At 43.4% G+C, this 68,740-nt stretch overlaps 2 protein-coding genes and 1 long non-coding RNA gene across 4 annotated transcripts; 1 reads left to right on the top strand and 2 right to left on the bottom strand.

Annotated features, from left to right (window-relative positions):
• Positions 1–10,403: 10,403 nt before the first annotated feature.
• Positions 10,404–15,231, bottom strand: SAT1 (spermidine/spermine N1-acetyltransferase 1). The gene is made up of 6 exons (XM_073667522.1): positions 14,967–15,231; positions 14,421–14,472; positions 14,073–14,156; positions 13,149–13,250; positions 11,525–11,565; positions 10,404–10,889 (listed from the first exon to the last, which is right to left on the bottom strand). Exons 1-6 carry the CDS (start codon positions 15,030–15,032, stop codon positions 10,719–10,721), a joined length of 516 nt encoding a protein of 171 aa, XP_073523623.1. The 5' UTR covers positions 15,033–15,231; the 3' UTR covers positions 10,404–10,718.
• A 2,482-nt stretch (positions 15,232–17,713) lies between these two features.
• Positions 17,714–39,574, top strand: ACOT9 (acyl-CoA thioesterase 9). 2 transcript variants are annotated; one of them, XM_073667523.1, is made up of 16 exons: positions 17,717–17,871; positions 21,144–21,241; positions 24,234–24,260; positions 26,074–26,119; positions 28,095–28,265; positions 28,423–28,460; positions 29,595–29,678; positions 29,901–30,004; positions 30,909–30,982; positions 31,308–31,375; positions 31,473–31,584; positions 34,123–34,213; positions 35,256–35,341; positions 36,559–36,646; positions 37,024–37,174; positions 39,165–39,574. In XM_073667523.1, the coding sequence occupies exons 1-16, from the start codon at positions 17,738–17,740 to the stop codon at positions 39,242–39,244; spliced, it is 1,452 nt and encodes a 483-aa protein (XP_073523624.1). In that variant the 5' UTR covers positions 17,717–17,737; the 3' UTR covers positions 39,245–39,574. The 2 variants fall into 2 exon arrangements, with proteins under 2 accessions (XP_073523626.1, XP_073523624.1); XM_073667525.1 differs by lacking the exon at positions 24,234–24,260 and having other exon boundaries at positions 17,714–17,871.
• A 5,498-nt stretch (positions 39,575–45,072) lies between these two features.
• Positions 45,073–50,691, bottom strand: LOC141229935 (uncharacterized). Its single transcript, XR_012296556.1, has 2 exons — positions 50,416–50,691; positions 45,073–48,693 (listed from the first exon to the last, which is right to left on the bottom strand). It is a non-coding gene; the product is annotated as an uncharacterized lncRNA (long non-coding RNA).
• Between the last annotated feature and the right edge of the window lie 18,049 nt (positions 50,692–68,740).

Here is a 68,740-nt window from a genome sequence, read left to right on the forward strand (position 1 = left end):
GAAACTGGCTCACATGAGGACCGCCCCAGGAAAGGAAGACCAAGAGTCACCTCTGCTTCTGAGGATAAGTTTATCCGAGTCACCAGCCTCAGAAATCGCAGGTTAATAGCAGCTCAGATTAGAGACCAGGTCAATGCCACACAGAGTTCTAGCAGCAGACACATCTCTACAACAACTGTTAAGAGGAGACTTTGTGCAGCAGGCCTTCATGGTAAAATAGTTGCTAGGAAACCACTGCTAAGGACAGGCAACAAGCAGAAGAGACTTGTTTGGGCTAAAGAACACAAGGAATGGACATTAGACCAGTGGAAATCTGTGCTTTGGTCTGATGAGTCCAAATTTGAGATCTTTGGTTCCAACCACCGTGTCTTTGTGCGACGCAGAAAAGGTGAACGGATGGACTCTACATGCCTGGATCCCACCGTGAAGCATGGAGGAGGAGGTGTGATGGTGTGGTGGTGCTTTGCTGGTGACACTGTTGGGGATTTATTCAAAATTGAAGGCATACTGAACCAGCATGGCTACCACAGCATCTTGCAGGGGCATGCTATTCCATCCGGTTTGCGTTTAGTTGGACCATCATTTATTTTTCAACAGGACAATGAACCCAAACACACCTCCAGGCTGTGTAAGGGCTATTTGACCAAGAAGGAGAGTGATGGGGTGCTACACCAGATGACCTGGCCTCCACAGTCACCAGACCTGAACCCAATCGAGATGGTTTGGGGTGAGCTGGACCGCAGAGTGAAGGCAAAAGAGCAAACAAGTGCTAAGCATCTCTGGGAACTCCTTCAAGATTGTTGGAAGACCATTTCCGGTGACTACCACTTGAAGCTCATCAAGAGAATGCCAAGAGTGTGCAAAGCAGTCATCAAAACAAAAGGTGGCTACTTTGAAGAACCTAGTATATAAGACATATTTTCAGTTGTTTCACACTTTTTTGTTAAGTATATAATTCCACGTGTTAATTCATAGTTTTGATGCCTTCAGTGTGAATGTACAGTTTTCATAGTCATAAAAATACAGAAAAAGTTTTAAATGAGGTGTGTCCAAACTTTTGGTCTGTACTGTATATATTTTTTTGCCTAAAATACAAAGGAAATGTGTAATCTTTAACTTTAGGCCTTTTCGAGATCATTTAATCTTTAACTTCCTTAACTGTTTCACAATAACAGTAATTTTGACCAGGGATGACTAAACTTTTACATGCCACTTTATAAGCAGAAAGTATTTACACCTATACCTGCTTCAAGGATGCCAAAATGAGACACTATTGAGCAGCCATTAGGTCAACATGGTCCTTAAACATAATAAAGAAATATAATTAGCATTTTTGTCTTGTGGTATTTGTTGATGTGTTTGCAACAAATTCTTCAGAGTGACACATGTGGTTCAAGAATTGTATGCAAAATGAAAATGCTCTTTATTTTTGCCTTTAAATGGAATCTTTCACCAGATTTTTGCTAGGTTATCCGAGAGCATAGAGCCTGATTCGAGCAATGATTAGTATTTTATCAGCAGGTGATTATCACTAGAGAACTAGTTGTCTCCTGTCATGTAGTCCTCCTACTCTGTGTAACCAAACCCTCACCAAGGATGGTCACTTTCTACTTATGTACAGTGTTCACAGAAAGCAGCCAATCAGTGGTGTGGGCGGGGTTATACAATGCTCAGCATTCAGAGAACTGCTAGATCTGCAGCAGATAAATCAGTGATTTTATCAAAATTACAGCAAGCAGCCCAGTAAGTGATACATCTCTAGAATCGGGTCCTCTGCCCCTACATCATGCTGCTCTTGGATTAAAGAAAAACGGCTTACAGATTCTCTTTAACCTCCTTTGCAAATTTTTAGTACAAAAAGTTAATTGTTCCGCTAAAATGTCTCAAAATTTGCACGAAAATGCAAAAGAGAGATTTAAGAGAACCACAGATGTTACTTTTGGAATAGCAGTCATGTTAAGAAACTCCTCCAGTATACAACCTGCATGTATATAATTGTATTTACCTTGTAAGTGCTCTCCTATCTGACATCATAGGAGCTGGAGTTACTGCCTACCATTTTCTCTGAGGACTGGATGAATGCATTCGTCCTCACTTATAAATCTTCCATCTCCACTACGCTGTAAGAAAAGAACTACAAGTTCCTATCCCAGTTTTGATTTCTACCTTCACTAATTTTAGGTTTGTTAGCATTGTGAGGAAGATATACGCTTTCCTTCTCATATATGGTGAGTGACCTTATTTTGACAGTCTATTTTGACAGACTTGTATGACAAGTGTATTCTACACAGCTCCACATGGACCTCAGCTATTGTCCTCCGTTCTTTATATCCTGGCTTCATCTCTGAGTGGTACAATTTCCCGGATATATAGGCTTAAGGAATGATTTGCTAGCAAGAAAAAAAAGACAAGACGCAATTACTTACCAGAAATGGGATTTTCCAGAACCCAATGACAGCACCACAGAGAGAGGAGATCTAACTTTCAAGGACAGTAAACCTATAGAATAAAAGGGCGGAGCCTCTCCCTTGCATTAGTTGGATTACGGAGCATGAGAGGATACCCTTTAATGATTATGTACAACATCAAATACCAACACCAAAATTGCTTCCTCAAGCACTGTGTGAAACTAACACCAAGAAGGAAGCCAGTGTTCACCCATTATCAGTGACGGGAGAGAATATAAGGGTGCTGTCATCGGTTCTGGAAAATCCCATTACCGATAAGTAATTACATCTTTTCCTCTAATCCATGACATCACCACAGAGAGATTTACAGAGAAATTCAACTTTAAGGTGGGACCACAGCCTGTAGAACCCTTCTTCCAAAGGCTAGATCAGCCGAAGATCCCAAATCAAGCCTATAGTGTATATAAAAAGTGGAAAGAGAGGACCATGTTGCTGCCTTACATATTTGCTCAATGGAAATAGGCTTTCTACATACAGCTGAAATAGCCATTGTAGAATGAGCCTTCAGGTCCCCTGGAATTGACCTATTACTTATGGAATATGCTAATCTGATAGCCTCTTTAATCCATCTAGCTAGAGTGCTTCTAGAGGCTTAAAGACCTTTCCTAGGGCCCTGGAAGGAAATGAAAAGTGATTGACATCTTCTCCAGGATTCTGTGGCCAAGCTACAGTATATTTCATTAAGCATCTCCTGACATCCAGAGTATGGAATTTTTCATCCATAAGATTTTTAGGTTTAGCACAGAAGGAAGGGAGAGTAATTTCCTGACTCCTATTGGACTTGGAGGCCACTTTGGAAAGGTAGGCTGGGTCTGGTTTCAAGATCACCCAATCTTCCATGACCTTTATAAAAGGGTGATTAACCGTCAAAGCCTGAATATCGCTAACCTTACATGCTGAATGGATGATAGTCTTCAACGTCAGGATTTTGACTGATGATGAATCAGTAGACTCAAATGGAGAATTGGTTAGAGCTGTAAACACCAGATTCAAATCCCAAGGTGATTTTCTTGTATAGGTAACTGGTCTTGATCAAAAGCTCACTTTTGTGAACCAAGATATCTACCGTTTACTGGCTACATCATAGTTATATAAAGTACCTACAGCAGATACTTGGAATTTAAGGCCATGGCCCCATTCAATATTTGGTCAGTATTTTTTCTCAGGAGTGGGAGCTAAAACCAGGAGTGGGTGATAAATGCCCAATTGGTGCACTTGTTTCTATTATCCTTTTGTTTGATTGTTCCTCACCTGGTTTTGGTTTCCACTCCTGAGAAAAAATACTGACCGAATACTGACCAAATACTGATAGTGGGGCCGCCTTAGCTCTAGTCCCATCTGGAGAAACTTCATAATAGCTTTGACCTGTACTTCATCTTCTACTCTTGCCCTGAGGTAGTCAGAAACTTCCTCCTGCCAGAAATTTTTGTCTTCAGGTCCTTCTTACTTTGCAGCAAGGTTGTGACCAAGTTCGGTAAGAACCCTCTATCCTTTAAAAGTGCCCTCTCAAGTTCCACTCTGTTAAATGCAAATTGAACACTTGAGGATGCCAAATTGGACCCTGGAAGAACAGCTCTGGAATCTCTGGTGAAACCCGTGGCTCGCTGACATCATCCTCATCCACCAAAATCACTGTCTCTTGGGCCAAAACAGGGCTATCAGGATTACTCTTGCTTGATCCTCCCTGATTCTTCTCAGGACTGCTGGAATTAACATAACTGGCAGAAAGGCATAGGACAGATGGAAGACCCATTTGACTAAGAAGGCATCCACTGTATGTGGGGCTCCTATGGGACCCAGTGAACAGAATCTCCTCAATTTCCTGTTCTGCTTGTTTGCAAATAGATCTATGTCTGGAAGCCCCGATAGGTCTACTATTTGATTGAACATTGCTTGATTCAGAGCCCACTTCCCTTTTTCAGCTGCATGCGGCTCTGGATGTCTGCTTTGCAGTTCTCCTTCCCCCTTATGTGGAGTGCTGTTAATGAGGAGAGATGGGTTTCCACCATCTAAAAAAATCTAATCGGACACCTTCATTAGGGAGCTGGTTCACCCTGAGTGGTTTTTGTAAGCTATGTCCACCCTGTTGTCCGACAAGATCCTTACATGGTGCCCCTGTATAGATGAAAGGAGCTTTCTTAGGGCTAGTTTTATTGCCAGGATCTCCTTTAGGTTGGAGGAACCTGATTTCTCCTCCCTTGTCCAACAACCCTGGACCAGGAGATCTCTCAAATGTGCTCTCCATCCTTGCAGGCTTGAATCTGTAATAAGGACTCCCAATATCTGATTTGTCCAAGGCAGTTCCCTCGACAGATTTTCCATCTCCAACCACCAAAGGAGAGACTGAGTTGTCATTGAAGAGAGAGTAAGCTTTCCTTCCATCCGCCCCTTTAAAACACACTCGACAGAATGTCCCAGTCTAATGTCAGATGTGCATCTGAGCCCATAATGCTACTGGAATACAGGAGGTTAGAGTTCCCACCAATGACATAGCCTTTCTGAGAGTTGTAGTTGGGTTGTCTAATGCCCTTGACACTTGGTAAGACACCTTCTCCTATTTCTCCTCTGGTAGATAGCAACCCTGTTTCAAGTCCAGAAGAAGACCCAAGAATATCTGCACTGTTTGGGGTTCTAGCCTCAATTATTTCAAATGAGTAGCCAATCCAAGTCCATCAAATTAGCCTTGAACTCTGCCAACAGGGATCTTCAATGTTTGACCGATCTGCCTACAATCAAAAAAATCATCTACGTACGACATCACTAAAGCGTCCTTTTCTCATAGGTGAGCTGGCATTTCCGCTACAATATCCGTAAAGACCCAACGTGCCATTGACAACCCAAAGGGAGGGGCACTGAACAGAAAATGCCTGATTTTTTCTTTTATGCCTAGAGCTACTCTCAGGAACTTTTGATTCTTTACATAAATGGTAATGTAACAATATGCATCCTTTAAATCCAGGACTACCATGTAGCAGCCTGGGAATAGAAGCTTTATGGTCAACCTTATGGATTCCATTTGGAATGACCTGACTTTTAGGAAATTGTTCAGCCTCTTCAGATTGACTATAGCTCTGAAGGGCGCGTCCGTTTTTTTTATCAAGAAGAGAGGAGAGTAGAAACGTTCCCCTTCCTCCTGCACTGGAACTTCTATGAGGACTGATTTCCATACCAACTCTAGGATCCCTTCCTCCAGAGCCAGCTGTTACTTCAGAGAATTCCGAGGATCTATTACCACAAAAGTTTATAGGGGGAACAGCTAGAAACTTTAACTTCAGGCCGGACTCCACTATACTGAGGATCCATCTGCTTGATTACATTTTCACCCCGTCAGGAAAAAAGAGAGAGAGAGCCTTCCTTCTACCTGGCGAATGGCATCACTGTGAGGGTTTTTGCCTTCCGAGGAGGGTCCCCCAAATATGGAGCATCTACTCTTCTTTTCCTGGTCTCCTCCTCATTTGACATGGTCCCTTGGGGGCTTTTTCCGGCTATATCTTTTTACCGAAAGGACCTTTTATACGACAAAATAGATAAATTAGGGAAACATTTCTTATTATCACCGGCTTTCTCCAGGATGTCCTCCAACACCAGGCCAAACAAGTATTCCCCTTGGCATGGAAGGGAACATAGCCTAGATTTTGACTGAATGTCCCCGGCCAGCATTTTAACCATGGTGCTCTACGGGCTACATTAGAAAAAGCCACTGATTAAACCATCAATCTCACTGAGTCTGCTGAAGCGTCAGCCAGGAACACCGCTGCCCCCTGTATCAAGGGGAGAGTGACTAAGAAGTTTTCTCTTGCTGTTTTGCTTTTTAGCTGACCTTCCATGCGGTCCAGCCGTACCATCATGAATTTGATAGCTGAAATGGCCGGTTTCAAGGAACCTGCTCAAGATTCCCAGGTTTTCCTAAAGAGACTATCTGCCCTCCTATCTGGGAGGTCTTTAAGAGCGCCCATATCTTCAAAGGGTAATGTAGCTGTCTCAAAGGCATAAAAAAATCCACATCTATTTTGGGGTCTTGTCCCATACAGCCACGGAATACTCTTCAAAGGGATATTTTCTTTTGGAAGATTATGGTAGGAATCCTTTCCTCTCAGGCTTCATCTATTCTCTCCTAATGAGGGCCAGGATCTTATTCACTGGAAAGGTGTGCTGCTTTCTCTGTTCCAGACCCCCCAACATAAGGTCCTGATCTGATTGGAACTTTAGGATATTCAGTAACCATAGTTGACCTCACTGTTTTAACCCCTTACTGACATTGTCAGTAATAGTACGTCCCAATGCCCTGGGCCTATTGGACCAGGTACGTACTATTAAGCACAATGTGATCGTGCCCGCATGGAAACTCTGAGGGGCGATCACAGCTGACACCCGGTACTATGTGCCACGAGTGGTCCCGCACCGCTCCCGACACATTAACCCTCCCCCCCGAAATGCTGCGATCGAAGTGGATCGCAGCATTTCCGGGGCAGGCAGCGCTAAGAGCGCCCCTCTTATCTTGTATACGGGGTCCCGCATGGTGTGTGCTGGGTCCTGATCGTTGCCATGGTGACTCAATGTCATTATGATGACATCCGAGTCACCAGGCATCTGCAAGTTAGGCTCAGTGCACATTCTACCTAACTTGTGTCTGCAGGGTCTGACAGCCTGCAAAGCATAAGCATGCTGATATATCCCTATGCTGTGCAAGCTATCAGCCTGCAAAAAATTGTCTCATGGTGGGACAAAGTATTAACGTGAAAAAAAAAGTGTATACACCATTGCACCGAGCCCGCTAATTAAAAGCTTTACCTGAGAACACTCTGGATGTGCCAGCATTTAAAAGACAGCATGTGCACATAGCTCAAGTGTTTCATATTACTTTATGGAGGAAGAAGTAGACCGCATATGGGGGAGGAGAGAACAGCCTGGTGACCGGCTCCTATAGCATACAGAGTAAGCTCCACTTTGCCAAGTCAAGGTTGGCATTAAAGCATCCAGGTAGTTATAAACCAAGAATGCTAGGCTTGATTTGGGCCAGTACTGGATGTACAGTAATTACCCAAGTTGATTTTCAGATGTCTTTACATTTCTTTATCACCATTTGTGTGATTGAGTTTCTGGGCCATTTTCTTTAAGGGCTGCCGATATAAAGTTGTAGCACTGGGTTTCTTCTTTTACACACATTCAGCATAGATTCACTTGTGTTGGAGCAATCCAAGGCATCATTTTTTTTCCTCCATTGAGTTGGAGTAGTTATCCATTTTTAAATTGTTATAGATTAGTATAGAACTCAGAAGTGATGTAAACAATATCAGCTTTCAAGCTACATGAAGGGGGTTAAAGTCAGTTCACATCAAGTGATGTTGCACAAAGTTTGGCATTTTCACACTGGTGCCTTCCAGCTCTGTTACAGAACATGTTAGTGCCTGCTTAATTGAAATGTTACATCAGTCCCACACTTGCATAGCATTTCTGGCAAATTGCCCACCACTGCTAAGATGTGTAGAATGTATTAAATGACGTGTGCCTCTTAATGTGGCACATCTTACCCCACACCTTCATTAAGACTGGCATGTGCAATGGCCTTGTAGTGTTTATGTGCACGTCTTCTACAACTAGAAAAACCCTATGAGAAGGGTCATGTATTACTTTTCTAGACTCAATTGACAGTTGTGTTGGGAGATTTGAGCTACTTAAAGCCTTTTATGAATGTTACCCCATGACCACCAATACATTTTTTTACTGATGAAAGCTAGTATGCCCTGAACCAGTGAGAATGCAGCAGGTGTCAGCTGTATACTATAACCAACACCTTGCTGTTTAACCCCCTAGAAGCTGCTGTCAATAACAGCAGCATCCAAAAGGTTAACAGTAAAGTGCTTTAAATGCATACTTCTAAAATAGTGTGGCTACCACCTTCTAGAGATTATCAAACCACTAACCGGATGTTCCTGCCAGAGAAACATTTAACCAGGCCCCTGTGTAAATTGTCAGCTTTATGACAAGGGAGAAAATTCTGGAAGAGTCAGTGCCAGTCATCAGGCATTATCAGTGTGGCCAAGTCTTGGTGTCTGGGCTGTTACAATATCCATTCTGCTGTGACGGACATCCAATGCAACAAATTCACAAGCCCAGTGGGACAATACAGAATGGGTGTGCCAACAGCCCTCATTCTCTCTACATACATTACTCCTGGTGAATGGCACTTGCCATTTGATAACTTTTCTATAGTTTACGTGCTGAATTGAACAGGGGCGTGTGAAAAACACTGCTCAAAAAAATAAAGCGAACACTAAAACGACAGAATATAACTCCAAGTAAATCAAACTTCAGTGAAATCAAACTGTCCACTTAGGAAGCAACACTGATTGACAATTAATTTCACATGCTGTTGTGCAAATGGAATAGACAATAGATGGAAATTATTGGCAATTATCAAGACACCCTCAATAAAGGAGTGGTTCTGCAGGTGGGGACCACAGACCACATCTCAGTACCAAAGCTTTCTGGCTGATGTTTTGGTCACTTGTGAATGTTGGTTGTGCTTTCACACTCGTGGCAGCATGAGACGGACTCTACAACCCACAGAAATTGCTCAGGTAGTGCAGCTCATACAGAATGGCAGATCAATGCGAGCTGTGGCAAGAAGGTTTGCTGCATCTGTCAGCGTAGTGTCCAGAGGCTGGAGGCGCTACCAGGAGACAGGCCAATACACCAGGAGAAGTGGAGGGGGCCGTAGGAGGGCAACAACCCAGCAGCAGGACCGCTACCTCCGCCTTTGTGCAAGGAGGAACAGGAGCACTGCAAAATGACCTCCAGCAGGCCACAAATGTGCATGTGTCTGCACAAACTGTTAGAAACCGACTCCATGAGGGTGGTATGAGGGCCTGACGTCCACAGATGGGGGTTGTGCTCACAGCCCAACACCATGCAGGAAACTTTGCCAATCATGGTGTTCTGTGGCAAATGCAAAGTCGCCACTGGTGCCCTGTGCTCTTCACAGATGAAAGCAGGTTCACACTGAGCACATGTGACAGACGTGACAGTCTGGAGACGCCGTGTGGAGAGCGATCTGCTGCCTGCAACATCCTACAGCATGAACGGTTTGGCAGTGGGTCAGTAATGGTGTGGCATTTCTTTGGAGGGCCACACAGCCCTCCATGTGCTCACCAGAGGTATCCTGACTGCCATTAGGTACCAAGATGAGAGCCTCAGACCCCTTGTGAGACCATATGCTGGTGCGGTTGGCCCAGGGTTCCTCCTAATGCAGGACAATGCCAGACCTCATGTGGCTGGAGTGTGTCAGCAGTTCCTACAAGATGAAGGCATTGAAGCTATGGACTGGCCCGCCCGTTCCCCAGACCTGAATCTGATTGAGCACATCTGGGACATCATGTCTCGCTCCATCCACCAACGTCACATTGCACCACAGACTGTCCAGGAGTTGGTGGATGCTTTAGTCCAGGTCTGGGAGGAGATCCCACAGGAGACCATCCGCAACCTCATCAGGAGCATGCCCAGGCGTTGTAGGGAGGTCATACAGGCATGTGGAGGCCACACAATACTGAGCCTCATTTTGATTTGTTTTAAGGACATTACATCAAAGTTGGATCAGCCTGTAGCGTGTTTTCCACTTTAATTGTGGGGGTGACTCCAAATCCAGGCCTCCATTGGTTAATAAATTTGATTTCCATTGATGATTTTTGTGTGATTTTGTTGTCAGCACATTCAACTTTGTACAGAACAAAGTATTCAATGAGAATATTTCATTCATTCAGATCTAGGATGTGTTTTGAGAGTTCCCGTTATTTTTTTGAGCAGTGTAGAAACGGCTAAACTTTAAAGAGATCCTCCCATTCATCATAGTACAATGATATGGTCTGAGAGCTGATCACCTTATCCACAAGCCTAAAGGATTCAGTAATGGTAAAAATTTGACACCACGAGACAATGTAGAACAAATGCTGCTCTTTAATTCGTAAAAACAGGTTAATTATACAAAAACCTTAAAATACCAGTGTGTACATTGTACACAATCAACGACTTACAAGAATGAAGTTATATTTACACAACTGAGGATCTTGTGTTTGGAGGGCTTTCAGAACAGTCTTAGGTCATAATGGAAATTGGCGAAGAGCTATGAGTGAATCTCATGCTACAATGTCACTGGTACTAAAGTTTCTGAATTAGTCACCATATAAACACTACATAACTAGCAAACAAAAGAATTTTTATTTTTAATAAATTTTCTGTGGGATACACCAGGCTTCACTCTTCAGCTGCCATCTTACACAAGTACTCTTTGTCGATCTTAAAGAGGCGCCAGCCTTCTTCAGTGGAAAGATCAGCTGCGCCACGTCTCTTATAGAAGCGGATAGATGGCTCATTCCATTCTGCTACCAGGAAATGCATACTGCTACAGCGACACTTCACGGCAATCTGGTGAGAAAGCGCAAGTCAGTTAGGAGTGAAACATGGGCCAAGATTGTATAAAAGACCAGGATCATGGGACTAGTTATTTGTAGTGTGATACATGAGTAACCATGTATCCAAATTTCAATAACTAGCAATATCTAATGGATTTCACATCAGATGCAGGGCACTAGTGTACCATGCAGATAAAGAACATGCTTTTTATCCATTTATGGACTTGCCACACCATAGCCAGAAGAATACTCTTTAGCCTAATTGTTAGCATTTTATTGGTGGTCCATATGCTATTGCTATAAAACTACACTAAACACTTATGGTCCATCAGAAGGTTTAAATATAAACATTGATGCACCCATGTCCATTTCACATAAGGGCCAATTCACACACCCATAATTTCTCATCTGTATTACGCTGGGGTTTGACCTGAACTGACAGCATCTAATGCATACAATAGGTTGGGAACTGCAACTGATAATGAAAACCTACCACTATCAGCATATGAACAACTCTAAGGGGAAATGGCACCTGCACTACTGAAAAATGATTCCTAATGAGGACTTGTAAAAAGTATTTTAGGATCTTTCAAGTGAATGTCTCCTTTCACCAATGTTAAAGCCTTTGTAAGGTCAAAGAAAACTCACCTGACTCAGGTGCTTGAATATGTCAGATCCAATTCCTGACCCTAGATTGACACAAGAAATTAGTCAATACATACAAAACTAACAGATTAATGGATTGGTTATCAACATAGATCAGTGAGGGGGTGCTGAGTGTTGGACACTCAATCACCCATGATTCCCTCCAGCCAGATATGAAAAATAGCAGAACATCGCTCTGTACAGTGTAGAGCAGTGTTACCCAACCTTTCTTACCTTGTGAGCCATTCAGCTCTGAAAGTGTCATGAGCCACATCCAGAGAACCCACTCCTCCCACAATAGAGACACCCAGAGCCTCCAAAGCTTCCCCACAGAAGTCACCATGACCGCTTACATTCAGGGATTCCCACCTTATCCTAATTTGATGTTCTTGCAACAAGCACTCCCACCATGCTGATGCAGCAGCAAGCACCCCCTCTATCTGACAGTATCATCCTATGTGCATAGCACTTAATTTATCTCTCCAACCACAAGGCCAGTATATGCACATCCAGATCTGCTCTTCTGTGCGAGGCTACTCAAAAGTCACCATTTAAAGACCTGCCTTCCTCACTGGTTGCTAGATCTGGTGCCAAGGCATCAAGCTGGCAGGTGGCTGAGAGCCACACATGGTTTTGAGACTACAGTTTCCTGAGCTACAGGTTGGGGATCCCTGGCGTATAAGGTGTGGTAGAGTACTCCAGATCATCTTCAATTAAAAATGGAAGCAGACCTAAAGCACCCACTGATTGAGCTGTCCTGTTCTGCTCACATACACTGTTAACGTCAGTCCATAGTCTAAGGTGGTAACAGCTGATTAGATGTGGTGCTGGGTGTTAGACCACCGATCTTGTATAGATGACAAAGGTTGTCCACTACTTATTCATCAATACCCTATAAATAGGATAGGACAATGGAAAAGTGAAAAGAGTGGCACTATGTTTCTGGCATCCTAGACGCCCTTAAACAGTTTTTATCTTTGTATGTCAGGTTTTATGGCTTAAAGAAATAAAATCATGTTTTTATTTCACCTGTGCTGCTCTCTTTACTTTTCCATTGTTGCTGAGCCACACCAGCTGGAGTCATGGCACCCACCGGTTTTCCTACCATGGATTTTTAATTCACAAACTGTGGTAAACTTCAATTTCTTTTTTCCTACGATAGGGCATCAATGTCTGATCGGCCAGGGTCCCATTAAATTGAATAGGAGGCAGATGTGTAGTACCCTGCGGCAGCCACTACAACTAGACAGCCAAGTTCAGCAAGTACTTCCAGCCAGCAGCAGACACAGATGGCTGATCTGCAAGGGTGGACCCTGGCCGATAGAGCATAAGTGTCAAACTCCAGCTGGTGGGTCAAATCTGGCCTGCAGAGTATTTATATTTGGCCCTTGACACCAGAACCACCACCCCTATGTGAGGCCCCTTATTCTGTATGGAGGACTCTGAGGCTCATTCAGTATACTGGTTGGCCCACGACTTTCATTTTGGCCCTCTGTTTGACATCCCTGAGATAGGGTATCAAAGTACAAGTAATGGACAACTTCTTTAAGCTAAAGACTGGCCAATGTAAAAGTACTAAACCCTTTAATGCACAGATTCCATTATAGAATAAAAACCCAAACCATACCTCTGAACTCATTCATCACGAAGAAGTCTTCCAGATAAAGAAGCTTCCCTATCCATGGGTCATAAGTGAAATAGTACATTGCAAACCCAACAATCGTATAGCCTGTTAAAGAAACACACAACTCATTTAGGAGGCAATCTAAAATCTACAGGGCCATCAGTAGCTACCATTCAATGCATACAGATAAATACAGTCACATTAACATGTCAATATTTATGTACTGAGCGCAGCATGGATTTTCCACTATAGAAATATTGAGTTTTCCTTTCACACGGCAGTTCAGAACAGTTAACCACAGCACCATTAACGTCTTAATCTCTCCCAAAAATATTATATATAGCTTAGGTTAATCCAAATTTGCAAATATTTAAAGACAGGAGAGAATTGAAACAAAACAATCTTGCAAAACAAAAGCCAGAAAAAAAATATAAAAATTTGAACATTGCTGTCCACACAATCGAATTGTAAGGTGGAAAGATTTCTTACAGGCAACACTGCCCCCTAGGTCAAATTTTCCAGTTAGCAATATATTGCACTTGAAAGAAATGGTGGGGAATGTTCCGCAGTTGTAATGAAAAACTTATTGTTCTCCACTAGAACCCTCATCAGCGGCACACGTTTTCTGAGCTACCGTGTTGGTTATTCTTGAATGGATGTCCCTGGTGGCCTTACCTCGTTTCACGCTCATCTATGTATTTGTGTAACGGATCTTTTAGTTACCTCCCCACCCGCCCATGTACACGGAAGGGCCATCCATGTACATGGCGAAGCTAGAGACTGTAACCTGAAGATTGGGGACAAATTAGAGAAAATGTGATTTAACATATTGCAACCGCTCACAAGTAGGGTCAATACAAGAAGTGCCACAAGGCTCAACACAAGTCATAAGGATAACAAAAGGAGCAGAAGAAATGAACTGGTTACCATCAACCGTCTGGTTCTCTTTCGGTACTTCAGCAACAAGACAGCGGTAGAAAGGGTGTTCTCCAAAGCCATCTTCTAAAAGATCTGAGGGGGGAAGAGAATTAGCTGTGCATGTTACAGAGAACTTACAAGGGGCCTCTCCCTCCCAACCATCCATTTTATTTCTCCAAGCTGCGCTCCAGGGACTCATGGGACCGGACTGGCAGAGTGCCCATTCTAGGATCAGTCAAGCAAAACAATCCCACCATACCAAGTCCAAAAATAACAAGTCCGCAGGTGCCCTGAGCCAAGAAACTACAGACTACTGGTGTATACAGACTTCAGAAGACAGGATGAAGACAGCCATACCTTTCTCAGTTAACACCACTTGGTTCTCCATCTCCTCATATTTTGCCAATTCCTTAAAGGAAAAAAAAAAAAAAAATAATTTATGATAATATATATATATATATATATATATATATATATTCAAATTGCCAAAAACAGACAAGTAGACAAACAGGGGAACTAAACATAGCTTTCTTCCAGAAACAGCACGACACCTGTTCCCTGGTTGGGTCTGGTACTGCAGCTCAGTTTCAGGAATGTGGAACTGAGCTGCAGTACTACAAAAATCCTGGAGGGGCAGTGTCTGGAAGACAGCAGCAAGGTTTTACTAGCCAAGAAAAAAAGAAAAGCTTTCCTAAAAAGTCAGTAGTGAGTGATATTAGATTGCAAGCCTTTGTGGTCACATCAGCTGACCAGTGCGGCAGAATATGCTGACTGCATCAGGGGCAGGTAGAGACTGCAGCAAGCGGCAAGAGACGACAGCAGGAGGAGAGGACCTCTGGCCAGCTCGCCCCCCCCGGGGATCAGCCCAGCTCATCAGTGCGGTCACCAGTGACGTCTATGCACCTTTATGAGTCGCAGGATGTCCTTACAGTCTCCGGGCACGGCTGATCGGATCGTATAATTGGCCATTTTCGTCTCTTGCTCTTTTTTCCTTTTCTCACAAGTCCTCTGTACGTGAAGAGTAGTAGAAGGTGTTTCTTCATTCGCTTCCCAGGGGCTTCCGCTCCTTAGTCAGTCTGGGACCCTGACTCGGCAGAGACTCCACACACTAGCCACTGTGCTGTAGCAACTCCGACGACGAAGTGTCAGAACAAGGACGCAACTACAAAATTTATAGATGTCTGATCCCGCCCCCTTGTGTGTTTCATCCAATAAGAAGAGTATTACATAATTTTCTGAGCCCGCCCTACAGGCGATGATCTCTGACGTCACGGATCCCGGAAACTGTGACTCACGAGCGCGGCAGTTTCGGCAGCTCGTCATCGCCACCCAGTGGCAGTCTTTGGGCTCAGCGCCCCTTACAGAGCAGTGCAGCAGATTTCTATGGAAAACAGACAATTCTCATACAGCAACTTCCGAGGGGCAGAACAATGGCTGCAAATTAGTAACCTCTCATACAGTGGCAGCCAGCTCCCCCATACACTTGGCTCAGACGATCATTCCTCCGGCAGCTATCTCCCCCGACTCTCCATATACAGGAGCACTCCACAGCCGCTGGCAGACATGTCTGGTGACGGCTTATCTCAGGATAGGCAGTCCATAATGGCGGATCATTAGCCCCCCCATCATCTCTTGTCCGGGGCCCCCATACACATTAGACCGTCAGCCAAACCTGTCGATATCAGTGGGCTCAGCTAACATGAGTGTAATGTGTATGGGGCCTTAAGGAACCATAGAGATTACCCTTGTGGCCCCCAGCAAGATGGAAGGGGTAGAGCTGGAGTGAGGGGGAAGGGAGGTTTAGCTCAAAGAGTCAAAGGCAAGGGTCTTTGTGGAAAATGGCGCTCGCATGGCTAGTGGTGCCACTTAGTGTAGAGGGAAGGTACACATAGACCCCCATTCATAAAAAGTCACTTAATGTTGATTTTTGATATTTTAACACCAGTATTGGTCAGCTCTGCCAAACTGGGCTGAGATTGGGTGGGACAGTAGCATGGATACGTTCACCCTTCTAATTCATGATCAGTCATGGCATACCATACACCAGAAATGTTACTCCAGTCCAAGACTGGAGTAAGGTATCTAGCAAGGAGTACGGAGGAACAAGCCAGGTGTAAGATGCACCTCATTCATTTAGTGGCATGCACCTTGTCATGAATCAGGTTCCTCTTACTCCACCCTGTCATTGAGACTCTCATGTACAACGCGAGCCTTAGGGCTCATTCAGACGTCCGTGTAAATGGGTCCGAACACAGACTGCAATACACGGACCAGCTGCTGATCTCCCGACCGCAGCATGACAGCTTCACATGTCTCTATGAGGCACACTCGGGAGGCCCGTGGCCAGTCCATGCTCCGGCTGATATTCACCGATGTCTGAATGAGCCCTTAATGAATCGGGGCTGTGGTGTAAGAAATGTAAGAAGCTAATTGGGAGTTGGGTCGGGGAATGTAAAGAGGAATTCAAGTAAGAACAAGGTATTACCTAGGCCTAAAGTAATAACTGCTACATTAGAAGGGTCCAGACGCTAAGACCCCACCAGTCACCAAAACACATGCGCACTGCCGCTTCATTTCTTTTGTAGGAAGTTGTCAGATATAGACAAGCACTGTACTCCTCTATCCAGCAATGCCATAGAGAATGAATGGGGCAGCAGCAAACGTGTGCGAACCACAACTCCATCCAAATGGGGGGCACTGTTGGGGATTTTGGTCTAGGGCCCACAAACTTCAAGTTACGTCACTGTGTGAAACGAAGGCAATTTGTGATAAAATTTCATCCACAGGATGGGAGAAAGCTACTACGTTTTTCATAGTATTGGACTTCTCAAATGGGCCAAAGGGAACTTTTGTCCCCCTCCTCCCCTAGGCCTCAGGTGCGATTTCAGCCGCTGTACCCACTATAGTTATTTGCCTGGGTCCGCACCAAGCACAGGTAAAGCGCGCCGGCTCCTAGCCCGGCTTCACACATCTGACATTACCAGTCCAAGTACAGACCATGATGTCCGGACCAGCTGCGGGTTTTCTGATCTGACCACAGCATCATTAATGCCCTTAAGGGCGCAGTCTGACGACCGTATCAATCAGACCGCCATGCTCGGACTGGCTGGCGGCTCTCCCGACCATGACAGCTTCATGTATATCTATGCAGCTCGGGAGAGCCGCTGGCCAGTCCGAGCATGGCGGTCTGATTGATACGGTCGTCAGACTGTGTCCTAAGGCTGCTGACTTTGGTGACCTGCGGCCGGTCCATACTCAGAACCATTAGGTCAGACGTGTTAGTCTGGTGGTGTTGGTGCGGGGGCCACAGGCGGTGTCTCCTGGCCCATCCTGTGCCGTAGTGTCGGGTCACACAACCATTATAGAATTATACTAAACAGGAGCTGGGCCCAATATGGAGGTTGTGGAGCTTTTCTTTTTTTTACCTTACAATACTGTAAAATAACAGCAAATAACAAGGTAAAGTCACTGCTGAGCTTTAAAAAAATGAGAAATATACCAGTGGCCTGGAGAAATCTTGTGTTATGTGGAATAAGCATTAGTGACAGAGACTACAAGGCTGCTGCTGCTTCCCCTCCAGGTCATCGCTAACACTATGTATCTAGGACTTTCATTTCAGCACTGAGGTGACACAGCAGCTCTCTATGGTGCCGCCGCTCTACCCCGCGCTGTCTATGGTGTGGGAGGACCGGGCAGAGGAGATTGACAGGCGGGCGTGTCGCCAGCAGTGGGCAGCACAGAGCTCGGGCCAGAAGGCACTGTCGGTGCGGAGAGTCCGGGACACGGAGACGATGCTGCTCGGCGTCAGGTAACATGACAGCGGACATGTCCTCTCCAGGCAGCCATCAGCCGTCTACCACCCGGGCTGTGAATTAGGGGTGAAGGAGTTGTGGGTGGTACAGAAGGGGCAGTGGGGAGCAGGATAAGTAAGAGGCTGGAGCAGGAGTGTACCAGATGTGCCATGCCAGTGTGTGATGTGGCACTGCCCACACTGAGGAAGGAGTGCCCTCAGTGCTGGTACTGAAGAGTCCACAGGAACTTTTTACGTCTCCATTCACTCCAGCCCTCCTGTCATTTGGGTTTTACCGCTGCCAGTAAAACAGTCCCATGTAAATGTTCCTGTAAAGCTATGACCTCTGTACACAGCAAGTCACCATGAAACTGCATGTGGATTTAACCACGGAGTCCTGAAAATATGGAGGCTTGTGGCCGGGATGTGGTCGCTGCACTCTTCGTGGCCGCTGCTCTCTTCGTGGCCGCTGCACTCTTCGTGGTCGCTGCTCTCTTCGTGGTCGCTGCACTCTTCGTGGTCGCTGCTCTCTTCGTGGTCGCTGCTCTCTTCGTGGTCGCTGCTCTCTTCGTGGTCGCTGCACTCTTCGTGGTCGCTGCACTCTTCGTGGTCGCTGCACTCTTCGTGGTCGCTGCTCTCTTCGTGGTCGCTGCTCTCTTCGTGGCCGCTGCGCTGTGCACGGTCGCTGCACTCTTCGTGGCCGCTGCGCTGTGCACGGTCGCTGCTCTCTTCGTGGCCGCTGCGCTGTGCACGGTCGCTGCGCTCTTCGTGGCCGCTGCGCTGTGCACGGTCGCTGCGCTCTTCGTGGCCGCTGCGCTGTGCACGGTCGCTGCGCTCTTCGTGGCCGCTGCACTCTTCGTGGCCGCTGCACTCTTCGTGGCCGCTGCACTCTTCGTGGTCGCTGCACTCTTCGTGGTCGCTGCTCTCTTCGTGGTCGCTGCTCTCTTCGTGGCCGCTGCGCTGTGCACGGTCGCTGCACTCTTCGTGGCCACTGCGCTGTGCACGGTCGCTGCTCTCTTCGTGGCCGCTGCGCTGTGCACGGTCGCTGCGCTCTTCGTGGCCGCTGCGCTGTGCACGGTCGCTGCGCTCTTCGTGGCCGCTGCGCTGTGCACGGTCGCTGCGCTCTTCGTGGTCGCTGCACTCTTCGTGGCCGCTGCTCTCTTCGTGGTCGCTGCTCTCTTCGTGGCCGCTGCACTCTTCGTGGTCGCTGCTCTCTTCGTGGTCGCTGCGCTCTTCGTGGCCGCTGCGCTGTGCACGGTCGCTGCGCTCTTCGTGGTCGCTGCACTCTTCGTGGTCGCTGCACTCTTCGTGGCCGCTGCTCTCTTCGTGGCCGCTGCACTCTTCATGGTCTCTGCGCGGTGCACGGTCGCTGCTCTCTTCGTGGTCGCTGCTCTCTTCGTGGTCGCTGCTCTCTTCGTGGTCGCTGCTCTCTTCGTGGTCGCTGCTCTCTTCGTGGTCTCTGCGTGGTCGCTGCGCTCTGCGTGGTTGCTGCGCTCTGCGTGGTCGCTGCACTCTTTGTGGTCACTGCGCTGTGCACAGTCGCTGCACTATGACTCCAGCCGCTTATAAGCGTCACATTACAAGAGCTGTGTTCACATGGTGAAAAGTTGCAGCAAAACATAATTTCTGCTATCATTTTGGAGCATTTTGCCACTTGTGAACACATCTAAAAGTCAATGACACGCGATGCAGGTGAACACACCATTAGTTTGTGTCACCGCAGTGTAGTTCTTGCCCAATTTTCCAAAATCATGGCCACAATTATGGAAAATTTTGGAAAACCCCAAGACTAAGTAAGGCCTCATTCACATGTCAGTATTTTCCATCAGTATTTGTAAGCCAAAACCAGGAGTGGAATTTACCAAGAAAAACTGTAATTGAAATATTGACACCTGTTCTGTGTTTTGGGGACAATCCTAGTTTTGGCGTACAAGCACTGATGAAATACTGATCAAAAATACTGACATGTGAATGAGGCCTAAGGCTGTATAATTCTGATTCTGGTCAGACCACTAGATCCCACCACCAGAAACATCTGCACACTTGCAGAGTGTTCACATGTGACCTCCATTAAACTTATAGGGGCACGGTCACGTGTGACCTGCGTCCCGAAATCCAACAAGTGTCCGTTTGCCCTGGAGGAGCCCCTCATACATATGTCAAGCATATTCATATATCTCCCGCTGAAGGCTAAAAGATTGCCCCTCCAGCCTCCGTCAGGTGGGCTTATCTTGGTGCCTTTTTCTGTTGTATGGAATAGCGGCACAGTGCATGTTTCTCTACATGGGAGCCTATGGTGGAGCGGTGCCACTAATTTCATGGATCAGGGTCTACAACAGGAAATCCTTTCTATCTATTCCTCTCATGGACATAACAAAACACACTGTGAAATCACCACAAGGGATGCACAGATATCATCTGAGCAGCCGGGTATTCCTGAAGTGACTTCGCCAACGTCCTTTCAGTCTCGTTTGCTGCGGCTTCGTCTGCCGGAGTCTTTGCTCTATACTTTTACCCTAATTGTATATGACATGATGTCTTTTTCTGGTTTATTCTGCCTGGAATCCGTCTGAAATAAACACCCCCCAAAATGTACATAATGCACAGCAATATCAAATCGACATTGCTGTGCACGTTTTGTTTTTTATTATTTCTGTTAACTACTTCAGGATTCGGAAACCTTGAAGCGGTTAAAGGATACTCTATACTTCCAAGTATATAGAGCAAAGACGCTGGCCGTAACTGAATAGACGCCGGTGAAGATGCTTCAGGAAAATGATCACTGGCATCTTCCTAAAGTGTTTTTGACTTGGAAAAGTCGGCCGTTCCGTCTGGATCTTATACACTGTGTGAACATAACATTTGGCTGAATTTACTCTTTAGGTTTTTTTCTTGCGCTCAAGAAAAGGGCCACTTTTTATCAGTGGGCTGGATTAGTCATTTATTTTTTATTTGCGCAGTATTATCCTTTTTTCTCATTCACAAAAAAAAACACCTAGATGTTTCCCAAAGTTTTCCAAACATCAGTCAGTGAAAATGCAACTGGGATATCATCAGCGCATTGGTTTATTCACTGGTCCATTCACTTGAATGGTTGAGTTTGGACTAAAATTGGACATGTCCTCCATTTTTCATGTGAACAGCGCCATAGTCTGAAACACTAATGTGAATGAGACCTTACCCATTCTAATGCGATCCTTATCAAACTTTTGCACCCCTATGTACCTTTTTATGGATTGGTTTTACTAGTAGCCTGAAAGGAAAGTCACGCTCTTCTCTCTTGATTTCAGACTTGGTGTGACCTGTCAGAGGTCGGGATTTCTCAGGAGATCGCTGATGACTGCAAGCACCATGCAATCTAATGGCCGGCTACCAGATATGGCGGAAGGTAAATACTGAGACTCACAGAAAAAAGTGGATTATGGAAAGAAAGTCAGATTTTAGAATTGTAATCATTTTGCATTTGATGGCTACAGCAGGTTCCAGCCAGAGCCAACTTTTAACCACAGTCTCCTTCACAATTGTGGAACCTGAGAGTTGAAGGATTGTCCAGGACTTTTGTATTGATGGCCTATCTGTAGGACAGGTCACCAATATCTGATCGGTGGGGGTCCGACATCCTGCACCTCCGCTGATCAGGCGTCCGGATGTGCTCACTTTGGAGCTGCACAGCACAGGGTCTAAGTCTACAGCAGTTCAGCTTAAGCTGGTTTTCATGTCCATAGGGGCTTATTCAGACATCAGTTTTTCACAGCTTGTACCTATTATACTCTATGGGGCTGTTCACATATCAGTGCATTTTTGCTGACTGAGTGGTCCGCACCAAAACACGGAGACGCATCCGATTTTGATCCATGTTACAAATCAAACTCGCCAACGCAAGTCTGTGTCTGAAAAAAATCCGACAACACTCGGATGCCGTCTGTACTCTTGACAGTTTTTACTAACTTACTATGGAAAAAAATAAAAAATACATAAACTGGAGATTGCTTCAACTTCTCCTATTAAATAGTCAGTGAAAAACAATCACAACTGAACACTGATGGAACTTGGTCAGTGTCTTGCATATGAGAAAACTCACTGACGTCTGAATGAGCCTGAAGGTGGATTAATATGTCAAGTGTTCTGATTATTACATCAGCGTTCTTAACATTTAATGACATGTTAACATAACCTGTCATCAGGGTGGCATGTGTGAGAACATTTAATCCTAGCTGGCACGGCTGGTAACATAATGTACCTACTGCAGTGTGCAGTGCACTGTCTCTCAAAGTGTATAGAAATGACACACACTTATTTAGTTCTTCGTAGTTTTACGGGAGAAGGGAAAAAAACCTTTTTTTTTTCAACAACTCAAAAAATGACAGCGGAGATATTCTCATGCATGGCTACCTTTCCTTTCTAGAATGTGAATTGAGGGGATTTTTGGAACTGGCACCTATTTTTGCCATATACTTCAATATGCAGCAGATGTTTCAAATAGTAATACCCCTTTAATTCCTTCACGATCTCGGGACTTTCCCTTTTTACTTTTTCGTTTTTTGCTCCTCTTCTTCCCAGAGCCATAACTTTTAGATTTTTCTCTCAATATGGTCGTGTGAGGGCTTTTTTTGTGGGACGAGTTGTACTTTTGAATGACACCATTGATTCAGCCACATAATGAACTGGAAAACGGTAAAAAAAAAAAAAAAATTCCACAATTGTTTTTTTTTTTTTTTTCTTACCATGTTCACCAAATGCTAAAACTGACCGGCCATTATGAGTCTCCAGGTCATAACGAGTTAGTAGATACCAAACATGTATAGACTTTTTTATTAAGTGGTGAAAAAAAAAAATCCAAAGTCTGGAAGAAAAAAAAAAAAAAAAGTCGCCATTTTCTGAGACCCGTAGCATCTCTATTTTTCGTGATCTGGGGCCGGGCAAGGGCTTATTTTTTGTACACCAAGCTGACCGTTTTATTCATACCATGTTGGTTAGATATAGTGTTTTGATCGCCTCTTATTGCATTTTATTGCAATGTTGTGGCGACCAAAAAAACATAATTCTGGCATATTGATTTTTTTTCTTGTTATGCCGTTTACTGATTGGATTAATGTACTTTTATATTTTGATAGATCAGACATTTCTGAATGCAGCAATACCAAATATGTGTATTTTTAAAAGAAAATAATATTTTTTTTATTTTGAATGGGGCAAAAGGGGGGTGATTTGAACTTTTAGATTTTTTTAATATTTGTTAAAACATTTTTTTTTACTTGCTTCAATAGTCCCCTTAGGAGGCTTGAAGCTGCGATCCTCTGATCGCCTGTGCTACACGTAGCAAAGCTCTAGCACTGCTATGTGTAGCATAAATCATGATCTCCTATGCCCTCATCTGCTCACCTGCCCTCATTTCGTTGGGAAAGCGCGCGGTGGATGCTGGGCTGTGACGTGCGATGAAACCCCCCACAGCCCATCAATCAGGGGAAAGCACGTCACTGGGTCACGCCCGGCTGCAACCGGAACTTGATGTGACATCAGCTTATGTCGGAGCCGGCTGCAGCCGGGGGTCACATGATGCCTGTGAGCGGTCCGCAATAGCGCCGCTCACAGGCAATAAACACCTCACAAAGTATTTATAGAATTAGTTGTTTCCACAATTTAAATAGATGGGGGCATGTTAATAGTAGTGGACAGCCTCTTTAAGGTTCGGGTAAATTAAAGAGAATTTTTATGAGCGGAAATCCAGAAGGTATCTATATAGGGGAATTTATCTAATTTTGAGGGGAAATAAAATATAATAATGAATGAGATCTTAAAGTGGACATGTCACCAGACTTCACAATACAAACTGCATATATTATTACATGACTCTCAGAGAACCTGATGAGGCTGGAATAGTTACTTTGAAAATCCATATCAGAATGGCTGTATAACCCTGATCTTAAGATGAGCATTTTATGAGTTCATGTATAAAATTTAAATAGCTCATGAATCCAAATGTATTCAGAATCTGCCCACCTTGCCCGACTGACAGCTGCAGCTTGTACTGAGCGGTATGAGATCTCTGCAGCAGGAGGAGGGACACTGAGGAGCTGTCAATAAGGCTAGATGGACGGAGATTGCATTAAATTTTCATAAAGGATTATGCAGCCATTCTGACCTGGATTATCAAAGTATGTACACCAGCCTCATCAGGTCTGAGATCTATTTAATATATGCTTTAATTTCTTAGGCCTACACATCCAGGGAGCAGTAGGTGAAATAATGGCAGCAGTGCACTGTAACAGAACACATCAGGATGGCATGATGCAATGGGCACAGTTTGGCACTACATTTAACGTGTATGATTTGTGTTGCTTTCCTTGTGCATTGTTGTATAATCTTGTCTTCCCTTACAGGACACATTACAGTCCATGTGAATAATGGTTTGTTCTCATTTAATGCATGTTCCTAGCTGCTCCCCTTGCTTTTTCACCTTTCCTGTGTATTTTGTTCTGGACTGCAGAGACACTTGTGATTTGTTGCAAATCAGACAAAACCCCGGCACAAACACTATGACAGAGTATGATTATATTAAAATGCAAATAATAATAGGAAATCCAAAAAACAAAATCCTCTTGTATGATTGCACATCTGATTTTAACCTTCCACCTGTACACAGATCTTTGTCGCTGTGCCCCTTCGATTCTTGTATGTGACAGACACAGAATTAGAGTCCTGGAGCTTATGCACAATACCGACCTCCATTCTCCATATAAATAACTTATATTGTCACCAGGTGATGTCAGAGGAAGATGTGGCACACAAGGCTTTTTCTTAGAGTTACTGATCTGCAGAGGCAGGACCCCCGTAAGAGAGCAAGTCCCCATATGTTATAGATCACCATAAAGATGACCTAGAAGCATAACTCTTCTTACCATATGTAGTCCTAAAAAATACATTGCCATATGTAAGCTTGTAACTTTTTTTTTATTTGAGTGTTGTCTCGACTGGCGACTATCCCTTGAGCCTGGAGTGAGACAGAAAACAGTTAAAGGGATTTTCCAGGAATAGCAATATAAACCCAATTGGCCAGCGTTTGGTTAAAATAATAAAAAGAACCGTTACTCATCTACCCCGGGTCCAGCACTGCCTTCCTGCCGTTGCTCAGGTCTTTGATTACATGCTGCAGTCATTACTGCAGTGCACATTACCACGGCTGCCAATCACTGAGCTCAGTGCAGTAGAGCCACTGAGCTCAGTGATTGGCTACAGCAGTGATGTGCATTGTTGTTGTTATGTCATCATTGCAGCCTGTAAACGATCACAGGACCAGCGACAGAAAGGCAGCGCTAAAGCCGGGAAAGGTGAAAAACGTCTTTTTTTATTATTATTATTATTATTATTTTATTTTACCCGAGCCCAAGCTGATGGGTCAAAACACACTATTGCTAAAAAGCCCATTTAAGTACCACTGATATATGTAGAAGAACAGTGCCATGGACAGCACCAATTTATTAAAGGAATTGTGCAGAATCAGAAAATGTTTCTTGCAAAAACAGTGCCACACCTGTCCACAGGTTGTGTTTGGTATTGCAGCTCAGCCCCATTCACATCAATGCACTAGGACCACAATACCAGACACCATGGATAGTGGCGAACAAAAAACACTAGCAGCATCCAGCATTTGCTTCTCTTGATGTCCAACCAGTCTCGAAGAGCATGATTGGTTTGTCACCCATAAGCCATTTGCCAACCAAACGCTGAGGCCAAACCTTTTTTATATTAGGGTGCACAATGATCCCCATCTGAGAGCGACCTGCACAGGTGTCTGCAAAGCATCATCCAGTCAGCAAAATGCATCAGTGTTTGTATCCGGCGCTCACTCTGCGCTGCATGTCATCTCCTCTGCATCCTCTAGTGGGCGCCAGTGCTGCAGTTTTCATCTGCTCACCTGTCACTTTTTAGTTCCTTTTACCTGCATGGATCAGAGGGGCTAGTCACATGCAGTTTTCACTATTTTTTTTCCTAATTTGTATATATTCCATTAACTTCTGGAAAAAGGGATACCTCAAAAAGTGCCATCCTGGGCATCTGCATAGGACTGTACAGAGAGTAGCAGTTGTGAGTGTTGTACAGTGGGACTTTCTAAGTGCTGTGTGTTTCCTTCTGTCGGCCCTGTCTGTCGCTGTGTATTAGTATTTTGTCCTCTCCAGTAACACTATCCATCTCCTCCTCTTCCTCTTCTTCTTTTTCCAGTACGGGATAGACTGAGGGAAATCGTTGGCGCCTCTACAAACTGGAGGTATTCAGCCCCCATGTTATGCTGGTCCAGATTTTTACATGTCTCAGTATATTTCTATGATAAGTATACTTTTTTATTTTGTCATATGAGGGTTTGTTTTTTTGCGGGATAAGTTGTACTTTTGAATGACACTATTCATACAATGTACTGAAAAATAGGTAAAAAGCTCCAAGTGGGATGAAGCGGTGAAAAAAGATGCATTCTGCTCCATTTTGTTTTTATGGTGCTTTATTGTGCAATAAAAATGTCTTGGCAACATGACTCTCCACATCAGTACAATTACGATGATACCAAACTTGCAGCAATTTCTTTCTTTCTTTCTTTATTTTTTATTTAAAGGGATTGTATCATCAGAAAATGTCCTATTGTTTAAATCAGATTGTTGTGTTACATGTATTTTAAAAAGAAATTGGCAATGTTTTTTTCATATTACTATCTTTGTTGAAAAAAAATAAAATTAGTAATCTGGCAATTTTTGCACTGGTCACTGTGGCTATTTTATACTTCCTGTCCTGCAAGGAAGAGTGGTTTTCTTATCGTCGGAGGCAGAATTACAATGACAAATGGCACCTCTATACAAAGCTGATAACAACACAGAACCCGCCAATCACAATAGGGGATGTCACGGCCAAACCTGCTCCCCCTCCATCACCTTTACACACGCTCATTAGATGCTTCAATATCTGATCATTGTGGCTAATATACATGTGTTGTTTCCTGAAATAAATGGAATTGCAAGATTTCTATATTTTATTCTTATTACAGATTGTGGTATATTATAAAAAAAAACAACAAAAAAAAAAACAACTTTTTTTTCAAAAATACTTTAAATTAGTTTTTTTTGTTAAAATAGGTCATTTTCTGATAATAGCTTCCATTTAAGTGATGAAAAAATAATCTATATTTTGTTAAAAAAAAACTTTTTTGCTTTTTTTTATTAGATTTAGAACCAGCGATCATCCAATCAATTGTAGTATATACTGTATACCTCAGAGTATTGCAGTATACAGGAACAAATCGTGGTCTCCTATGGAGCTTTCTGTGAGCTTCACAGGGGCACCATGATGACAGCCAAAGGTGCCTTCCTTATGTAGGCCCCGGCTGCCATGATAACCCATCAATACCCAGCAATCATGTGGCAGCTATTGTGCGCGAACATTGGCAATTGCTCTATTTGAATGCTGATAAAAATGCTAGAAGATGAGGTTGGTGTAAAGCTGCGCTGTCAGAGAATACGATACGCAATAGGAAATCAAGTGGAGTGTAGATGTGGTTTTATTAGCCAACGCGTTTCGAAGTAATCCAACTGCTTCATCAGGAGCAACCACAATCAGATTGACACCGGCATCTAAATGGTTATTAGCCAGAGCTTGGATCTGACCACATATAGCAGCTGTGTAACATAGCTGGCATCTACCACGTAATGGAGTGGGCTCGGCTCCTCAGCCTCATCCTCACATGCGGACCCTCTGAGTCACTGATGTCATATAATAAAAATAGTTGTAGGACATATCCCCCCCACCCTAAAATTCAATATGTATAGAATAAGGGTGTACTATAATGAATTATGTACCCAGTGGTGTAACTTGAGACTCTTTGGCCTCCAAGTATCACATGTTTTAATAGAACTTGTCTTCTCATATGGACAAAAGGGTCTTTTTGGCCTCCCCTATGTTCCTGTGCCCAGGTGAATTACATCCCCAGCACCTACTATAGTTACCCCCTGTGTAATATATAATGCATGTCACACGATCAACAATGCCCGGACTCTCAACCAACACCAGGGTCTGCAGCATGTATATTTCCAGCCTCTTATCCTTTAGTTACACCAACATTTAACAAGCATTATATCCTAGAAATTCTGGATTTTTTACTTCCATAAAATCTATCTTAAATTTGTATAAGGTCAGTTTATTTGAACTGATATCCAATAGCAATTAGTACTTTGTGTTTGGCTATTTTGGGATTCTTTTAGAGATCACGTACAAGCCATGGAAGATCGGAAGGCTCTACAGTCTCTTTTGGCCAAGAAGCAAGAGGATCTCCCCCCACGGAGGATGAAGGACAGTTACATTGAGGTTATGTTGCCCCTCGGCAGTGAACCACAGCTGAGAGAAAAGTACCTGAATGTATACAACAATGTCCGGTGAGAACGTCTGGGGTGAAGTGTCTTGTTGTGTTTACATGTAAATTGTTGTTTTCTATATATTCACATTGAAGAACCGTCAACGTGTAGTATTTGTTTAGAAGACCTTTAGGTCATCAATCCTAGTTTGACCTATAAAATTGTGTTTTTGTTGCAGGTTTGGCAGAATTCTAGAAGACCTGGATAGCCTTGGAGGTATAGTATCCAGTTACCATGTATAGAATATCATCAGCCATGTCTGATGAGAGCAGATCAAAAGAGATCCTAAGAACATAATAGCAAGATGGTTACAAAGCAATGACAAAGAATGGATTCATATGTAGAAGGCTGATCCAGTGAATTTTCTTGTTTAGGTTTATCGTTCATTCTTCAGATTTTGGATCACGAGCAGTAATCAGGCTGTACGTTGTACATGGGTTAATGTCTGGCACGTTAGACTATCGACAGCTCTTGATAACCAGAATTTTTGTGATGAGCTACATGGAGGTTGTGGACATTTATATCACACTGACCTTCTGTGACAACTTTTATGTCTCTCCTTGTAGAGAGAATAGTGAGTGATATTTGGCTTATTCTCAGTCTATGGTTTCTACATGCTCATTGAATGGGTATACACTTCTTGAGTGATGGTAGATCTGTGCCCTCTGAGCTAATAAGATGTTATGTTTCACCACTCCTCGCCACATGGAACCTCATAGACACACTTAGAAACTGCAGCTGCATCTCCCTCCTCCTTGTACTCTATTTACTCTACACCAGTTTGGCAGGGTCAGCTACTGGAGGCGGACACTCAGATATAGTAGACTGCATCTGGATGTCTGTCTCCAGACAGAGCACACATAATGCACGACAGAGCACATGTTCTCTATCGACACCATTATAGTCTATAGCCCTGTCGGCGCATACGCCCGAACCCTGTTTTGTTGGTGGTTCGGTGGTAAGCCCCGGCAGGACCAATGTACGGGTGCCAAATCACAGTGGGAAAGCACCCTAACCTGCAATTCTGTGGTATAGTAGTATGTAGTATAAGCGTTCAAACCATTGCAAGGTTCAAGTTCTCTAAGGGGACTAAAAAATAATGTAAAAAATAAGGAAAAAACATTTTTTAAAATATAAAAAGTTCAAATCACCTCCCTTTTCCCTCGTTAAAAATAAAGAAGAAGAAAAAAAAACTAAAAAATAATCATGCACGTCATACTTCGCACTAAAAGGTTAATCCCGCCACCTTTTCTTGAACCTTATATAAGGAGTAATAAATAATTTAATACATTTTTGCTTCGTAATTCATGACAATAACAGTTGCATAAATGTTTTCTCATTTTGTTCTAGTTCTCATCTGTTATACTCACACAAAGTCCGAGTCACGGAACATGTCTCCTCTGTCCATAGTCACTGCGCTGGTGGATAAGATAGGTAACTGATGTATAATACTGACCAAATGCTGAACTTGTGATCAAGGCCTTACTGATATATCGTGAGGGAAATATCCTCTAGAATGTGGATTTCTGACTATTGTGTACTTTTTGCTTGCTCAGTTGAGAATCGATCACTGCATAAAAATAGAGTAGAGGACGAATACAAGTAGTAAATGGGTTGTATACGTTCGTCCTTCCTATTCCTGGTAATCTATTTCAGATCTTCGTAAGCAGATTATGTCTCCTGATTGTGATATCAAGTTGACAGGCCATGTGTCTTGGGTTGGGAAGACCTCAATGGAAGTTAAAATGCACATGTTACAGGTTTGTGGTCTTGGGGCTCATTTCCACACAATTGTATTCCTCTATATAAGTCACTAGGCTCTCTACACCCTTTCCTTTTTGAGCACATATAGCTTTTCCAATGCTAATAATAGTAACATACAAGAAAAATATTCACAAAAAACGTTAAATCGTTTGTGTATTCATGGGTTCCTTGTCATGTTCCTCCAGTATTTAGTACCAAGGGTATATGCTCACCACATCTCAGGCGGGTGAACACGCCAAGTTATTCAAGAGGAAGGCACTTCCTGAAGCCTCCTTTTTAGTCTTTTTTTTTTTTTTTTTCTTTCTCTTTTTGCTGTTTCTCTAGCGCTTTTTCAATTTTTTTGACAGCAGGCATTTTTTTTTCAGAATTTTTGTGGAGCTTTTTTTTTTTAATAGCATTTTTTGCCAGAAACGCCTGAATAGTTGTCAGGTCATTTCTTTAAATGACGTGGCATCTTTGAAAACCTAAAAATGATGTTGTGTGCACATACCCTTAAAGGTATTTTTCTTTATGCTAAAGGCGATATACACATGTCAGCAGAAGAAGATTGACCTTGCCCATTGGCAGAAATGTAACTTGATGGTCCTGAATCCCAACGCAGTATGTAGCCGGGCTTCCCTATCTACCACATGCCCCCATTGTCATCTCATGCAGCAGGGGGGCCTTTAGGCCAGTTTCCTGGCCATCATGACCTCTATACTGGTCACAAGGGCACTGCTACTGTGCTACTACAATATACATTATATAATCATCTCTTGGGGTTATAGTCCGGCTTATTTGCCCACAGAAGTGCCTTGTTGGAGGTGTATGGTGCTTTTATTTGGACTGTGTATTTTAGGCGTGTCTTGTCTGTCTATTCACACAATTTATTACAGCAGCCGTATGTGTTCTCTTCTAAAGCTCCATGATGGCATTTACAGTCCAGTTTTGGATGCAACATTTGTTATGGTGGCCAGAGACCCGGAGAACAGAAGGTATGTGTATAAGCTGTATCATTTTAGAACAATTGTGTATAGGAAGAGAGCCGTCACTCTCGATGAGCATTGTGGGGGAAAGCCACCATGCACTCATCGAAGACTAGTCCTCCAAGACTAGTCCTCCAAGACACATAGTCTTCGGTCAGTTTTTCGCCACAACATTATAGAATAAAACATGCCTGGCTGCGATAACGAAACCAGTGTCTGACACATACATGAATCTACTCTCAGGTTCTCCTTAAATACTCTATTCCTATGTTAGTCTGTGATACACTATCACCAGATTATATATAACTATATTCTTGTATCTTTGCTCCTTCAGGCCTGCATTTGTCAATCCATTAGTTCCAGATGGTCCTGAAGAGGAAAGGCTTTTACAGCAAGGCGAATGTATGTTCTTGAGGTTCTTCTATTCTCTCTACTATCTTGTATATTTGCCGTCTCCCTTATTTAACCAGATCTGTTTTTACATTTATGTTACCTCTAGTGAATAAATTGAGAAGAGTTGAATTCAGCACAGCATCTTTACTAAAAATGGCTCCAACCGCCGAAGAAAGGAAGATTGCACATGACATTTTTCTAAACACTCTAGATACAAAGTAAGGGCCACAAAAACAAAAATGATGAACACGGTTTAGTGGTGTTTTTCTGCTATGTAGGCCTGTTTTAAAGGAGTTGTCTCACGACAGACACATATCCACATACACCTGTTTCTAGAACAATCTTCTGACCCCGTTCCTTTGGTGCCCAATTTGTCCTGACGGGAGAGGTCGATCCAGAGGCGCCGACTCTCTCCATTTACTGCTTTGGGAGCTGTGAATACAGCCAAGCTCTCTTGCTCTTGGCTAAACGCCCATAGCAATAAATAGAAAGAGAGACGGCGTATACAAGGCCACCTATTCTGCCCACGCAGGTCGGGCACCAGTTGGAACAAGGGTCGGAAGATTGTTATGGAGACGGGTGCCGGTAAATACGGAGGGTTCACTGCATGGTGCAAGCCACTCATAAGCATCAAGAATAAAAAGGCTAGACTGGACTTTGCTAAAAAACATCTAAAAAAGCCAGCACAGTTCTGGAAAAACATTCTTTGGACAGATGAAACCAAGATAAACCTCTACCAGAATGATGGAAAGAGAAAAGTATGGCGAAGGCGTGGTACAGCTCATGATCCAAAGCATACCACATTATCTATAAAACACGGCGGAGGCAGTGTGATGGCTTGGGCTTGCATGGCTGCCAGTGGCACTGGGTCACTAGTGTTTATTGATGATGTGACACAGGACAGAAGCAGCCGAATGAATTCTGATGTATTCAGAGCCATACTGTGTGCTCAGATCCAGCCAAATGCTGCCAAACTGATTGGTCGTCGTTTCATACTACAGATGGACAGTGACCCAAAACATAAAGCCAAAGCAACCCAGGAGTTTATTAAAGCAAAGAAGTGGAATATTCTTGAATGGCCAAGTCAGTCACCTGATCTCAACCCAATTGAGCATGCATTTCACTTGTTAAAGACTAAACTTCAGACAGAAAGGCCCACAAACAAACAGCAACTGAAGACCACCGCAGTGAAGGCCTGGTAGAGCATCAAAAAGGAGGAAACACAGCGTCTGGTGATGTCCATGAGTTCAACACTTCAGGCAGTCATTGCCAACAAAGGGTTTTCAACCAAGTACTAGAAATGAACATTTTATTTACAATTATTTAATTTGTCCAATTACTTTTGGTCCCTTTAAAAACAGGGTGGCACATGTTAAGGAGCTGAAACTCCTAAACCTTTCATCCAATTTTAATGTGGATACCCTCAAATGAAAGCTGAAAGTCTGAACTTCAACTGCATCTGAATTGTTTTGTTTAAAATTCATTGTGGTAATGTCTAGAACCAAAATTAGAAAAATGTTGTCTCTGTCCAAATATATATGGACCTAACTGTATTTGTAGCATATAGTTTGCATACGTCATAAATGTCTGCCAAGAGACATCACGATCTCCTTTGTTCCTAATGTGATCCGTATTGTAGTGTTGCGGAGAGAACAACATACAAGCTATAGGATAAGTTCATACATGTCAGATTTGTGTCACATAATCTGATGTGTACTTCTGAGTGGAATCTTCTGCAGCATGTGAATGGAAGTTTTAAAATCTCTTTTCAGACTGGGCTGAATTTTTTACAGAAATTTGTCATCTATGAACATACTGTGCCATTGTCTTCACGGAAAAAACTGATCAATTAAAAGATCATTAAAATCACCTGCCTAATATTTTACAAGGCCTCCTTGTGCTGGAAAAAGGCTATGACCTGTATGAACTTGAGGCATAGACTTCACAAGATCTCCGATGGTGTCCTGCGGTACCAAGACAGTAGATGCAGATCCTTTACATTCTGTAATTTGCAGGAAGTTGTGAGTTGAGGACTCCATGAATCACACTTGTTTTTCTGGCCCATCGCATAAATACTCTATTGGATTAAGATCTGGTGAATTTGGAAGTCAAGTGAACATCTTGAACTGTTTGTTCATGTTCCTCAAAGAATTCCTGAACAATTTCCGCAGGGTGACCGAATTACTACCTTGCTGCCATCAGGGAATATCATTGGCATGAATTAGTGTAATTGGTTGGCAACAATAGTTAGGTGATGTGTCAAGGAAACATCCACAGAACTTGCCTACAGCATCACACTGTCTACTAGCTTGTCTTATTACTCTAGTGCAGAGGTCCCCAACCTTTATGACCTTGAGAGCCACATTCCGCTCTGAAAGAGGGTCGCAAACCACCTCAGGGGCCCATGAGCCACATGTGGCTCTCGAGATGCAGGTTGGGGACGCCTTCTCTATTGCATTCTGGTGCCATGTCTCCCCCCTTCCCCAGATAAGTATTGGTTAAAAGAGCAGGCCACCTCCTTGTGCTCCATTTTTCATGCTTACGTGCCCATTGTAGGTGCACTGGTGGTGGACAGAGGTCCGCATTATGACCAGTGTTGTGACACCTTTCTATCATGGTCAACAAACTTTTTTCAACTATTTGTTCTACAATCAGTGGTTTAGTGTGATAACTGATCGGTGTATGTAATACAGGGATAGATGGCTTTTTTTTTTTTTTGGATGATTTCCTGAAGTGCTTGATTGCTTGTCTTTTAGTACCGTGAGCTTCAGGAGCCGCATCCTGCCACCTAATTCAGTTTGGATGGAAGATGCAAAACTCAAGGGCTTGGAAATTTGTCATCCACAGGTATTTTATGAAAGCCAAATATAAAAATCAAAGCCAATTACAGATTAACTTTACATAGTAATTTGCAATCTAAATATCCTGAAATTCATAAATGCAGCACATCAGGGCCATTAGATTTTTTTTCATGTAATCTGAGACTTTTTCACAATAGCTATGGCAGTGATGCAAGTGATTACAAGAGTAACCAGTTCAAGACCAGACCATTTTTGCCTGTTCATGATCTGGCACATTTTCGTACATTTGGTTTTAATGTAAAGTTTTTTGGTTTTTTTCGTAATATGTGGGGCCTAATATTTGTGCCTTGTTTTCTGATATAGGGGGAAAATATAAAAAGAAAATTTGAAAGTATTGACTATTATCACATTTCTTTTGCTTTTTTTTTTTACTACAACAATGGACCACTAAGATACATTTATAACCGTGTTCCCCTTTTTGTGTAAATTATTTTTATGTAGTGTACTTATGGGTTTCTTTCTACTGCAGTGGGGCTACAAAAGCGATTTGAACTGGTGGTGGCTTTCCTTATTTTTTAATTTAATTATTTTTTGTTCTTGCTTTATTTATTTTCTCATTTATTTCACACATTGTGCCCCATCACATAAGGTCATAAAAAAGACCTTTTAGGGACATTTCAACAATAGAATACTGTTTTTATGGCTGATTTCCCCTGTAACTGGGGATGGCATATTAGGACAAGTTGCAGGGTGAATTCAGCCTTTTGATTGAATATCGGAGCTGATCTGGGTTTGCTAGAAAACAACAGATCCTGATCACTGGGTCCGCAGGAGGATGCTGTTCGTGCTTTCCGTACACGGCTCTTGATCAACACCGCTGTTTACTCTGCAATCACATAAAATGTCATTGCAGAATTATATGCGGGCTGCCTGGATGTGAAAAGTTTATGGGCGGTCTGTAAGCGGTTACCAAGCTCTGTCCTGATATGTACTGTGCCTTGTGCTGGAAACTGTGTTCTGTTTTGACTAATAGGGAAATATTTTGGGAGTTCTAAAATGTTTGTGTGTTTAATTCCTTTTGTTCTCAGGAAAGAAACATCTTCAACAGAATTTTTGGTGGTTTTCTAATGAGGAAAGCCTATGAATTAGGATGGGCAACTGCATGCTCCTATGGGTGAGTGCTCATCTATAATGGTTTGGGGAAGGAGGTAACACAGAAACCTTTCTTCATGTTATCACCTCTTTTACTAATTAAAAGGTACTGTGTACACAAATGGACAAAAGTGTTGATACGCTTCAAGTAAAGTAAGAAGAATCCACAGTGATCACTGAAATAACTTGAAACTGACAAAAGTAATGTTCAACTTAAATTTCCAAAATGTAAACTAATGAAAATCAGACATTACTTTGAATTATGGTTCAACAGAAAAAAATAAAAAAAAACCCCCAAAGTAATGGAAATCGCCTGGACAAAAATGATGCTGCACAACCTTTTCAGGCAATAATTACTAACAAACTATTTCTGTAACTCTAAATGAGACTTCTGCAATTGTCCACAGGTATTGAAAATGATTTTTGGCAGTTTCAAGTTATTTCAGTGTCCACTATGGGCTTTTCCTACTTTACCAGAAGGGTACCAACCTTTTGGCATGAAAGTGCCAGTGATTACTGTATAAAGTGCAGGCGGCCTTTCATAATTTGAATGGTTTTATTTTATATTTCAGGGTTTCATTGTGTTTCACAATAGTGTGAAAATTGTCCCGTTTGAGAAAATGAATAGACGGAGTCCTATACCGCACAATATGACCTTAAGAGATTTAAAGCGAGCCTGTCACCAGGTCAAAACTGAGTAGTTTTTGCCCTTGATTTAATCCTGCTGCCATACAATTCCAGAGTTATGGGCCTTTTTATTTAGTGCACCCCATATGCAAATTTTTATGGTCTTTACCAAAGGGAAATTGCACACAGGATCCTCTGGGGTTGTGTCTTTAGGATGCTCGCAATGTCCTAATGGTAAAGACCATACAAATTAGCAAAAGGGCACAATAAATAAAAAGGCCCATGTAGCTGGAACTGGTGTAGCAGATTTTTAGAAAGCTGATTACTCCGGGGAGTAGCGGGATTCAAATGGTAGCAGCACATGCACACTTTTGGCCTAGTGACCCGTCCTTTTTAAATAACACTGGATATCCTTCCTTATAGCATAGGAGGTACTATACTCAGGAGAACTTCATGGAAGTGTTCTCATACAACTACTTCTTTCTTTCTGGGACATCTCAACAAAGTATATGTTAAATCCACAACACACAAATAATTGTACAGAGACTGTAAACGCTCATACATGATATGTAAAACACTAATTACAGGATTTTTGCAATATTTCTTTTCCAGTGGTTCTAGGCCATACGTTGTTGCTGTTGATGACATCATGTTCCAGCGACCAGTGGAGATTGGATCATTACTCTTCCTGTCTTCTCAGGTAGGACCTTTGTGGGAGATATTGTAAAATTCATATTTTGGCCAACAGAGGGCACATATGGTATAAGCGATGCACACTCTCACATTAGGGCACTTATTTGCAAGGTGAAAGAAAGGGCTTAAAAATGTATTACGCCTTCATAGTTTTATTAATGAAAACCAATTAGCAAAACATTTTATTTTTTTTTAAGTCTATGATTGTACATTAGGCTATTGAAAAAATCAGCATGCACTAATCTCTATTTTGGATTACATGAAAGAAGAAATGTAACCACTTTTAACCAATATAGCAAATGTTATAACCTAATGCAAACTGATAAATGTTTTTAGTTAATGTGTTCATTCCATCTGCCCTGAATCTGTTGGTATTTCATACAGGTGTGTTACACAGAAAATAACTACATCCAAATCAGGGTCCACAGCGAAGTTTCTGATCCCATAACCCGAGAACATCATACAACCAACATCTTCCATTTTACATACATGTCAGAAAAAGAAGTGCCGCAGATTGTGCCACAGACATATGGACGTGAGTATAATACAATGATTTCCTATTAGACATTTGTCTTTCCCTTTCTGATTAATGAAGAAACAATGTTTTACAATGGATGTGTCATCCTTTACCCTTGTAGAGAGTGCCAAGTTGGCGCAGGGAGACTTATAGGCCATGCACGTAGGATGGAAATATAAATGTGCAAATAGCTTCTTCAGAGAAGAGGACATCCACCTATTGAAAGTAGCAATCCTAAAAGTCAATATTGACCATTCATAGAGCCTTGACGCATGCCTTGGGATAAGCAGCCAAACCAGAAACTCCATTTACATACACATGTTTCAGTGTGGCTGCCACTTGTCAGTGCAAAGCCAAAAAAATGGATTGCTGGGTGAGAACCGTCTGACGGCGCCTAAGGGGTAAAGTTTCTATTTGTCTGAGGCCTCTAACCCACCCAGCCATCCAGTTCTCATACTTTGCTTTAATGAGGAGTAAACACTCTGAAACATGTCTTTGTATATGTAGTTTTTGTTTTGGCTCCTTATCCTAAATCATGTGGCGAGGCTCTTTAGAAGGATCAATATTGACTTTTAGGATTGCCATCTCCAATAGGTGGCACTAGAGATCCTGTCTTGTTCCTCTCTGAAGAAGCTATTTGCATATCATTCTTTAGCAAAACCCTTTTACATTGCTTGCTAAAGGCCCTGTCACACACAGCGAGATTGCTAGCGAGATCGTTATTACGTCACGGTTTTGAGATTGCTGGAGAGTCGTTTCGTGATCGCTGGGGAGCTGTCAAACATGCAGAACTTCCCAACGATTTCGGCCGCTCCAGCGATCTAACTAACGATCTCGTTGGTCGTTGGGGCGCTTTCACACAGCAGCTATTTCAACGATCCACACCTTGATAGGGACTGTACTGTGTCACAAAGGCACAAAGGCGCAAAAGCAGGACTAGTCGAATGAACGGATATCAACAGCCCGGAAAATTCTGCTAGGATCTGCGATCCAGCACGAGGTCATAAACAAAGGATGGAATCGCTATTCTGTTGCCTTCTTTATGCACGGCGGGAAATGAGACCGCTGTAGCGACCACCAATCGGGGACGAGGGGCGCAGAAAAGTCCAATTTATGCACGCCTACGTGTCTCAGTTCTGAATCGCTAACGAGGTCGTTGGTTAGGTGTTAAATACAGCGATGCACACTGCCCAGCGGGAGCGCAACGACCCAGGAATGGTCCAGGAAGCTTTGTAACGATCAGCGATCTCACAGCAGGGGCCTGATCGTTGCTACCTGTCAGACGTAACGAGATCGCTAGCGAGATCGCTATTGCGTCACCAAACCGTGACGTATCAACGATCTCACTAGCGATCTCGTTATGTGTGACGGGGCCTTAAGTGTGTTAGCTGGCCAACTTTTTTTATTCTAAAACAAAAAATGTTTATTGGACTTTCTTCCAAAGGACCCAGGTGCAGGTCTTTCCTATGGATTCTCTTTTCTGCTGATTTTTAGGAAGGCCAAGCCATCCATTAACTGCAAACCATTCTGTTTGCCAACTTGTAGCCACAATAAAACATGCAAATAAAGAGACGACAGTACATAGATCTAAAGAATTTAATTGAACTGGTCATATATCCGTCTTTTTTTTTTTTTAATGCATCCATGTGTCTGAAACATTAAACTCAGAAGCCATAGTATTTAACAGATCTGGGCTTTTTTATGTCCGCAAAAGTGGGCATAGTCACGTTTCCTTATTAAAGGGGCATTAACCCCTTCACAACCTATGTATGTAATTGGTCGTGTCCCTGCACTCCATGCAGACTGCGGCGCTGAGCCTGCATGTTTTCAGGCACATGACAGCTGATCCCAAAAACCAAAAATGGCCCAGGGGTGAAGGATTAAAAATGATCAGCACAGATGCAGCAGTTTTGTATGGCTCAATCATTACTGCATTTTATCTGGTCTGTACTTTAATTTTCTCCATTTTTCACCGGCTATTGTGCATCCATGAATATTTGTTTTCCAGAGTCCATGCTGTATTTGGATGGAAAGCGACACTTTGATGCTGTGGTGCGAAGCAGAAATGGTCAAAGCCAAAGCTTGTAGACAATGGGTACTTCAGATACCACTAATAAGGAAAAATCATGGAACTGCTTACCAAAGAAAGAGGGGTGCAGATTATTGAGGGATCATGGCATTCAGTTTCCTACAATACCTTCCAGTATGCTTAGAACAAACCTGTATATTGACTTTGCTGTATATTCATTTTTGCTGCTAAGAACTTTCACATATGGCACGGATAGGTCACTACGTGTAAGAACATAGCTTTTCTACAGCTGAATGCTTCCATATGCGTAGAAACAGCACATGTGTATTGTTATTTTACTTGCATTGGTTCATACAATAAATATATTTTTTCCTATCTGGATATATAAAGTTATTCATTATCATTATTATTCACGCAGTATGCCCTGAATTTCCGCTTGCTGGCTTCTAACTTTCTTAGCCCTTTTCTGTTGATGTCTATGGCCACCAAAAATGTCCTTCAGGTAATTTGAGTAACTACCCGTGTGTCCGCTATGTTATACATATATTGGTATATAAAAACATATATACTACAGCACAATAGTAAATGTCAGATTGGCGCAATTTTGTGCTTCAGAAAATTACCAGTCTCTTCTAGTTCCTATCTGTAGCACATTATTAAAAAGACATGATAGATCAGTAGCTGGCGATCTCAAGTAAGCAGGGAGAAGTATGTGTATTTGGGTCATCCAATCTGTAAGGCCACATCTTTGAGAAGACCACCACTGTATTATCAGCTGTAGCTAAATTTTAGCTTAGAGTTGAAGGTAAGAAAAAGAAGACAACCATAGACCAGATGGAAGAATATGGTCATAGAAATCACGAATATGCCATTGAGAAACCTGCAGCTCTAAGGGCTCGTGCACACAACCTTAAAAATCAGACGATTGATATCCATGGTTTTAACAGATGGCAGTCATCCCCATGTTATTCTATATGGCCTGCACAAGTGCAATTTTTTATTTATTTATTTTTTCTCCTGGGACCGAGTCTGCCCGGGGGTAAAAAATCGTACCACGTCCGAGTTGCATCCGATTATCGGATCGCACTTGGTCATACATGTTTATGGGTCCGTGGAAAAAAATGTACCGCACCCGAATGACATCCGAGTGCGGTCCAATCTTCACGGACTGACTGACAGAATGGAGAAGATTTTCTCGGATGAGAGAAAAACGGTTGTGTGGCCCTAGCCTGAGCAGAGGAAAGCACTTTGGAAATGGCGTTATTAGGGCTCGTGCACACGACTGATATTCTCGGACTAGGACTACCCGTGGTTTTCTCTTATAGCACTTGTACCGATGATATTCCATGGGGCTGTGCTCATGTCTGAGTGGTCCGTGGAAATAAATCAGAGACCTGTCCAATTTTTATCCAAGGGTCGGATCAAATTTGGCAATGCAAGTCTATGGGTCCGATTTTCACAGACTGACAGAAAGAAGAAGGTGGAGACATTTTTTTTCCCTCTGACGTACCAGAAAAACTGATGGTTTTGGTACCGTGTTAGCCAGTTGAAAAATGATTGCTCTCAGTGGGAAAAACAAGATAATGTTGTAGTTATGATACCTTTTAATGGCAAACTAAAATAAATGATGTTACAAGGCAAGCTTTCGGGACAACTTAGGTCCCTTCCTCAGGCTTGATATCATGCCTGAGGAGGGGACCTAAGTTGTCCCGAAAGCTTGCCTTGTAACATCATTTATTTTATTTTTGTTAGCTATTAAAAGGTATCATAACTGCAGGATTATCTTGTTTTTCCCCACTGAGAAAAACTGATGTCACTCTGATCAGAATAATCCGTCCATTTTTCTTTGTGGAGAAATCGGTCATGTAAACCTACTGTTGTTTTTTTTTTTTTTAATCAGACAAGGTTTTGTTTTTAATAAAAAGATAACCGTACAACAAATACAAACCAAAGAACCCCCCACCCACTTCTCTCAACTCAGGACATTATACAATCCCAACATACATATGACAGACCAGCATTACAATCAATATTGATGCATAAGAAAAAAATTGACGAGTAAAAATTGTACCATCAAAACATCGTTTTGCACCTTTGTAAATCAGACATGAAACTGATAGTGCACAAATAAGCATTACACATTAATATTACTGGATATCACAGTAAGAGACAGATCAGACATTAGAGTACACATACAGTTTCAGCCTAGTAAGGATAGTATAGACATTCCATGGTAATTTCTGCACACTTCCCATACTTTGTGATATTTATGCATATCCGTCCGTTTTCTGTATACCCCTTCATCCAGATGGATAAGGAATAATATTTTTTCCATAAATTCTCTGAATCTTGGTGGTGTACTATCCAACCAGTGGGATGCAATAATCTTCCTTATTAAATACAGAGTCCTCTTAAGCGCCACATTCTCATCCTCTGTTACACCATCAGCAGAATCCAGAATGCATACTACAGGTTTTTCAGGGATCTTAAGATTAAACACATTATCAACATACAGTGGCATGTAAAAGTTTGGGCACCCCTGGTCAAAATTACTGTTATCGTGAACAGTCAAGTAAGTTGATAATGAAATTATCTCTAAAAGGGCTAAAGTTAAAGGTGACACGTTTCCTTTGTATTTTAAGCAAAAAAATATATATATGTTGTCATTTTTTACATTTTAAAAATTACAAAAAGGAAAATGGGCCAATGCAAAAGTTTGGGCACCCTTGGAAATTTGTGTGCTCAGATAACTTTGACCAAGGTTTCAGACCTTCATAACCCTAACAGGCTAATTGCTTGTTCACTATCATCGTTAGTAAAGGCCAGACGATGCAAATTTCCTAGCTTTATAAAACCCAGCCTCCTCTAACCTTGTGCCAAAAAAGAGCAGCCATGGGTTCTTCTAAGCTGCCTAGCACTCTGAAAATGAAAATGGTGGAGACCCACAAAGCAGGAGAAGGCTATAAGAGGATAGCAAAGCGTTGTCAAGTTGCCCTTTCCTCAATTCAAAATATAATAAAGAAATGACCGTTAACAGGAACAGTGGAGGTCAAGATAAGGTCTGGAAGACCAAGCTAAATTTCAGTGAGAGCTGTTCGTACGATTGCCAAACAGGCAAATCAGAACCCCCACTTGACTGCAAAAGACCTTAAGAAAGTTTTAGCAGACTCTGGAGTTGTTTTACATTATCCTACAGTTCAAAAGACACCTGCACAAATATGGCCTTCATGAAAGAGTCATCAGAAGAAAACCTCTCTTGCGTCCTCACCATAAAATTCAGAGTCTGAAGTATACAAAAGAACATCTAAACAAGCCTGATGCATTTTGGAAACAAGTCCTGTGGACCGATGAGGTTAAAATAGAATTCTTTGGCCACAATGATCAAAGGTATATGTGGAGAAAAGGGGACACAGAATTTCAGGAAAAGAACATCTCTCCAAGCATTAAGCATGGGGGTGGATCAATTATGCTTTGGGGTTGTGTTGCAGCCAATGATACAGAGGACATTTAACGGGTAGAGGAAAGAAAGGATTCAATGAAATTTCAACAAATTCTAGATGCAAACATAACACCGTCTTTAAAAAAAAAGATGACTTTGAAAAGAAGATGGTTTCTACAAACGGATAATGATATAAAAAAGAAAGAAAGAAAGATTAAACACACGTCAAAATCCACAATAGACTACCTAGGCACAAGCTGAAAATTTTACAATGGCCCTCACAGTCCTCTGATCTGAACATCATTGAAAATCTGTGGCTAGACCTCAAAGTGCATGCAAGACGACCCAGGAATCTCACAGAACTGGAAGAATTTTCCAAGGAAGAATGGATGAAAATATAATCCCTCAAACAAGAATTGAAAGACTTGACCAGCTACAAAAAGTGTTTATAAGCTATGATACTTTCAAAAGGGCTGCTGCTAGGTACTAATCATGTAGGGTGCCCAAACTTTTTCATTGGCCCGTTTTCCTTTATGTAATTATTAAAATGGAAAAAAATTACAATATATATATATTTTTTGCCTAAAATAGAAAGGAAATGTGTCATCTTTAACTTTAGGCCTTTTAGAGAAAATTTCATCTTCAACTTGCTTAACTGTTCACAATAACAGTAATGTTGACTAGGGGTGCCCAAACTTTTGCATGCCACTGTAATTTAAGGTTTGATTCCAGAAATTCCCGATTGCACTACATGACCAGAATATGTGTATAATCGTCGCTGGACCAACCCCACATCTTGGGCACAAGTCATCTGGTCTCATCCCTATTTTCTACAGAAATTTAGGGGTTCTATAAACCCAGTGTAGTAAATTCAACCGTGATAGCCTATGGGCCTCACTAGTAGACCACTGCGGGACTGACAAAACAATATGATCCCACTGATCAGCTTTGATTATCCCAATATCCTGTTCCCACAGCTTTTTAATTTTTAACGGATGTTTGGATATAACTTCAGAAAGGAATATTTTATAGAGATGGCCCCTGCTATAGAGCTCTGATTAGAGACCACAGAGAACACCAAATGATTATTGGGTCTAAGGAGAGACAGCCTCTTGTGCAGACCAGGTATGACACAATTGGATATACTGATAAAAGTATCAATGAGGAAGATGAAACTTCGCTCTAACTTGCTGAAAGTTATCTAAAATCCCATCAGACTGCACTTGAGCTAGAAGCAGAACACCAGCCTTTATCCAGGGACTAAATCCCTCTAATCAAAACAACTTTGGTAATTTGGGGTTTTGCCAAATAGCTGTGACCGGAGTATATCCATCAATTTCTAATACTTGTTTAGTTTTTTCCCAAGTTTTAATCATAAGGACCATTGTTGGGAGTTTCTTCTTGATCCTTTCCTGATATCCCACCTCAAGGAAGGGTAAAACTGGAAGTCCCCCCCCCCCCCATATGTTCTTATTGTATAGAGAATGAAGAGCCCTGACGCAGCTTAAGTTGCTGCAATTGAGAAGCCAAAAAATATAGCCACGGACTAGGGCCAGCCAGACCCCCCCCTTCTCTTTTCCCCTTTGTAACGTATCATATTTAATACCCTTTTTCCATATCAACTCCCTAAACATAGCTTGGAATGTGAAGAAGTATTTCAAGGGGAGCCATGCTGGAGTATTATGAACAACATACAACAATTGCGGCATCAAAACCATTTTGACTAGATTTGTGCACCCAATTACTGACAGAGGTAGCTTGCACCAAGTATTAATCTTTTTCTGAAATTCAGTATATAAGGGGTCCAGATTCAGGGTTATAAAAGAATTGACAATAGCAGAGATCTGAATACCCAGATATTTATACTCTCTCCCCACTCTCAACCATGTCTGATCCACCCTGGACGTCTGAGAAAGATCATCTATTGGCATAAGGTGATCTAGCTATGACTAGTTAATATTTTGTCCTGAAAGGTCGCCAAACTCATCAATCATAGATATAGCATTTATTAATGAATCCTTCGTATCTCCAAGAAAAATAAAAGGAGATCGTCTGCGTATAATGCGACCTTTTCCTGCAAAGACCAGTAGACAAAACCTTTAACATCCCCATTAGTGCGCAATTTAGTAGCCAGTGGTTCTATGGCCAATGCAAATAACTGAGGGGACAGATGACCACCCTGCCTTGTTCCCCTGCATAAGTTAAACGGTCTTGACACATCTCCATTTGTTTTATTCTGAGCGCACGCATTGGAGTATAGTAGTTTAGCCCAGAACAAAAAAGTTGTTCCATCTGCAGATTAAGAAAAAGGCTTCTTATATTTACAGAAGTAGACTTGGCCGGCATAAAGCCCGTCTGATCCTCATGGACCAAAGATGTAATAACTTTAATAAGCCGCAGAGCCAGTACCTTAGAGAAAGGGCAGAAATACACTAAAAGTGTGCACACTTGAATAGTACAAGGTAATTTTATTAGACAACTATTAGTGATGTAGTAAAACCATTTATAAAAGCAACACTACAGCAGACTTAATCCATAGCAAAATAAAGTGCATAGTGGAGATGCCTAATTGTATAACACAGGTGATATCACGCAAGGTGAGGGAAGGAACACGTGTACAACGACGGGAAATACGGGAAGGGAGTCCAACAACTAGGGAAAGGGGGAGTGGAGACCCCTAGGCAGATCCAATATCACCCTGACAACCGTATCGTCCCTATATAGGTTCCGGACCTATCGCCGAGCAGGAAACCTAATCCCTGAATGTCCCTAGAGCTAGGCCCTAGGTAGGGAGGGGACGGGGTGAACACTAGTCAGGCCCCACTGTAACTAAAGACAACAAGGTAAACAAACAAAGGGGATACACTTAACTTGAAAAAAGACCAGAGAGATAACGTCAACTGTCCTCCAAGGGAAGTCCAAGAAGAAACTAGACAACTACTAGTACTCCAGGCATGGACAGAGAAACAGAACTATCACCAGCGACTCTGGAGACACTGAGCGTTTTTAACTACCAAGCAAGGGTGTGTCAATTAGCAGAAGAAGGATCCTAAAGGAAGAAAGATATCACTACACTACAGAGATGAGAGGATCAAGAAGGTGTCTGCAGTGCCAAGCGCAGTGATCTTCTACAGCCGGATCCAGAGCTACTGTCACACTTGATACACCCGTGACAGGTGATCAGCAGTTTATTGCAAAAAAACACAGTATTTACATAAACTGCTGTGCTAGATACCTCTAATAAGGCATAGTATAAAAAATACATGCAATAAGCCCAGCTGGGCAAATATTAATCAATGGCCTATAGGCATGCAATAAACCATCTAAACCTATGTAGAAAAAAGGACATATAGGGCAAAAATTATATAGATATAAGTAGCTGATAGCAGTAACAGATACAATCATCAAGGTGCCTGATGTATGGCACTCCAGTACTGATAATTATATTCTAATATGTCCTATGGTCAAAATAAATATATGGTCATGTATATACCCATAAAGTAGCTCCCATGGGAGAGGTCATATTATCATCAATTATAACCCTCTATACACCACCAATAAGCTGAGGTCACCCATAGGCAAAATACACACAGTCTGCACCCAGACACCCCACACGTATCGGTGTTGGTCACAGCTTCATCAGGGTAAGTATGAGGGAGACATACACACAAGAAGATTATATACCTAATATCCTAATGAAAAATCACTTAATGGTGGTGATGCTGTGTAATGAGGAGGAGGAGACATGTAGGAGGAAGCGCTATCGCTGTGAAGGCCCCCCCGTGTTGTGGGAGATGAATGATGCATACTGAAACCCACGTTTGACTCCGGCGCATGTGTACATGCTTACCGGAAATGATGTCTCAGTGGGAAAAGTCTGTAGTCTGGGAGGAGGCTGTAGTACACAACGGCGCGTGCACATCACTGATAAAAAGTGATGACGAGACAAGAGGACACACAATTGCAAGTAGATGCATAAGCATTAGATGTACATAGGGTCAAAAGATGTACACGGGGTGCACAATTCCAGTGATTTACAGAGGTATCTCTGAGAACTATGCACAATGCCCACACAGTTGTATACACATGTATTTAGGTATAGAGGAGTCATGGTCTAATTGTCCTGGTCATCCTACCATGGCATGTAAATCTATATACTATATATATAAATAAAAATGTAAATGTTCGTTTGTTCAAAATCTTAAATCTCTTAAAGTTCTTCACCGATTGCTTTGAAATTTTGACACAACGTTGCATTCAAATACACGCATGTTTTTATATACCTACTATGTTTTTAGATACCAGCTGTTGGACATAAAAGTAACCGCGAAAGGTGGGTGTTACGAGCTCAGTCCCAGGCTGACTCTCCCCAACCGCCAGGCATTCTCTCCGCCTTAGTGTCATCTCATTCATAAACCCTTCTCCCTCTCCTTTATCTGCCTCAGCCGCTGCCTGTGCTCTGCTCCTTTTGTGTCCCCCGTGTGGGTTGGGGAGAAGGGGAATGACGAGACCATCTGTTCGAGGCCCAAAGATGCTGCTGCTCATTACCACCACCGCTTGAGAGGTGGCTGCCTCTGCTCTCCGGCACCGCTGCTGCGGCTTCTTCTCCAGCAGGTGAGCCTTATTTTTGACTGCGCAGCAAAAAGCGGGGAAGGGAAGGAGAGAGGGAGGCGGCATGGAGAGGCGCAGGCCGCGGCCTCCGCTCTGAGCGCTGAGCTGGGCCTCACAGAAGTGGGCAGATAGCAAGCGAGTGCAAACCCACTGCGCCACTAGCGGGAGCGGCGCTGTGATCTGGCCAGTACCAGCCCGGGACATGTCAAGCGGATCACCCCCTCCTCCTCTGCCGCCTGCCTTCATCTCTGCGCCCCCTCTTGTCACATTCCCTCTGTACTAGGGAATTGCATAAGTAGCAATTCCTGACATGACTGGCTCCATTGTGACACCTGACTGTGTCAAAATTTCAAAGCAATCGGTGAAGAACTTTCGGAGATTTAAGATTTTGAACAAACGAACATTTACATTTTTATTTATATAGATTATATACATAATATATTATCTGGATAAATAAAAATGAATGTTGCATTTGAATATACGCATGTTTTTATATACCTACTATGCTTTTATATACCAGCTGTTGAACGTAAAAGCAACACACGCTATACCCATCTGTTGGACGTAAAAGCAACACACGCTATACTCATCTGTTGAATGTAAAAGCAACACACGCTATACTAAATATTTTACGATTCCATTTCAATGTTTCCGATCTATTTACGATTTACAAATTTCCAATTTTACGATGAAGCGGTTAATTATCTAACAGAATTTTTTAATTCACTCGATCTGCCAGGGATGCCACCACACGTACTGCAATTGAAAATCGGCATGCCAATTATCATGTTGCGAAATATCAACTAGCCAAAGCTTTGCAACGGCACTCGGCTTGCAGTAAAACAATTAATGAGCAACGTCGTAGAAGCAACAATCTTGACAGAACCTTTCAAAGGTGAAGGTGTCCTCATTCCTTGCATTCCTATGATTTCAACGGATATGCCATTTCAATTTAAGAGATTGCAATTCCCAATTCGATTGGCGTTTGCAATTACCATCAACAAAGCTCAGGGCCAATCTTTAGAATTGTGCGGTTTAAATCTAGACACGGATTCCTTCTCACATGGACAAATTATATGTTGCGTGTTCTTGAGTCGGCAAATCAGACAATCTCTATATCTACAAAGATAATGGAACAACAAAAAATATTGTATACCCACAAGCATTGTGAAATTAAATATTTTAGAAACGTGCGCTTTCTCTTTTCCTTCTTTTCCATTTAACCACACTGAGCCACAGCAACGCGTGGCCGGGTACAGCAAGTCTTAAATAAGTCTTTGAGTTCAAAAGTAGAAACATGGTGATGCTTCAAAATTGAGTCCATCCACTGTTCCCAGAAAAGAAACCATCCACAAAGTTGTTCCAGAGTGGTTCTGAAGAAAGGAGGGATTACTGCAGGAGTTTCCAAGTCATCCATGAGAAGGTCCAGATGTGATCTCTTGCAATTCATAGTCAGAACTGAGAAAGAAAGAAATGGTAACCTTAGTTTATATGGATCCCATATGTTATCAGCCCAGGAAACCTGTATATAATAATTCTTCATTGAGCCCTCGCAGTGTGGTCGATCCAAGATTAAAAGTCCACCTGGACTCCAGCTGTAGGAGCCTCCTGCGACATTCCCCGCCCCTAATGGTAGTACAGAGCTATTGTAGTCCAATATCCCTCATGTCATTGGGCTTACCTTGATGATGGTGGAAAAAGTGTGCTGAGATAGAATGTCAATGTTTTTCCTTTTTGCATATCCGTATGGGCCAGATTGATGGTAGAAACATGTTTCTGGATTCCTTTTCTAAGTTCCTGTGATGTTTGGCCATCATAGACTTTATTGCATGGACACAAAATGGCATAAATTACATTTTAGGTTTTACAATTTATATATAATTTTAGGGCAAAACTTTTTGAGTCAGGGGGATTAACAAAACAATTTCTTACAGTGAATATGAATTGGCAGATGTTACATTCTCCACATGGAAAAGATTCCTTAAGGGAGATGCCACCTTTTAGTTTGTAAATCAGTCTCATGAAGTGGCTCATTGTTTGGCATGTGCATCTATTCGGAGTATATCCCAATGCTTTTGGAGAATATTTCTCACCCTGTCCCACTGGTTATTGTATGCAGTGATGAAATGAACTTATCCCTCATTGCCCCGATCCTATTGCTATAACAGGGACTTCTGAGAGTGGGATTTAGCCCGTTGGAACGCAGCCGATATAATCTTCCTCGGATATCCTCAATGCTTGAAGCGGTCTGTCAATTTCTGTGCTTGATCCACCGTAACGCCTCTTTCAAATCATCAAAAAATTGGGTTTCGTTAAGGATGGTGATTCTCAATCTTGCAGGGAATAACATGGCATATTGAACTTGTAGTTGGCGTAATCTCCTCTTTATATCCTGAAACTGTGCTTGTTTCTTCTGAACCTCAGAGGAGAAGACCGGAAAGACCGACACCTTTGATTCAGCAGAAGTACGAGCAACACTCAGGATCTTATCCCTGTCCTTAAAATATAGAAATTTGATTAAGATCGATCTTGCGCCCCCGGTGGAAGGGGTCTAGAGGGCACCCTATGTGCCCTTTCTATTGCAAAGAGGTTAGAAAGTTTATCCTTGCCAAATGTAGAAATCAACCAGTTCTCAAAAAAATCAACTGTAGCATTCCCCTCTGCTCTCTCCGGGACACCACCAAGGCGAACATTATTGCGCCAAAGCCTGTTTTCCAGGTCATCGGTTTTATTCAACAGGCTGATGATGTTAGCCGAGGCTTTTTTAGCTTCATTAGATAATGGTGGTAAAATATCTTTCACTTCACCCACACGGCCTTCCACAGAAATCATACTCTCTCTCATTTTTTGCATAGCTTGCCTAATGCAAGACACATCCATCCTTAAAGAGCCCATATGTCCATTCATATCTGTCAAAGCACTGTGATACAGCTTTAAACACATCTTTCAACATTCTGTCTGCAGCCTCTCGGCCCATCACACATAATCTCCTCAGAAATAGCAAGATGAGAGAGGGGGGAGCGTCCATCAGCATGTCACTGCTTTCATCTTGCGATGGATCTCCCTCCCTGCGTGACCCATTAGCAGAGCAGGGTGTAAGACCAGGATTTAGTTGGCTCCCCCTGGTCTTGGGCATCCTGGCATACTGCTCCAGGCGCCCCGCAATTTCAGTGGGCTTACCCTCCTCCACGTCCGTCATTGCTGTGGCAGGGCCCGCAGCAGCACCATCTTGGCTCACATTCTCTGCCTGAGTCACCACTTGTTTCTGCTTCCTGTCCTGCCTTGCCATGTCGGATTCTGGTCCCTTCCGGATAGGCAGCAGACCCTCCCCTGACAATGCGCACCATACAGGAGCTTGAAATCCCCCGGTACGCAGGATTACTATCAGGATACCGGCGGAGCTATTCACAGCGTGCCTCCTGCTACATGGCCCGTCAGACCTTGCCCCCGTAAACCTACTTTTATGGTCACTAAGAGTTAACCTCTTCCCAACATCTGCCATACATGTACCACAAAAGTCAAGAGTAGGTGACCCCATACATGGCGGATAATGACTGTGCCACACACCCAGTATCTGCCTCTAATAGCTGCTGGTGGAGTTGAGCTCCATCCATGATTGTTAAACTGTTAAATGCCGCTGATCATTTGTGACAGCAGTATTAATAACACAGCTACATGAGGGCACATTATTCTATGTGCCTATTGGCTGCCCCGCAACGTGATTGCGGGGTGCCGAAGGGTTGCCATGATAGTTGGGGGTCTGTGGAAGATTTCCTGTCATTACGGATCACCCTCATTTACTCCATTAAGAATAATGATAATAAAAAAATACACAAGGTATCGCCGGGTGCTTAACCCCTTCACGACCTTGCAATTTTCCATTTTTCCCTTTTCCGTTTTTTCCTCACCTTCTTCCCAGAGCCACAACTTTTTTATTTTTCCATCAATATAACCGTATGAGGGCTTGTTTTTTGCGGGACAAGTTGTACTTTTCAATGACGCCATTGATTTTACCATATAATGTACTGGAAAACGGGAAAAAAATCCAAGTGCACTGAAATTGCAAAAAAAAGTGCAAATCCACAATTGTTTTTAGGGTTTTTTATTTACCATGTTCACTAAATGCTAAAACTGATCTGCCAATATGATTCCCCAGGTCAGTACAAAATGCAGATAACAAAATAGTTTTTTTTTTTATTTAAATAGTGAATAAAACATCAGAAATTGGTAAGAAAAAAAAATTGCTTATGTCGCTATTTTCCGAGACCTGTAGCATCTCCATTTTTTGTGATCTGGGGTTGGGTGAGGGCCTATTTTTTGCACACCATGCTGACATTTTTATTGATATCATTTTGGGATAGATATGATATTTTGATCCCCTGTTATTGCATTTTATTGCAATGTTGCAGCTGCCCAAAAAATCATAAATCTGCTATTTCTTGTTTTTTTTTCTTGTTTCGACATTTACCGATCTGATTAATTTACTTTATACACTGCTCAAAAAAATAAAGGGAACACTCAAATAAAACATCCTTGATCTGAATGAATTAAATATTCTCATTGAATACTTTGTTCTGTACAAAGTTGAATGTGCTGACAACAAAATCACACAAAAATCATCAATGGAAATCAAATTTATTAACCAATGGAGGCCTGGATTTGGAGTCACCCCCAAAATTAAAGCGGAAAAACACACTACTGGCTGATCCAACTTTGATGTAATGTCCTTAAAACAAGTCACAATGAGGCTCAGTATTGTGTGTGGCCACCACGTGCCTGTATGACCTCCCTACAACGCCTGGGCATGCTCCTGATGAGGTTGAGGATGGTCTCCTGTGGGATCTCCTCCCAGACCTGGACTAAAGCATCCGCCAACTCCTGGACAGTCTGTGGTGCAACGTGATGGTGGATGGAGCGAGACATGATGTCCCAGATGTGCTCAATCGGATTCAGGTCTGGGGAACGGGCGAGCCAGTCCATAGCTTCAATGCCTTCATCTTGCAGGAACTGCTGACACACTCCAGCCACATGAGTTCTGGTATTGTCCTGCATTAGGAGGAACCCAGGGCCAACTGCACCAGCATATGGTCTCACAAGGGATCTGAGGATCTCATCTCGGTACCTAATGGCAGCCAGGCTACCTCTGGCGAGCACATGGAGGGCTGTGTGGCCCCCCAAAGAAATGCCACGCCACACCATTACTGACCCACTGCCAAACCGGTCATGCTGAAGGATGTTGCAGGTAGCAGATCACTCTCCATGGCGTCTCCAGACTCTGTCACGTCTGTCACATGTGCTCAGTGTGAACCTGCTTTCATCTGTGAAGAGCACAGGGTGCCAGTGGCGACTTTGCCAATCCTCGTGTTTGGGGCAAATGCCAAGCGTCCTGCATGGTGTTGGGCTGTGAGCACAACCCCCATCTGTGGACGTCGGGCCCTCATACCACCCTCATGGAGTCGGTTTCTAACCGTTTGTGCAGACACATGCACATTTGTGGCCTGCTGGAGGTCATTTTTCAGGGCTCTGGCAGTGCTCCTCCTTGCACAAAGGCGGAGGTAGCAGTCCTGCTGCTGGGTTGTTGCCCTCCTACGGCCCCCTCCACGTCTCCTGGTGTACTGGCCTGTCTCCTGGTAGTGCCTCCAGCCTCTGGACACTACGCTGACAGACACAGTAAACCTTTTTGCCACAGCTCGCATTGATGTGCCATCCTGGATGAGCTGCACTACCTGAGCTACTTCTGTGGGTTGTATAGTCCGTCTCATGCTACCACAAGTGTGAAAGCACAACCAACATTCAAAAGTGACCAAAACATCAGCCAGAAAGCATTGGTACTGAAATGTGATCTGTGGTCCCCACCTGCAGAACCACTCCTTTATTGAGAGTGTCTTGATAATTGCCAATAATTTCCATCTATTGTCTATTCCATTTGCACAGCAGCATGTGAAATTGATTGTCAATCAGTGTTACTTCCTAAGTGGACAGTTTGATTTCACTGAAGTTTTATTTACTTGGAGTTATATTCTGTTGTTTAAGTGTTTCCTTTATTTTTTGAGCAGTGTATTTTGATATATCGGATATTTCTGAACTCAGCGATACCAAATATGTGTATTTTTCATTTTATTTTTAATGGCAAAGGAGAGGTGATTTGAATGTTTTTTTTTTTTTTTTTTTAATACTTTTTTATTTTACTTTTTACTGGCTTCAATAGTCCTCCTAGGAGACTTGAAGCTGCGATCATCCGATCACCTGTGCTATACATAGCAGGGCTTCAGCACTGCTATGTATAGAAGAAATCACGATCTCCTATGAATGCCGGCCACGAGCTGGCCTTCATAGGAGATTCACAATAACAGGCACAGGGGTCTTCTGCAGACCCCCAGCTGTCATGACAACACATCAGCACCCTGCGATCACGTGACAGGGGTGCCGATGAGCAGAACTTGTGACATGCTTCCGTCCATAAAAAATAAGACCTCACACAGTTTCATCGAAAAATGGCGACACAATCAAAACAATGTTTTGTTTTTCAATTTCTGATATTTTATTTATTTATTTATTTATTTTCACCACTAAAAAAATAAAAAAAATCTTGACAAGTTTGGTATTACCGTAATCGTACTGACAAGAAGGATCCTGGCGTCAGGTCATGTTTACCACACAATGTACACTGGACCTTTCACCAAATTTTTCATGTTGAACTTGGACACACCATATAATTGAGGCTGCAGCATGGAATAAAATGTTTTTGTTTTTTAATTTCGTCTGTCTGTTGTGGAGATATTAGCAATCAAATGTTTAGCACATAATGACTTAACTTTAGTTAAGTACAAGTGGGTGTTACTAGATATTTTTCACTAGGGGCGTGTACTTCAGTCTCTTTTTATGACATTGACCAATCATAAGCAGGCAGCAACATAGAAGTGCAGAAAGACATGTGATGATGTCATCAGAGTCACATGACCTAAGTCCACAAGTCTTGCCAGGCAGAGTGTGCTGCCTAAATAAGCACTGAAGAGATATTACACAGCACAGAAGTTACATAGGTTGAATAAAAACTTGGGTCCATCAAGTTCAACCCACAATGTTATGTGTACTGAGGAAATCATTCAGTCCTTTTTTAAAAGCTGTATTACTACCTCTTGTGGTCGGCATTTCACAGTCTGACTGCTCTAACTGTAAAGAATCCTTTCCTATTTAACTGCCGGAATCTCCTTTCTTCCACCCATAATGAGTACCCCCGGGTCCTTATTATGGTCCATACATGTACTTATACATATAAATGAGATCTCCTTTGAGATGTCTTTTTTTTAAGCTAAATAAGCCCAACGTTTCCAACCTCTCATCATATCAGAGGCCTTTCATCCCTTGTAATAATCTAGTTGACCTCCTTTGAACAGACTCTAACTTCTGAATATCCTTTTTAAAATGTGGAGCCCAAAACTTGATCCCATATTCCAGATGTGGCATCACCAGTGATTTATAAAGGGGTAACAATACTTTGGGATCAGGGGATTTTCTCTCTCTTTTTATATACCCTAAAATTTTGTTTGCTTTTGTGGCTGCTGCTTGACATTGAGTACTGCTGCTCAGCTTACTTGTAACCAGAATACCCAAGTCCTTCTCCTGTTCTGTAGTCCCGAGTATACTCCCATTTAATGTATATGCAGAAATATTATTACTCTTATCCTAGGTGCATTACTCTGCATTTATTTACATTAAATCTCATTTTCCAGGTGTTTGCACATTCAGACATCTTATCCAGATCGTTCTGCTATATTGTAATGTCAAGGTCAGATTTTAATATCTTACATAGTTTGATGTCGTCAGCAAAGACTAATACTTCACTCTCAATCCCATCCCCAAGGTCATTAATAAAGAGGTTAAAAAGAATTGATCCTAGCACAGATCCCTGCGGTCCCCACTGCTGACTATATCTTATTTAGAGAACGTACCATTTATGACGAATCTTTGTTTCCTATCACTTAGCCAATTCCTTACCCATCTTCATATAGTTCCCCCAAGTCCTTGCTTCTGGAGCTTCAGTATTAGGCTGTTATGTGGTACACTATCAAATGCTTTTGCAAAGTCCAGATAAATCACATCAGCCAAATGACCAACATTCAGATTTGCACTTACCTCCTACAAACCCAACATGTTGATTAGACACGACTTATCTTTCATGAATCTGTGCTGGTTGTCAGTTATTCTATTATTCTCTGCGCTATAACTCTGTAGGTCATCTCTTATGATGCCCTCAAAAACTTTGCACACTACTGTCAGACTTACTGGATGGTAGTTACCTGGATCCACCTTCTTACCTTTCTTAAATATCGGTACCACATCAGCTATCCTCCAATCCTGTGGCACCACCCCTGTTACAAGAGAGTTTGAGAAGATGAGATACAGCTGTCTGTCAATTACTGAGCTCAATTCCCTCATTATCTGTGGATGAATACCATCTGGACCGAGGGATTTGTCAATGTTTAATTTGCTCAGGCGCATGTGTACTTCTTCTTATGTTAGACTAGTTATATCAGGTGGTGAACTTTGATTTTTGCCTTGATGAAAGATCCCTTGAATAGTCAGTTCATTGGTGAACATGGATGAAAACTGCTGGTTTAATATCACAGGCTTTTCTTTGTCCTCTATTATTATCTGTCACGCAAGGTGAGGGAAAGACTAAGTGCACAACAACAGGAAAGAGGGAGTGGAGACCCCTAGGCAGATCTGACAACACCCTGGCTTCCCTAAAGTCCCTAAAAAGGTTCCACACCTATCGCCGAGCAGGAAATCTAATCCCTGACTGCCCCTAGCAATAGGCCCTAGATAGGGAGGGGACGGGGTGAGCACTAGTCAGCCCCCACTGCAACTAAAGACAAACAGGTAAACAGACAAGGGAAACAACCATGATTGGGGGCGTAGGCAGGGGAGAGGACTCAAGAGGTTCTACATATTTCTTGAACAGAGACTTGTGGATTTTAAGAGCTTGAGGTAACTCAAGACGAAATGCTGCAGGGTTAATGATGGCGGTTATTTTATAGGGGCGAATAAAGCTAGGTCCCAGCTTCCAGGAAGAAATTTTCAACTTGATATTCCTGGTAGACAACCACACAAAGTCATTCACACTTGGGTCCGGATCTGGAGAGCGTTTCCTGTCAGCCATACGTTTGAACCTGTCTCCCATGATCTTCAAATTACTCTGAACCCCCCCGCCACACAGAAGAGAGCGACGAAGCAAAACGTTCCTCTTCAGGAACTCCCGAAGCCCCTCCCCCACTAAAAGTACCAATCTGTGGATGGAAACCATATGCACCAAAGAACGGTGACCTGCCGGTTGACCCTTGGTGATGATTATTAATAGCAAACTCGGCCAACAGTAAGTAAGATGCCCAATCCTCCTGGTTTTAGGAGACAAAACATCTGAGGTAAGTCTCTAAATTCTGATTAATGCATTCGGTCTGTCCATTCAACTGAGGATAGAAGGCAGAGGAAAAGGACAGCGGCACCCCCAGTCGAGTACAGAAAGCTTTCCAGAACTTAAAAACAAACTGGATCCCCCGATCTGACACCACATCGGAGGGAACCCCGTGAAGCTTCACGGTCTCATTAATAAAAACTAAGCAAGAGTCTTGGCATTCAGAAGTGCCCGTAATGCGATGAAATGAACTATTTTACTGAACCTATCTACAACCACAGAAACCAAAGTCTCGCCAGCAGATATCGGTAGGTCAGTAATAAAATCCATGGACAAGTGTGTCCATGGCCTGCAGGAATAGGCAGTGGAAGAAGAGGACCAGGACAAGTATGTGATACTTTAGAACGCGCACAAATACTGCAAGGAGACACCTGTTCAACCACATCCCGATGCAACCCCGGCCACCAAAAACGACGAGAAAGGAGGTCTGCTGTTGCCTTACCACCTGGATGACCTGCAAGCACCAAGTTATGATGTTCCCTAATTACTTTACTGCGCAAATTAGATGGTACAAATAACCTCCCCGAAGGGCAGGAGGCAGGGGCGTCTCCCTGAGCCTACTGCAACTCACCCTCCAGGTCAGGGTACAACGCCAAAATGACTACCCCTTCTGCAAAAAAGGGGGAGGTTTCTCATGGTCACCACCACCAGGGAAGCTCCGAGACAAAATATTAGCCTTGATGTTTTTAACCCCTGGACGGAAAGTCACAACAAAATTGAACCTAGTAAAAAACAGGGACCATCTAGCTTGCCTAGGGTTGAGACGTTTAGCAGACTGAAGATATGACAGGTTCTTATGGTTCGTGATAACAGTAATAGGATGGACTGCCTCCTCCAACCAATGTCGCCATTCTTCGAACGCCAATTTAATTGCCAAAAGTTCTCTATTACCCACGTCATAATTTTTCTCAGCCGAAGATAATTTATTGGAAAAGAAAGCGCATGTACGCCATTTACTAGGGGACAGACCCTGAGACAACACAGCCCCAACTCCCACGCATCAACTTCTATGATAAAAGATTGAGAAACATTGGGTTGACTGAGTATAGGAGCTGTGGCAATACAACACTTAAGGGAGGAAATTCGACCATTTAGAAAAATCAGACCGCTTACTTGTCATGTCAGTAAGGGGTTTCACAATTACCGAATAATTTTTAATACATTTCCGGTAAAAATTAGTAAAACCCAGAAAGCCCTGTAATGCCTTCAGGTTCTTGGGTTGGTTCCAATCAAGTACCACACGGACCTTCTCGGGATTCATCCGAAAACCCGAAGATGACAACAGGCACCCCAAAAACTGCACCTCCTGGATGGCGAAAACACATTTCTCTATTTTGGCATATAGTTTGTTATCCCTTAATATCTGAAGCACTTGTTTAACATGCCCCCAATATGTCTCAAAATCAGGTGAGTAAACCAAAATATCATCCAGATAGACCACCACAAACCTGATTACCAAATAATTAAAAATATAATTTACGAAATGCTGGAACACCGCAGGTGCATTGGTCAGAAGGAAAAGCATAACCAGACCCCTTAAATGCCCCTCAGGGGTATTGAACGCTGTTTTCCATTCATCCCCTTCTGTGATTCTAACCAGGTTGTAGGCCCTCCCTAAATCCAACTTGGAGAACACCTTAGCTCCCACAACCTGGTTGACTAAATCTTGAATCAGAGGAAGAGGGTATAGATCTCGGATGGTAATTTGATTAAATTCCTGGAAATCTAAACACGTACGGAGACCGCCATCTTTCTTCTTCACGAAGAAGAACCCTGCCGCCACGGGTGAAGATGAGGGTCTGATATGTCCCTTCTCCAGACTCTCAGCAATAAAATCCTTCATGGTTTGTCTCTCAGGGCCAAAAAGATAACATAAAATCCTTCATGGTTTGTCTCTCAGGGCCAAAAAGATAACACAGTCTGGACTTTGGTAGTTTAGCTCCGGGGGTCAGGTTAATAAGACAGTCATATGCACGATGAGGAGGCAAATCCTGACACCCCTTAAATAAAATAAATAATAAAATCCGTCCTCAAAACCAGACAAAAACGCAGGTAAGGTCTTCATAGAGACTGCATAAAGGGAAATGTTTAAGCAGTTCTCATGGCAGTAATCTCCCCACTCAACAATCTCTCTGGATTGCCAATCCACTATCAGATTATGTTTCACCAACCAGGGTAAACCCAGTACAATTGGAGTGGGAAGGCCCTCCAGAACATAACAAAGAATTACCTCATAATGAAAAGACTCCACCCTCAGTCTTATACTATGTACAATCTGAGTCAAAGCTTTCTGTGCAAGTGGTGCTGAGTCGATGGCATAAATAGGAATGGGCTTATCTAAAGTACAGCAAGCAAGCCCATGAGTTCTCACAAACTCAGCATCAACCATGCTGACTCCAGCTCCACTGTCCACAAACACAAAAATTTTCTTAGACCCGCTCTCTAGCACCACCTCTGCCGTCAGGACAAACCGAGAACTGCAGGTTGAAGACAAACATACCCCTTGATCATCCAACTCCAGACTCCCAAGGGTTAATAGAGCCTCTTTTTGCTTAGGAATCGAGGGACAAGCCCCAATAAAATGTCCCTTCTTCCTACAAAAAAAACACACACCCTTTTTCTTGCGGATGTCAGGGGAAACATACGACGCAGAAGCACCCCCTAACTGCATGGGTTCCTCTGACCCCACAAGTACTGGTTCACCCCCAAACCGCCCCCCCGGCAAAGGGGCATTGCCCCAGAAAGAGGGCTCAAGAGAAGGTGGTCTTACTCACTTATCCCGCACGCGTCTATCAACACGTATAGCCAATGACATGGCAGCCTCCAAGAATTCGGGATTTCATACACTGCCAAAGCATCTTTCAACCTTTCTGTAAGGCCCTGATAAAATTGGCTTCTAAGAGCCGGGTCATTCCATTTGGTATCGGTTGCCCACAAACGGAATTCAAAGCTGTAAGTCTCCACTGACCGATTCCGCAGCCTGGATTCAGCCAAGGAAATTCGGTTGAGATCATCATAGATGAAAGCTAAAGCCCAAAAAAAACTTTCTGCAGACTGCAGACAAATAGAACCTTGTGGCAAAGAAAAAGCCCAGGATTGAGGATCTCATTGCAACAGTGAGATCACAATCCCCACTCGCAGTTCCTCATCTCCTGAGGAGTAAGGATGAAGTTCGAAGTACAATTGACTAACTTCCTTGAATACAAAAAACATGTCCCTACCTCCTGAAAAACCCCCAGGGTGTGTCAATTAGCAGCAGCAGGTGGAGGTCACTGCTAGGTCCTAGAAGGAGAAGGATATCACTACACTACAAAGATGAAAAGATCAAGGTGCCTGCAAAGCCAAGCGCAATGACCTTCTACAGTTGGATCCAGAATGACTGTCTGTCACACCTGACACATCCGTGACATTATCTTATTATCATCTTTTACGGGGCCGATACCATCCATTTTTTTCTTTTTGGCACTGATGTATTTATAAAAAAAATTGGGGATTTATTTTAATGTTGCTGGCGATTTGTGTTTCAGTAACTAACTTTGCTAGCTTTATTTCTTCTTTCCATTTCTTATTGAGATCTTAATACTCCTGAAATGCTATTTCTGTATTCTCGGCCTTCAAGATTTTGAATGCCCTTTGTTTTTGTCTTATTAGCCCCTTCACCCGAACCTTTTTTTACTTTCCTGACCAGGCCAAATTTTACAATTCTGATCAGTGTGCTTTATGTGTTAATAACTCGCGTTTGACTTTTTGAACACAAAATTGGCTCGAATCATTAGCGAACTCCACCCCTGATGTTCTTAAATAGTGGAAACCCACCAAAAGTGACCCCATTTTGAAAACTACACTCCTCAAGGAACTTATCTAGAGGTGTGGAGAGCACCTTGAACCCACAAGTGCTTCACAGAATTTTACATTGAGCCGTGAAAATGAAACGATACATTTTTCCTATAAAATTTTGGTTTTGCCCTAAATTTTGCATTTTCACAAGGGTAACAGGATAAAATGCATCATACAATTTGTTGTACAATTTCTACTGAGCACGCTGATAACCCATAAGTGGTGAAAAACTACTGTTTTGGCATATGGCAGTGCTTGGAAGCGAAGGAGCACCATTGGCTTTTTGGAGTACAAAATTGCTTGGAATCAATAGCGGATGCCATGTCACATTTGCAGGGCCCCTAATGTGCCTAAACAGTGGAGGAAACCCCCCACAGGTGACCATATTTTGAAAACTACACCCCTCAAGGAATTTTTCTAGACATTTGGTGAGCACCTTGAACCCACAGGTGCTTCACAGAATTTTACAACTTTGAGCCGTGAAAATGAAAAACTACATTTTTCCTGTAAAAATGTTGGTTTTGTCCAAAAGTTTTAATTTTCACAATGGTAAAAGGTGAAAATGGACCATACAATTTGTTGTGCAATTTCTCCTGAGTACACAGATACCCCATATGTGGAGGAAAACTACTGTTTGGGCACATGGCAAATCTCAGAAGGGAAGGAGCACCAACTGAATTCTGGAGCTCAACTATGGCTGGAATAGATTGTGGATGCCAAGTCACATTTGAAGAGCCCCTGACATGCCAAAACAGCAGAAACTCCCACAAGTGACCCCATTTTGGAAACTACACCTCTTGAGGAATTCATCTTTCGGTGTAGTAAGCATTTCTAACCTTCAAGCAATTCACAGAATTGTATAACATTAGGCTGAGTAAATGGAAAGTTACATTTTTTTCCACTAAAATGTTGCTTTCGTCCCAAGTTTTTAATTTTAAAAAGGGAGAATAGGAGAAAATGAACAGTACAATTTGTTACTTAATTTGTCCTGAGTGGGCCAATACCCAATATGTGGTCAAAAACTACTTTTGAGGCACAGTGCAAAGCTCAGAAGGGAAGAAGCACCATGTTGGAGTTCAGATTTTTCTGGAATGGTTTGAGGGTGCCATGTCATATAGGCAGAGCCCCTGAGGTGCCAGAACAGCAGAACCCCTCTATAAGTGACCCCATTTTACAAACTACACTCCCCAATGAATTAATCTAGGGGTGCAGTGAGCACGTTGAAGAATAATTTCATTTTTACTACTAAAATGTTGATTTAGCCAAAGTTTTTAATTTTTATAAGGGCTAATAGGAAAAAAGGACCTCACAGTTTGTTGTGCAATTTCTCCTGAGTATACCAATACTCTACATGTAATCAGGAAATTCTTTTCATGCACAGTTGAAAGCTCAGAAGGGAAGAAGCACCATATTATAGTGCAGATTTTGTTGTTGTGGTTTGTGGGTGTCATGACCCACTTGAAGAGCCCCTGGGGTCCCAGAACAGCAGAACCTCCCATAAGTGACCTCATTTTACATTTTACAAACTACACCTCTCAATGAATCCATCTAGGGGTGCAGTGATCATATTGACACCACAAATGTGTCATAGAATTTCATACCATTTTGCAGTGAAAAAAAATAATTACATTTTTACCACCAAAATGTTGTTTTAGCCCCAAATTTTACATTTTCACACAGGGAAATGGGTAAATATGTCACCAATATATGTAACAATTTCTGCTGAACGTAGTAATACCCCATATGTGTCTGTACTGTACTGCTTAGCCACAGGGCAAGACTCAGGAGGTAAGGAGCACTATTTGACTCTTGGAGAACAAATTATCGTAGAATAATTTGCGGATTCCATACACAGAGCCCGTAAGTGCCAGAACAGCAGAAGACTCCCCTCAAGTGAACCCATTTTGGAGATTAAACCACTCTAGGAATTTATCTACAAGTGTAGTGATGATTTTGACTCCATTGGTGTTTTCCAGAAACAAGCAGTAGTGTCTGTTGGCAAGTGAAAATTGCAAATCTGCCAGTGTAGTGCTCAGTACATTGCAGTAGCCATACATTGTAGTGTCCATTTCATTGTAGTGCCTATACATTATGCCCAGCTCATGCTTCTGGATATTCACCTGTGAATTAAGCGGGCTCTAATGCTATAAATGTAGACGCTATATGTGGTTTAGGCACTTTGTGGGGCTCAGAAAAGAGGGGGCATTTAAATTTGGAAGTGCAGAATTCGCTGGATTTCTTTTGGGAGGGCGAGGAGCCATAGCACTTTTTCAGAGCCTTTGTACCACCCTCTTCCAGAGTCAGATAGTAAGAGAACACGTAATAAACAAAAGGAAAAAGACAAAGGCGTAGTCAGGTAATGGTACAAAGTCAGAATACTAGGAAGATAGCGAATCAGAGAAAAGGGGCTAGGCAATCGGATGCTCAGAAAGAGGTCCAAGGTTAGGCCGCAATAGATCAACAAACAGAGCACAGGAATACAAGGCAAATGTAGCATCGGCGTCTCTGCCCCCTGCCTGGAAGAGACGCCGTCCCTCTCACCGCCGCGCTCCCTGCCCAGCGTCCTCCAGTGCTCCTCTTCCTGCTTCTGCTGCCGATGCGCGCAGCTTCCCGGGCACTGTGCTTAGGGCGCGCGCTCCCTCCCTCTTAAAGGGGCCGCGCGCGCCGCCCTAAGGACTCCCTGGCCAATTGCCGGAGGTCCTCCCATATATAAGGTACCTCCTCCAAAATGGAGGTGCCCGAGCAATAGTTGATGCACAGTGTACTTACCTCTGTTCAGCCCTCAGGTCCCGCTGCTAGCCTGACTACTAGTCCTGCCCGCCAGCCTGACTATCAGTCCAGTCCGCCAGCCTGACTACTCTCCAGCCCGACAGTCTGTCTTCCGTTCAGTCCGCCAGTCTGTCTATGGGTTTTGCCCGCCTACTTACCTGGGAGCACCTGCCTGTTACCTGTCAGCCTACCTGGATGCTCCTGCCGTGACCACCTGACAGCCTACCTAGAGGCTCCCGCCTGTCACTTGCCGTGACCACCTGTCTGCCTACCTGGAGGCTCCTGCCCGTCACTTGCCGTGACCACCTGACAGCCTACCTAGAGGCTCCTGCCTGTCACTTGCCGTGACCACCTATCAGCCTACCCGGAGGCCCCTTCCCGTCACTTGCTGTGACCACCTGACAGCCTACCTAGAGGCTCCCGCCTTTCGCCTGCTGTCTCTGCCAGTTCATCTACCCGGATCTCTCGTCAGTCTGCCTGCTGTGCCCATCTGCAGTATTGGTCAGTCTCAGCCATCTGACCCGTGGGAGTCACCTGCTCTCTTACAAGGTCGTCCCCAGATTAGCACCTGGTCCCTCTGCTCGGTACCTCCCTGGTCACGGAGTCGTTAACCGCCGTACGACCTGGGTCGGTCCGAGTGGATACTTAGTTACGCCCCTCTGGGTCCCTCCTTGCACCGCAGCACAGAGGTTCCACCACCCGGATCCGTAACAGTTTGCTCGGGCCAACGAACCCGGTGGCCCCCAAGCCCCTTCGCTCTCTGACCTGTACCAGGAGGTTTCTCGTCAGAGATCCCAACAGGAAATCATCCTGAACTTCCTACGGAGTGTCAACTCCCGCCTGGACACACTGACTATTCCACCTGTGTCCGCCTCGAGTCGTGCGACTCCCGCTCCTGCAGCGCCGCTGCCCACCAATACCACGGCATCCAACCCAGGTCCCCGGCTTTCTGCACCTCCTCGTTTTGGAGGCGACCCCGCTCTAGCTCGGGGTTTCATAAACCAGTGCACCCTGCACTTTAAACTTTTAGCACATCAGTTTCACTCCGACCGGGCCAAGGTGGCGTTCATCATGTCTCACCTCACTGGAGAAGCACTGACATGGCTAAATCCCCTGTGGGAGAGAGGGGATCCCCTGGTGTCCAATCTATCGTCTTTCCTCGCTGCTTTCCGGAAAGTCTTCGATGAACCAGGAGGAAAATCCGTACCCTCGCTTCTGAGCTAGCCTGGGACGAGGCCCTGGTGTCCATCTTCTGGGAGGGCCTTTCCGGTCGGATTAAGGACGAGTTAGCCGGCCGGGACATTCCTACCACCCTGGATGACCTGGTGTCGCTAGCTCCCCGGATCGACATCCGTTTCCTGGAACGTGCTAAAGAGACTACCCGGGAGCGAAGATTTCCTCGTCTTGCTCCTGCTTTCCAGAGACCTGTCTCTCAATTAGCAACTCCCCGGGCACGCTCGCCTGGACCTATGCAGGTCGACCAGACCAAGATGGTCAAATCTCGCCAAGAGTCACGCTGAGCCTTGGGGAGCTGTTTCTACTGTGGCAGTAAGGAGCACTTCATCCGTTCCTGCCCGGTGAAGCCGGGAAACGCCAGTACCTAGGACCGCTCGGAGAGGTCGTCCTAGGTAAAAGTAAACCCTCTCCTTCCCTGACTTTGTCTGTCTCCATCAAGGAGACGAGTGGAAGACGTCATTCAATACCCGGGACGGTCACTATGAATTCCGTGTAATGCCCTTCGGTCTCTGCAATGCTCCCGCCGTCTTCCAAGAATTAGTCAATGACATCTTCCGTGATCTTCTATATTCCTGCGTGGTGGTGTACCTGGACGACATCTTGGTCTTCTCTCCGGACCTTCCCACACACCGGAGGGATGTTCGTCAGGTCCTGCTTAGACTCAGGCAGAATCACCTCTATGCCAAATTTGAGAAGTGCCTCTTCGAGCAGACCACCCTTCCATTCCTGGGTTATATTATCTCCCAGACAGGTCTACGAATGGACCCCGAGAAGCTCTCTGCCGTCTTTAAATGGCCCCGTCCGGAGGGGTTGAAGGCCATTCAGCGATTCCTGGGGTTCGCCAACTACTACCGTCTCTTCATCCCGCACTTCTCTTCTCGGACTGCTCCCATCTCTGCGCTCACCCGTAAGGGAGCAAATCCAAAGGTATGGCTGCCCAAAGCTGAGGAGGCCTTCCTTTCCTTAAAGCAAGCCTTCTCCTCTGCCCCAGTGCTGCACCGTCCGGACTGCAACAAACAGTTCTTCCTGGAGGTTGATGCTTCCTCCTCCGGAGCCGGAGCGGTGCGTGCAACTACTCCATAGGAGACCGAGAACTGCTAGCCATCAAATTGGTGCTGGAGGAGTGGCGTTACCTGCTTGAAGGGGCTCTATACCCAGTGATCATCTATACTGATCACAAAAACCTTGCATATCTCCAGAATGCCCAAAGACTCAATCTGCGTTAGGCCCGGTGGTCTTTGTTCTTCGCGCGCTTCGACTTTATCCTACATTTCCGCCCGGCGGACAAGAATGTTAAAGCTGATGCCTTGTCCCGATCCTTCCTGTCCTCCGATCTAGAGGAGGAGCCTACGCACATCATCGACCCCTCCAAAGTGATGAGTATGGCCCCCTTAGATCTGTCTCGTCTCCCACCCGGTAAGACATTTGTAGCAGTTCCAGATCGGGAGAAAATTCTTCACTGGGGTCATTCATCTAAACTAGCCGGCCATGCCGGTCAGAAGAAAACTTTCCTGCTCATTACCCGGCATTACTGGTGGCCCACCCTGCGCAAGGATGTGGTAGACTTCGTCTCGGCCTGTTCGTCTTGTGCCCGCAACAAAGTTCCCAGATATCTTCCAGCCGGTCACCTCCTGCCTCTTCCCGTACCTGCTGCCCCTTGGCAACACATTGCTATGGACTTTATTACAGATCTCCCTGTTTCTGCCGGCTGTACAGTCATTTGGGTGGTCGCCGACCGCTTTTCTAAAATGGCCCACATCATCCCTCTGCCTGGTCTCCCGTCTGCATCAGAGCTGGCTAAAGGCTTCTTCCTTAACATTTTCCGTCTCCATGGCCTATCGCTCCACATTGTGTCGGATCGAGGGGTTCAGTTCACCTCACGCTTCTGGAGAGCTATGTGTAAGCTGCTGGATGTCACCCTGGATTTCTCCTCCGCTTACCATCCACAGTCCAATGGCCAAGTGGAGCGTATCAACCAGATCCTTACCAGCTACCTCCGGCACTTTGTTAATGCTCACCATACCGATTGGGTGGACCTCCTACCATGGGCCGAATTCTCCTACAACAACCATGAGAGCTAATCGACTTCCAAGTCCCCGTTCTTTGTAGTCTATGGTCAACATCCCCGGATTCCGTTTCCCGTCTCCGCTTCTGTGGACAACCCTGCCGCGGAGTCTCTGGTCAGCGAATTTTCCACCATTTGGGAGAATACTAGGTCCGCACTTCTTCAGCCCTCCGAGCGGATGAAGAGATATGCATATAAGAGATGTCTGGGTCCGCCTCAATTCCATCCGGGAGACAAGGTTTGGCTCTCCTTCAAACATGTTCGGCTCAAAATACCCTCCTACAAGTTGGGCCCTTGGTTCATCGGTCCATTTGAAGTCCTCAAACAAATCAACCCAGTGGCCTACAAGTTAAAACTCCCGGCCACCTTACGGATTCCCAACTCCTTCCACGTATCTTTCCTCAAACCAGTTGTGTTTAATTCTTTTTCCAACAGTCCAGGTACTCCTCCTGCTCCGGTTTCCGCTGAGGACGTTTTTGAGGTAGAGAACATTCTGGCCACCAAGAGGGTAAGAGGAAAAAACTTTTTTCTGGTGGATTGAAAGGGGTTTGGCCCAGAGGATAGAACTTGGGAACCCAGGGAGAACATTCATGCCCCGCTTCTTCTTGAAAAATGTCTTTCTGGCCTAAAAAAGAGGGGGAGTAAAGGGGGGGGGTACTGTAGCATCGGCGTCTCTGCCCCCTGCCAGGTCGCGGTGGTGTAAAAGGACCTGCGGTGACGTCATTGAGTCATGTGACAGGTCACGCGACCGCCGAGGTCAGCGGTCGCGTGACCTGTCAAATGACTAAATGACGTCATGGCAGGTCCTTCACACCACCGCGACCCATACAACAGACCAGACGGAGCGTAGAAAACACCGGGGGCCATCGGAAGGCAAGTATAATCTTTACTTTTTATTTTAAATTCTTTTTTTACAGGTACTATGGTACCTGGGTCTGGAGGAGAGTCTCCTCTTCTCCAAACCCGGGTACCATCCGCACATAGAATCGCATAATATCCGTATGTGCAAATGTGTAGACACGGATAATATGCGTTTCAATGCAAGTCAATGGCGGCAATTACGCTGCGTGTCCACAAAATTAATGGACATGCTGCGTATTTTTCCGCAATGATAATCCGCTGTGCACCGCACATGTGGATTATCATTGGGGACCATGGGGCACATATTACCAAGCGTTTTCACTGCGGAAATTGCACGGCAAAAACGCTTGAAAAACGCATAGTGGGCATGCAGCCTCATGCTTCATTTCTCATAACCAATGGAGACAGATAAAAATCTCCACTGTTGAAAGTTGTATCAAACTAGGATCTTGACAGGATAGCTGAATAAGAGTACAGGCTTCTTTGATTGTGTCTGGATGACCAAATGATACTGTAAGTTCTGGAAACATTAGAATTCTAATAAAAAAACTACTCCAATTGATTGCATAGCTCAAACAGAAGATTTCATCATTTCTGATGTTCTTCTCCTTTGTAGCCCACATTTTGAACCTGCTTTAAATCACATGGTAAAATCGCAGGCATCTGCTGTTTGTTAGGCTGTGACATATTGGCCAACCAACTGCTGTAGACTTTTATTTTTACAGTTCTTCGACGTCATAATGTCTTTTCTAGCATCAGTGAACACAGTTTTCATTGTAGGAATGAAGGGTCGCTTTGACAGCTACTGATTACCATGGGCTGAGGGCCTCTGTAGTTTTTCATCATTGAGATAATGAATGACATATAATCTGTTCATCTCTGTTGATTCTCTGAGAAAATATGTTTCTTGAACAGTGTTTGTTTTTTCAGTCCATTTTGATCTTTAAGGTAGTAGTATTGTTTCATAACTGTAGTTAAATGTTTCATCTGTGAAGTCACATTAGAACCTTTGCAAACCCACTTGTACTGGTCATACTTGAAATCCATTTGATGTGCCCTTTCCGGTGATTGTGAGCAGTACATATACATCTCCTTTAGGCGATGCAGGGGGCATTAAAATAACTTTTGATTCATTTAGTTCTTTCTTGCTAAGAAGCTTAACAACTTGATCAAATACTAATTGCTCCTGCACCCCAATCATATATGGGGTAATTGTAGGAGACATTTTTGAGATTTCTCAGAACTAGTTTTTCAGACAAATG

The sequence above is a fragment of the Phyllobates terribilis genome, unplaced genomic scaffold (genome assembly GCF_046119375.1).
Source record: "Phyllobates terribilis strain yellow unplaced genomic scaffold, ASM4611937v1 Scaffold_2__4_contigs__length_985480577, whole genome shotgun sequence".
Classification (NCBI taxonomy): Eukaryota; Metazoa; Chordata; class Amphibia; order Anura; family Dendrobatidae; genus Phyllobates; species Phyllobates terribilis.

What these genes read in the sequence shown, in the direction of transcription:
- ACOT9 (XM_073667523.1), top strand. Translation starts at nt 17,738, where the DNA reads ATGGTGTGGGAGGACCGGGCAGAGGAGATTGACAGGCGGGCGTGTCGC. An exon ending in GCTACCAGATATGGCGGAAG is followed by an intron (nt 21,242 to 24,233) that starts GTAAATACTGAG and finishes CTTCCCTTACAG; the next exon opens with GACACATTACAGTCCATGTG. An exon ending in TACAGTCCATGTGAATAATG is followed by an intron (nt 24,261 to 26,073) that starts GTTTGTTCTCAT and finishes TTCTTTTTCCAG; the next exon opens with TACGGGATAGACTGAGGGAA.
- SAT1 (XM_073667522.1), bottom strand. Translation starts at nt 15,032, where the DNA reads ATGGCCAATTATACGATCCGATCAGCCGTGCCCGGAGACTGTAAGGAC. An exon ending in CGTGATGAATGAGTTCAGAG is followed by an intron (nt 11,566 to 13,148) that starts GTATGGTTTGGG and finishes GTGTCAATCTAG; the next exon opens with GGTCAGGAATTGGATCTGAC. An exon ending in TATTCAAGCACCTGAGTCAG is followed by an intron (nt 10,890 to 11,524) that starts GTGAGTTTTCTT and finishes CTTTCTCACCAG; the next exon opens with ATTGCCGTGAAGTGTCGCTG.